Consider the following 72,089-nt stretch of genomic DNA (forward strand, 5'->3'; position numbering starts at 1 on the left):
GTCAAACCATTTATCTATAATCAGCGGGCAAGGTAATCCACATTTGCATGTCACGTCCGAAAGAAGAAAGTCTCTGCAATAAAAATGTTGTAGGTAAGGTATATACACCTCCAACTAAAAATACATCCGGGACATCCCTTTAATGTGACTCTGCTTATATGAATTTAACTTTGCATCAAATTATTTATAACCATGTCAACCCCGTCATATAAATACAACAATATTGTTCAGAAGTCAAGGTGTTAGCTTTAACAGTGTCACAATCATTAAAATTTTTGGTGTTAGGATGTGAGGAGCTCCGGACTCAACGCATATGCAGCTTGACTTTTAAATTCTCAGTATTATCTCACCGCGCAGATACACCAGTATCTGACTAATGTTTATATCCGCACATTTTTTACCAGTTCAGAATTAATTATCAGCCTGCCACAAATATGTTTATTATGCTTCTATCAGTTGTTTACCTGAGCTGCTTTGCGTTATGAATCTCGTGCCCAAGAGCTGTTCGGTAAACAACGTGACCTTGATGATTCACAAATCGGGTCCAGCCCGGAGGGCACCGGAGCGATGATGATGACACAGACCCGCCACCTAATTAAACATAAGAAATATTGGATATTTCTTCATTTATGATAAATGTAAAAGAAGTTCTCCTACTTTTTCTATTGGAACGTGAATAGATATTTTTTTGTGGAAGTTACTGAAAATTTGTAGAGTATTTTTAAGAAAATTGAGAATTTTTCAGATAGTAGGTTACATGCAATACAAGAACTGATTGATCACACAGGGAGAAATTATTATTAGGCGAGAAAAATGAGTTAATTGCAAAAAAGATTATTCGAATAGGAGCATGAGGTCCTTACGACAGAGTAATGAGATTTTGCAGTAGGGTGACTGTAATGGAGTTATAGATAGCCTTTATTTACCTGTTGTATTGACATTATCTATATTCGAATTTTAATGTAATTTCAAGTAGTGATTATGCATACTGTCGTAGAAATTTTTTAGAGAAACCCTAGATAAGTCCAGTAACTTCTACCCCGGCGAGATCTTATATTGCAAGCTAGTCTTTGATGCTACAAGATCCGGTTGCACAAGAGAAATAGCTAAAGGTGTTAAAAAAAACAGATGGACCGCTTGGCTGTTTTCATTATATGTCTGTCTATAGCGCCAACTACTTAAGAATTAACGTCATCTCTCTAAAGTGCAAATAATTTACGAGGCTTTTCGCAGAAAGAAGGTTGTAGACTAGATACAAGCCAGCATGGTCTCTGTGCACTAAAAGAGACGAAACGGGTAGAGAACTATGAAAGTAGGTTGGGCTCTATCTTCTTGTATCAAAATAATATTAACATTCCTACGAGCTCATGAAGAGTGGCTTGTCGAATTGGCTGGTGACACGGCCATTGCGCTATCAAGCCGAAAGACCCACATAGGCCGGGTAGTCAAACGGGCTAATCGGGCGCTGGAACTGTGCTTTTCTGTTTATCTATCTGTAAAATAGTAACCTCTCACGTATGCCCATCTGCCCGCCTAGCTGCCATAAAGCCAACTTGCCGCAGGTAATGCTATTTCTCTTAATAGGAAAACGAAGGCTTAAACCATGTAAAGTAGAACTATTGCTGGTATGTGCTATATGTACTCCACTTTTTTACACTTGGCACTTTCTCAAAAGCTGTGTATATGTTGATTAACATTACCATATCTAATCTCGTTGTCAATGGCTTATTTAAGGAAATTCATTTTTCAGAAGCCCTCTTTAGACCATCCAAGGTCGGGATTACCCGAACATAGTCTGGAGAATAAGAGGGCTGAAGGCGTTAGCTGGTGCTGTCTTCCTTAACCCCCAGGCAGTGATTGAAATATAGCCATGAGGTCGTACACTGTCGTCGAGTAACCGCACACGTGTGTAGTCAGCTGCCGCGCCATGCATCCATAAGGCTTTTCAAAAATTCAAGATATCCGATATCATCGACTGTTTGCTTTTCCGGCAATATTTCGTAACAAATGCATATGACTTTCATCACTAGTGTGAGCATCAGCTCACGCCTAAATATACTCTACATTATTACCGAAGTTGTTTCCTCTTCAACTTGATGCTTTTGTTGATTAATGGCACAGAATAACTTATGTTTTGACTACAGTACCGGCAACTTTTAAACGGGGAATCCATTATTGTTTTTATTCTTTAACTTCAGTCTTTTTAACACGCGCTTTGGGTAATCCTATATTGAGCCAACACTGAGCATATTGACTGTGATCTACTTCATTCAAAAGCTTTGGTACTCACAGTAACTTGTTTTGACATCTAATCATATTACGGTTGTAGACAGCGAAAAATTTGAATACATACCAAAACGTCATCCAATAATACTGTATAAATGTAATTTAAATTTTTTGGCCTGTTAAATACCTCCGAACACGTTAATAAAGCTCAATGTCTATGTATTCTTGTGCAGCTGTTATGATGTACTCCTTTGGAACTGATGTTGCTCCAAAGCAAAGTCAGAAAGAAGTGCCTGTGAAAAAGGACTCAATTCAGCCGACAGACGGATACCACCATGCCACACCGACTAATAAGCCGTTTTCATCACCCAAGCCGTGCAGAACGGCTAGATCAGGCACGTAGAGAATCCCATAAATTGTATTCTGTTTTAATACTAAAACTTCATGTACGTGCCTGGCACTGCATAACGTGATCCATTACAGGGCTGGTGTTGTTATTCCTTTGAACTTATGAAGAAAGGTTGTCGCAAAGAGAGTTGCCAAATCGCTTAATACGCAATAGGTCTTGGGCTAACCAACGACCACAAGTCGTTCTTCTCGTCCTCATCATCAAAAGCGTGAAGTGGGTACGGGAAAAAGCTAGCAAGTTACGCTTTAATATGTTACCAAAAATTCACTATTTATGTGTTCGTTTGTCGCACATCGTTCATTCTTGCAGAAAGCAAGCTAACCACTACCAAACAATATGGAGTCCTCTACCAGCAGGGAATTTTCTATCAGATACTAGGTTATGGCGGAGCGAAATCCGCGGGCAAATCTAACGTTATAGCGCAAGCAGAAATGTACTACAAATAAAATCACTTCTAGAAACAGAGTTAAGTTTCAGGAAATTTGACTCTTATGGGATTGATTTAGCAGCTACAGTCCTGAACGGACTACCTATTCTGGTGTTCTAAGTAATGAATAAACATTGAAGCTCTGAACCAAGTCAATCCAAAGCGTCAACATTTCACTTTTTTTTTTACTTAACATTTTCTTATCGACTATACAGATGAATGCATTTCCTACTTTTCAAAAGCAACTGTACCGTGTCTACTTATAAGGGTTTTAGCACTACACCCCAAATAATATTTTTTCTGGGATACAAGTTAGAAACCGCCCTTACAGAGCAACAACATCTCAATTTACCCCTTCTTTCGTTAAAGCAACTAAATTTATATACATCAAAAATAGTCTTAAAAATGGCGCTCATGTAAGCTATTATCCGTGCAGTTTAGCCTGACGAGGAAACTTGGATTAACTTGCGTTTGGGAATACCTTATTGATATTTCAAACTTCCAAAAATTACACCGAGAACCTACAGACGTACAAAGTACAAATTACTACCACAGTACCTGCGCGATTAGCAGCAATACCTAACCTTAGCACGAAACGTAAAATTTTGAGTATTTATTTATTTTGCCACATAGTGGTAAGCCCGTGAGTTTGATCGGCTACAATTTCGTTTGTTTAAACATATTTACTAAGGTTGTTCTATGCAGTAACATTCTGCACCTCATTATCATTCAGGTCGAGCGATGTCAGTCGCTTGATACCGATGTTATAGTATTAATGTCACCGAAATCCTTACAGTGCCAATCTTTTTTTGTTTAATTAGTTATTACCTGTGAGTAGCGAGGATGCTTGTTGTTGTACGGCCGCTGCTGCTGTCTCCAATGGCTGTGAGGAGTTTCTGTTTCCTAACGGAGGTCCCGGAGATCCGCCGAGAGGCTTAGGCGGCGCCCGCGGCGGTCGATGCTGCGACATCATCATTGAGTCGTTCACGGGTCGCCAGCTCCGATCGATCAACTTTTCGATCGAAGCTGGCCAGTCATCCAGACCTTTGATATTATAATCTTTATACTTTTACTTGTTTATCACCGACGTTCGAAATATGACCTACGTGGACAATGTTTGGGTCGATAGACTTGCTGGCTTCTGCCCCTCACAGCATCGACAGAAATAGAGCAGAAGCGCCAATAGGAACCAATGGCCACTGCAATTACAAAAATCAAAACTAATTAAATAATTTATGAAATTTTTAATTTTGTAATTTAGGATTCAATACCGACAATTTAATCATGATTGACAAACATAATTACAAAAACATCGATTTTATAGCACACGGCAATGCAAGTTGTTGGAGTTACGCTATTAGTTTCACGCTTCACTCAGCATTACTTTGGCTGAGTCAATCATGTTGGCCAAAAAATCCATAATATGATAGAGACATGTCACTTTACTTCTATTAATTCCCAAAGATCTTATCCAACACACTCAATCATTAGATTTATGTGGATCTTACAAAGAATAACGGACGCAACAGCAAAACTGTTAGACTTATCAATCCATCGTGATGTAGATATATAACATGTTAAAGAATTCCGATCCCCTGTCATCTGTCAATGGAAACAGTAAGTAGCTATCTGTATACCAGCAATATTGTCATATAGGACAGTACGTTTGTGCTAGCTTAGTCTTCATTAGAAATCAATCTCAGTAAATACAACCTGTAAAACTTTAACGTCAGTCCCGATGGTTCCATTAATCTATTAAGGCTTCTGTTTTACCTTTTATTATTATTATTATTATCTAGTAGGTATTTTACTTAAACAAGTAAAACATGTAATAAATCGTTTACATTATGTAGATTCATGAAACATGTATTACAAAGCTATCGTATTAAACGTTGTAGAATTAAGTTAGAGCTCATCCCGTCTTTTATTGATGAACTTGGCTTCCACACATTAAACGATCAGTGTATTGTATTCAGGTCTTTTAAACAAATCTATGGATTTATATAAATAATTTAAGGAAAATAATTTCTACTTAAACTGAGCAAACCAATTGAATTTCGCGATGATAATGATTGTGCTGACATTGAATGCATAAAGCATAAGGTGTTTAGTAAAATGTCGAAGGGTACAATATAGAACAGTAAATCACAAACATGGAACATTTGGAGATTTCACAAAATGGAAATATTATAGGAATGCTAAGATGCTATAATAAAATCTAGCCTTTTTGTGCAAGCTTTTTCCTTTATCGTTTCTCGCCAAGGCCATCTTGACCATGTGCTGTGAAGATTTATTGGTGTCAATACTATGCATATAAATGTTCCATGAATATTTGGAGTGGAAAAGATAGACAATGATATATATCTAATGCTTTTTAATCATATCTGCTGAGCATTTAACTGGTTAACTGCACTTAAAAATCCATTATTTGGCGAAGTCAATCACCACTTTGGTGTGGCAAGGAAACAAAACAACCACACCGATACTAACGATCATAGGACGAGTTTTGTTCACACAGACACATCTTCATTTAAGTATAGTTAAAGAATCAAAGAACCTAAATGCAGCTCAGAATAAAAGTGTAGGAAAAAGGAAAAAGAGCTTCGGGTGATTAACCCCTCCCTAAAACGTCCCTGATGAATTTTATTAAATGTGGTTTAACTGTGGGTGTCGAGAAGGGACTAGGATTATTTAACAAATCCATTGAAATAACCTCAGTGAACAATTTTTAAACATCAGTACTGCTTTAGTCTGTAAGATTTGGATCAAAGGACCCACTGTTTAATGTCTCTGCTGTTATCACTTAGCAATTCCACTAAGCAGAAGTGATAAACGTTTTTAACTATTATTTTATGAATTAATCTTTTTCAGAACAAAATAATGACAATTACTTTAACCAAGCTCAACATTGTCACTTCATTTATACATTCAGACACCCCGAAAGTAATGTACATTGCGTTGCCTTTTTCATACATATGTATGCCACAAATTCTTCTCACCTTCAGCACAATATTCGAATGCAATTAAAAAAACTAGTCTGTTAGAAATTGCGTTAGCAAGGAAATAAGGCAATAGATTATATAATGAACTTCTTACGTACTAGTCATTGATGGCTGGCGATCTACTGTCACGGAGAGTGTATATTTGGCGCACATATTGTGCTCGTAATATAACACCATTGAAACCGGCTTCACATATTCTCCAGTTTGTCGAAATTGCACGTTACTTACTGGCCACCAGCCACTACTATACCATTTATTCTTTTAACAAATAGCACGCATACGGATAAAATAAAAAGGCAGGCACGATAGACACATGCATTGGGTGACGACGACGGCTCAGTCAGGGCTCTATTATTAGACACTGCGACACTTTTAGAACCCCTAAATAGTAATAATAATTTGCCTTTACCACTCACCCGCCATCTTAAATCGGCAGACGACTCTTAAACTGCAACAGACGACTTTAGTGCAGGGTGTATGTTGGCGGGTAAATTTAAGCTTTTTCAACCTCAACTATTTTTTGCTAGATACGGCCATATCCGTAGAGGTTGAGTTATAGTTACCCGAAATCGGGGAAAGGCGTTTCATTAGGAGTCAATCGAACCTATAATGTTGAGGGGAATATTCATTGTTCTGAATTCCCATTGAAACCTCTGATATAGCTAAACTTCTCAAAGTCGCTGGAGTAGCCCATAGCCTAATGTTTTGAAGATTTGCTGAAATTATATACTCTAGTTGTAAATATCATTGTATAAGTTTTAGAAAGGTATTTTAAAATAAAGCTATGTCGTCGATTCCTAGCAAAAAAATATCAATAGAACAGAAGTTATTTTCCTTGTGTCAAAGCGGTCAGCCCATAGCGTAACACAGGGGTTGATAGGTTGAATCTTACTTGAGTTATAAGTATGGAGGCTTGTAAATATATTATAGGATTCTTCTCGGTTAATCTTTGTGAACTTAACAAATTAAAATAATCATTATGTTAGAAAATGCTCGTTCCCTTTATTTCAGGGTTGGCTTCGCTTAAAACGTAAACCTGTTATCACAACTCGCGTATAGTCGTAAAGTCACAAAATACACTTAATCATCATTTTCACTTAATACTTCTATGAACATCACCTGGAACTGCCTGCACAAAATTTCCTTTGCCAACGTGTCGTATCTTATCTGATGTTTATCGTGCATAATACATCAACTTTTTATTTTTCATTGGCGTAATCAGAATTATTTTTTGAAGCAGACTTTAAACCAAATTGTCGAATCCATGATTCGAAATATTGCATGATAGCCTGAATGACAAACGCACTTTTGCAGAAATTGTTGGTAAATGTTCTCCTGCCACATAGTAGATCTGAAGTGCACACAACTTCTTATATTTCCTACATGATTCCGATGTGTAATATCTTAAATGTATGCATTTCCTGTTACATCGTATTCGTATTCATGTTATTTATATGTACTCAAATATTTCATCATGGTATTTATGTAAGTATTTATATCTGCTTCTGTATAATGCTCTAGTGCAGTTTTGCCTAGGTTAGAAACTTTATATGAAAAACTAAATATGTTTTTTAAGTGAAATTTCCCGATTAAATTAATGGTTCGGCTAGAGTCATAATTAAAGTTTTATAAAGAAAGCCATTTATATTACGAAAAAAACCAGGATCCGTTTTTAAATACAGTGTTACGCTGAGAATTTTTTTACGGAAGCACTGCACGTAAAATCCTAAACTTTCCTGGCTACCCGAAAGCGATGATCTTCGACTTCGCTAATCGTTATACAGCTTCATCGTAATACCTTGGTGCAGTAATTCAAGCTTCAAAACCTCATGAAAAATACAGAACGCGTATTTGGTATTTCGATTCAAAATTGAGCGGCCATTTTTAGACGTAAACAAATCGCATAGTTTGCAAAAGCCTCATGTAAGTTTATTATATCAAGTAGACGAAAGATATTCTCTGGGGGTAACAAGGCCAACATTCTTCATTGCTGTTCTGTTCTTGAAACAACTTGGAAGGCTCTTTTTTGACCTTTTCCCGATGATAAGATCATTACTGCTAAAGTTAAAAACAAGCAACACATTGCACAATATAGAACTTCAAAGACTGAATTTTATTTTGCGTTGCAATTATCTGTCCGGATGCTAGAAAAGTATTATTGCGGAATTAAATAATAGTCTAGTATTATCCCTGTAAATCTAAAAAAATAAATCGTTATGTCAGAAAACGATCATCTATACTATTTCGAATCGCATCCGAGCTAAGGTGGGCCCCATACTTAAAACAGGTCATCTGTACCCTGTTCAGCCGGATGTAATGAAACTCCACAGTAAATGATACGGTTATTTTATTTCGGTTATTTCGCCTTGTTTTAAGCACGAAAAACTTCAATAACGTTTTTTTTTCTTATATAATTCTTTACAGCTCAATGATTGTGGTTTTCCTCAGTCGCAGTCAGCATTTAGCCAAGTTCTTCATCTTGGGTAAATAAATTCCTTGTTTTCATATTCAGCTCGTATTTCTCACAGAAGCCACCGGTGTGACTTGAAATGGACTAACGCATAGCCCAGTGCATCGCAAATATCGAATGCTTAAAGATGCTTTTCTAGTGTTTATAGAATACGATAGCAGAGAAAGTCTCCAGTCCCCGATGATTCCAATTCTCAGAGAATATTTCTTTATGTGACATTTCTCGTTTCGACAAATTTCTTAATTAATAATCAACGATGCAAGGTACCTCCTGGCATTGTTGATGTATACATCAAATATTACGTCGACCGTTTTAGGTTACAGATGCGATATCTACTGAAGGTTGGCTGTAAAGCATAAAGCGCCACATACTTCATTGTACAGGACACAGGATTTTCACTCATTCACACACACATTCATAAATCGAATGCAGATCGCCAATTCTAAAGGCATCAAAAATATGCTGATTGCTCGATCTTTTATAAGGCATAATGCCATGGATTCAGTTTCACTAGTTTCACCATTATTATGAAGCATCATAATAATATTTCTGGAGGGCCCTTGACCAGCGAGCTTATGTAAATATCTGAGGCTGTCTACATCTGCCAAGCATCACGACAGTTTTTCATGCATCCAGAATGCTGCATGAAATTGGTAAGTGTTCTATGGCAGTTAAACAGACATGCATCTCTGAAGTATGGGTACCATTGTCAAGATCCGCCACTGATGTCCGAGTTCGTATGGCGAACGGACTCCGGTGGTTTAGGCCGATTTGTCTTTAAAATTACTGTATTTATTGCAGTATGTTAGTAGAGGGCCTCGGGGAAGATATACCCTTAAAGATATAATTATTGCGGATATGCAGTCTAAGGATACAATATTGCGTCCGACATTTTGTCTATTTACACCAGCTATCGTTCGCTAATCGTTGCGCCTCGTAACATTGTGCTTCTGTCTTCCCCAACATTGGGGTTCGTTTTTCTGTATACAGGGGTATCCGAACACGTATTTTGGATTTGAATCAACTATTTCGACAGAACAAATCGAAAGTGTCCACCGGCTTTTGGATACAGATGGATATGTAGGCATGTGAAATCTGATGATACCGTATAGAATATGACAAAACGGTAGCACATAATTACCGTTGTTTTCATATTCGTATAATTTCAGCGACTCGTATTGTCGTCTGGAGTTGGGTGCACATTGTTCTTTGCACATTTCTTTTGTGTACCTAGCAGAAGCTGTCTTATAGAGATCTGCATACAAATATACTGACACTGTGTTCTTAATAAAGAACTGGACATTGCGCAAGTACGTGATATTAACGTGTATCGTAATTGGTCTTGTTGCTACGTAGATTCGTTGGGATATTAATTAATTTCCTTTATTAAGTGATAATCTCTTAAGTGTAACAGTACACTTTTCTAAACCAATGATACCGTTACTAAAGCGAATCGTGCTACGGCTCGATTTTTCCGTTACATTTATCGGTTACGGCACAATTTAAACATACCATACAGTCAAAATCACCTGCAAGCGAAAATCTAAGAAATCTTTTGAAAATCTCAAAAAATGCTTGTTCTACGGGTCTCCAAAGCTTACCGTATAGTTAGTGCAACAATCGCTTTAATTTTAGCAGACATCATACCTTGGAGTCTTAAGAAAAAAGAAAGGCAACCCACAAAAGCTACCCAACAAATTTGGGAAAAGCACTTTTCCAGGGTTAGTAGAATAAGTCGTGTTCAACCCGGCACGCCTGAAGTGGAAGAGACGTCATTCCGGACATGAGGCTCTGTCTGAAGAGACAAGGAGCACTGCTCAACTTCTTTCTCGAGCAATTCCTAACAAAGCACGGCTTTTTCCGTCGTTACTGCGGACTCATGCACCTTACGTGCAGAAAGCTCAGAGGATAATGTTCCTTGCTAACCAGTTGCTCTGCTTTAAACCAAGTACAGAACACTCACATGGCTCTTAGGCCTCCTAGATGCCCCCTCAGAATGGGTAAAGAGATTCGTCAGGTTCAAGCACTACCCGAAGAGTGGTTGAAGTGAGGTGATAAGCTCACGAGAAAACTATTAACTAATGAAAGCAGACCAATAAACGCACTGTGATGAGTGCTATAGACGATGGTCAAGGATCAAGTTTGTAGAGAAGCCAAAAGGTAATCGCACCCCACATCGACAATCTACGACGTTTAAACGCTACAGGAGCTTCTACTCCAAAGCAAATTGCACGCCCACGCTTTTTTAGGACATATCAACTTACGCCATCATATTATCCAACAGAATTATCTTCACCACTGGCATGGAGAGAATCTTGCTATAGCGCCATCTTTCACTGCATTCTCCGTAACTTTATTTGCGATATTCGGGTCGTGGCTTTTAAGATTAGTTTCTACGAAAACTTTACTCACCCACAGGATCAATGCTGCAAACTCGATTTCGGAAGAATCACAACTTCCAACTGTGCTTCACGAAGTAACTTACTCGGTTTGCCGGCTCTCGCACGTTGTGTACAAGCTCTTATCGAACCCTATAGAGATCGGCTTATCGCGATTGGCTTCCGTCATGTTCTTCCCCAACGGCATCTTCACTTCAACCCTATCCAACAAATTCATTAGATCCCGCTTCACTCACGTGCGCCCGTCCCAATCACACCGCATGTCTCGTCGTCAAACATTAACCTTCCTGCTGGTTTATTGCATCTTGGCGGAACCTGCCAATACAGTACACCTTCATTTGTCTTAATAATGTCTCCAAGAGATATGGCTAAAAGAAATTTCAGTCAGTTGTCCGTGGGTGTTTAGGAAATCATGCGATACCCTGTTGAGAATAGCGGAATATAACTGGCTAACATAATTTTTGTTTTTATTAGCAGTGACCCTCCGTGCTTTACATTTCTTTGGCGAATCTGTCCGATCAAGCGGCTTACCTCCCCACTTTATAATGGCCTAGACTACATACGCCATATAGTTTACATCAGTAAGGTTTATAAAGTCTGCAGTAGCGCTACATCGAACAAAACAGAAAACCATTCGTTGGCTTTCACGATCTGCAAATTCATTGTCTACAACTTTATCTGGCGTATTTTAGTCAACGAAACTCTCAGCGCCTCAATTTTTAATAACGCAGCTAAAAGTGTTTTTTTTTCTACGACTTCGATTTCTCTCTCTCTTGTCTACTTAATGTCTAAATTTTCACTATCGCACAACGCCGGCGACAATCCAGTATGCACAGTTCTTTCCGCACACCTGCCTTTTACCTTCCACCCTTTTACCACTACGGCATCGAGTCGTACCCACACCATTTCTGAATCTCGACACAGCACTCCGACGCCTCTGCGATGTTCTAAATAGATGATGAAAAAAGCCCGATAGCTTGTATGCAGCAAACCGGTAATCTTTCCCTATATGCCCACGCCCTGTGTAGCCCCCTGCTGTCGGCATCTTTCTTTACGTTGCTGATTTTTTTGCGCGCCGCGTCCACTATCTTGCATACGTAACCGCACACAATTATGATATAAATACATGGTTTGTATTCTGTGATGCTCTAATTTCTTCGATTTAAATTAAGCAAACTTTAAAGCACCCCTTATGTGTCATTTCAAGGCCTCAATTTTTTTTGTTCCTCTTTGTATTTTCTTGAACGAGAGCTTCTAGGAGACTGATTGACTTGAGCTGCTCAACTAACATTCGTTTTTATACTCAAATGCTGCGCTTGTCAAATGCTGAAAACCTTACCTTTGTGTACCTTAGCACTTACAATTTTCCATCATGCAGACGCCTTATTTTTAGATGCTGGTCTAGTTTTAGGACACCTATCGAGTTTCTTGACCTTTCCAAACGACGAATCGTCTAAGCACTTGATGAGCAAAAATGTTCCAGCAGATTTCTTATTCTACCCAACGCAGTTAAAAACCAATACTTGTGATAATCTGAATTCCTTTAAAACTTAGTAAATAAATTGTAGCGCAAGTAACCCATATAAGCTATACAAATCACTCAGTACGACAAAAAATAATTTATAGGTTCCAGTGGTTAAAAGACGTTGGTAGTACATTATTAAAAAATCAAATACCTGATGCCTTAGTGCGATGAACTCAGTCTACGCAAGTTTTTTGTTTTTTTTTTTAGTTAGTACAAACTGCGAAGTTCCAAAGCATTGCTTTTTATGCGGCGAGAAAAGGTAACCCGTGAGCTGTGTGAATAAAACCACAGCTACGAAGACTGAGTTTAGATAAATCTTTGTGAACCGAAGTTAGGAAATCTAGGGTTTCAAATGGCAAAAAAAATCGTGCTTTTTTTAAATTGTTGTCGCTTCAGTTGATTTTGCGGGAATGTTCACTGCAAGAACATATAACATCTGTGTGTCGCTTGTGAAGCGCCAGCATTTTGATGAAGCGTACCTAGCCTTATTAAGTATCTCTGTATTTAGCTTCATTTAAGTCTCGATGTCATACCTGTTTTATTCTTCTTCGTAAGATGCCACCGTAAAATGGTGGGTGCTATAAGTGTTTGTACCAGGCGCCACCATGGGTCTATTTGATATTTGAAATGTGCTGTCGAGTTGTGAATGTCGTTTTTAATTTCGCTTTTGTTTTATATTCCATGATCCGTTCTTCCCCTCCTCTAAAAATCATTTATATATTATGTTGTCAATCGAAATGTTTTTTTTTTGTGTTAACAGGAATTTTAGCTGAATTAGTCGTATTTATAGCCCTTCAACGGTAGTCTAAGTTCGAGCTCGCGCATAGACACACTTCGTTGTTTCGTGCTGGGAGCACGCTGTCTGATAAATGCCTGACAGCGACACGTAAAATTCGAAAAACAGAGGCCTTCAAGTAAAATCGTTTGGCTATTGAATTAGTTCCATCGTTTTTGGTATAGCTCTCCATTTCAGTAAAGCAATACGGCATTATAGAATACTGCGTGCATTCTTTCCGCATACCTTTTGTTGCTTTCTACGAGGCGAGCTTTGCCAGTCAGTTTTCGTGTAGATAAAATAAACTGCATGGTATTTGGTCAATAAAATTCTTCACAGTCCTATTAAAATCTGCGGAAATATGCCGTCCTGAAGTGCTGAAATACTTCCAGCAACGCCTTACTTGCACGTAACATACCAATTGAACATAATGACCAAAGACTAAATAGTTTAGTGTGCCTACGGTGAAAATGTTTACGTCCTCTCTCTTTTTTTTTTTCTAGATGATTATGAGCTTGCGTTAAAAGGGAAAACCTTTATGCATTGCGTAATTGCATCAGTTCATAAATACGTCTCTATCTTTGGCCATTACAGTGCAGTAGAGCCTTTATTGGATTTTATTATTGGAGTAAATCCAGGAACAATCGTCTGTTATTGTTCTAGTAATTCGCTTCATAATTTTTGCGGTGTGATGGGTTAATTTACTATAGTTACGAAATCACATTACAATAATGCATCTGGTACCATCGCTTTTTGGCCCATGACCCTAACATATGCGCTGTGTTGATGCAAAAAAGGGTCCCCATCTGTTTTGTTCGAACATGAAGCACGTAGCATAGCAAGTCTTGAGAGATAGATATCCCGGTTATCACAAAAAAAGTGCATTTTGACACCATCTTGTTAATACTTTCTACCGGAGCAAAAAGCGAGACAGCACAAAGCCCGCGAACATTTTATGCTCTACACGAAAAGGGTATAATCGATCGTGAGATTCTTTGAAAATGGTTTGCGTTTTAGAAATGGTAATTTAGACTTGCAGGACGCGAGAATTTGCAGCAGAACCTCCAAGTTTGACAAGGCCAAATGTAAGGACTCTTGAGAGGAGAACAGCCGTTAATCAAAACGAAAATTGTCTGTAGCCACGACATCATTCATTATTGCTTTTATCTCAGTATGATACCAGGTAATTTTACGTAATGGCACTGATTGCCCTTTTAGCTTTGGAACTTTGCCTGAATCAGAGAAACGAAAAATTGATATTGAGATCTGTAGTTTTTTCAATTTATTCAGTACTTCCTAATTTGTTTGTGGCTTTGTATATATATTCGTTCTGGTCATAAAACCTTTCGATTACTTAAAAAGGCTTGGCCAACGTAGTAAACGAAAGGGCGCGTAAATTAAAATTTCTCCGTATTCGGAACAATTCCAACTTGATTACCCTGCTGTACTATTATTATAAGTCATGGATCGTGCTTTATGTGGTCCACAACGTTATTAATAACGCCTCTTTGCGCGCGAGACAGTTTATGGTAAATATTAGTGACTTGTTTGTCTGTGCTCTCACTGAATGTTTTTTCTCAACTATCCTAGAACGCGTTTTGTTTTTTATCGCCTGTGTAAAACGTATATCAAATGAACCGGTTCAACATTGTTCAAAACTAATAATGCCCGTTTATGGTAGAGAAAAATACAAAACTCTAAGAAACGCTCACAATATCCATTATAGCTCTTATTGGTGTGCCATTAGATATTGAAATATTCTTCTCTTAAATTCAAGTGAACCCGCCTGAAACTACATAAATGCCATAGCACACTTTATTTATATACACACTCGTTAAATGCAATTCTATCAGCAATGGAAACATGGAAACTTGAAAAATACGGGCAAAGTAGTAAACATGTATCTAATGATTTGTTCTGATAATTTGATACATAGCACTAACAGGACGGACTTCGCGATCGAGCCAACTGCACTTTCCGAAAAAATCAAGCATACGTTTGCACACGTTGCCAACACGTAAAATTAACTCAAAGCTCACACCCATAAAATCGAACTAGTACTAACGAAAATTACTAACTAGTACTAGCAATATAATATAATGTAAACGTACATCGACATACAGTCCGCAAGGTAAAAAAGTATAGTTTTGCAAGGACGAGTAAATAATGCAAAATCCGCATATTCATAATGCGATACAGTAGCGCTTTCTGTTTCGATACTCTACCAGACTACCGAAATAAGGAGAGGTAAATGTATCAAAAGGGACAGTTCAACAAAGAGTAAAGACAGTAGAAGAAAAATGAAGTAAAGAAAAAGAAAAGCAATCTGAAGGTGTATGCGATCAGTAAGCAAAATTGCGGCGTACATCGATTGACAGCTGACAAAAAGTTAGCTACTGGCTGATATTTTGACCATAAGACGAATATAAATTAAACATTTCAGCAACAGGAAAACACGGTGTAGTGTGGTCAGTAAAGATGAAGCAAGAATTGGTAAAACATCTCGTTATGAAAGGGAAATAATTGGAAACAATAAGATCGACGTGGCAGTTTCTAATTTTTTGGGTCATTGAGATTCGATCAGATATTATAAGAATCACCAAGAAATCACGATATTCACTTTATGTGGAATAATATTGCTACAGACTGTGTAATGAAAGTAATAGCTGAATGAGCACAATAATGTATTATAACTCCGAAAGAATTAGTACATTATAGGTGTATAAAGATTAAATAATAAAATTAAAAATTGAAGTAAGTAGTTATAGTATGAAAAGAAATAAAATAAACTATACATAACGAGATATATATATATATATATATATCTCTCGTTACGTATGTATATATATACATATATGTATATGCACACATATATATGAAGCTGCAGCTTGCAAAACAGTGATTTGAAAAAACATGGAAACCATTAATCGATAATAAAATATATATTTTCATGACAAAACCTTTTTTAGTTACACTCAATTTCTAAGCCTTTAGTTCTTGAATCTGATTTAACGCCGAAATGTAGTTCACGTTGCACTTGTTCATGTCTACGCCTGGTAATTGTATGTGTACTGTCATAATCAATGCACGTTATAATATAATATTCATATAGCCATATATATCGTATAGTAAATGCAAAAGACACTTACATTTTCCTTGTGTCAATGCAACTAGCACAAAACCTATAAGAATTTAAAAAACATTTATTTCTGAAAATACACTATGCTAGCAGATCAAATTCGAAAAGCAAAGAACAGTGTGAGTACTTGGCTTTCAAACAAACATCACGTAATTTAACGGAATCGATAGCGTGGACTTCGAACTTAGAATTCCCAGAAAATTGGTAGAATGATTAAACTCACTTGCATCAAGCACAGTACAATTTTGATTCCATGAGTATAACTAGACCAACACTAATGCCAAAGGCATTAAGAAGGGCCCCATAGCGAGTAACTGCATAATTGAAAAGCTAGTTTAGAAGGCTACATTACAAGATATTATGCAATCTAAAAAAACTTCTCAAGAGGCTGAAAAGAAAATAACATAGCAAGCGATAACACGTAGTATGATTAAGTAGTGATAATGCAAGATAGCATCACTTTGGTGCAATTACGACCGATATCAAAAGTCCTAATATTAAGTGATAATTTCGACTCCTTTATTACATTGATCTGCTACACTCTTTCTAACTTTTTGCACATATTGTTTTTTTTTTCATTAACCAAAATATTACAACAAAACATCTACTTATTTTGTTCAGTAAAAAAATGTCGCAGTTCTTTTACCAGGAACTTCAAGTTGAACTCATTATAGCCTTTTTTAGCAAAAACTTGTGTATAGATAACTTTCACCAACATTTAATAAAGTATTTATCTTTGATTAGAAGGGCCTAAGTCAAATATTCGTTTCAAGTGGGGTAAATTTAGAGTCCTTGTATTACAACGCACTGTTTATTTGCAATACTTTTTTTAATTACAGCTTTTAATAATGTTGCTCTTCCACAGCTCTCTCGCATGTTTTTAGATTGAACTTGCAGTCTGAGGGAAATAATCTATTTGTCTGTTTTGGCTGCCAGACTGTTTCCAGCGAGGAAAATGTTTTCGTTTCGAAAAGTTGATTGACGCCAAAAAGAGCGGATCCTTAAATAGCGGACGCATGTCGGATTGTTCGAGACCGCAACATAATAAAAACATTAGCATTGTGTAGCAGTGGCAGTGATGGAAACTGTGCCTGAGGCTGTACCGTTGTTTCAGCAGGAATTGTGCTGTTAATTGTACGATTACCAGATGACGAGTCCGTACCTAATATTTGCTGATCTTAGAAGAGTTCCACTTGCTTACAAAAAGAGTGATTCAGACAGATCTGCATTTTAATGGCTCTTTGTGACTCATTAGCATTGCTCACAAACACTCGTTGACTATATAGAAGAGCGGTTAGTGACTATCTTAGTGACTACCATGTGTAGTATTAAATTACGTGGGGTAAAACAAGGTGATACTTTTTCAATGTACAGTGCTTGAGCTGCACCTCTTGTTAGCATGTATACATGTGATCAATAAGGTGCTTCATTGCTATATACAAAATTATTTCGAACAAGGTCGGCTTTCGAGTGGAAGTCACGCAGTGGGCATGAGCTTTAGGTGCCGATAGTAAAAAAAAGTAAGTGGATTATTATTCATTCTCTATAGATCTTAACGATCAAACAACGAGACTGTCCTTGGAGATCGTCACTTATTTTTGTAATAATAAATAGAGGTAGATAGTTAGAATAGTTAGTTTTTCCAAGCATTGCTCCATTATTATTTTATGGCTTGTAATAGACGGTTCTAGAGTTCCGCCGAACTGTCAGTCACATTCTTTATGCCGGTTTTTGAATATCGATAGAAGGCGGAATTTGCTCTCTATACCCTTGTGAAATTATCTGCATATATTCTCGCGCCCTACTCAATAGAGGGGTTCGAATGCGCTAAGTTGTACTCAATGATTATGTTCGAGACTAAATATGCCTTAATGCGGGATGTTTTGAAGCTAAAATAAATGCTTCCTTAACTCCGTGTAAGTTTGCGACAGTTACCACATTTTCGAAGTAACCAATTTTAATCAAATCAAACTGTAGACAAATGAAATTTACCAGGCCATAGTTTCAGGCAAAGTGGAAATGATCTAAGAAAATAGAAGTTCCTAATGGTCTACACGTAATCGCGCGTGTCCTGATTTTTCGTTCCGCTAGAATCTGAGTATCAGCTCGACATAGATTAGACTAACTTAACTTGTAAACTGACTCAGACAGTCGTGTTCTGTTTCAATGTGTTTTTCGATCCTGTACTATGCAGTGTATGCATGTGGTGCAGGCTTTGCGGTTTTCGAGAAGTCATCTAATTTTCTGTATTTCTGAAATTTGCGACGAGTGTAACAGAGCGATCACATGCGCATATAATGGAGACCGAACCGCGCTGTGAAGTGGCCTTGGCCGCCATCCAAACTCTGAATGAGGCAAAAGACACATATCAGCAAGAACAGGCAGCAAAATGGCTAGAGCAGTTGCAAAATTCCGTTTACGCTTGGAAGGTTGGTATACAGTTTAGCAAAAATACCCTGTTATCGTAGGGTCATTTGACTGCAAGCTTCTTAAAACGTTTTTCTTTTAAATAAAAATATTTATTCTTCTCTAACATAGATGGTTATGGCGATTAGGATTCAAAAATAAAATAAAATGTATTTGTTATGTGTAATATTTTATGATGCAAACTTATCGAAAACTGTTTGTATCGTATATGTACGTCTGTGTTGATTCTTTATAGAAAAAGGACTCAAGAAGCTTCGACTTTGAGAATTAAACCTTCAAAAAGTAAGACATAATGCCGTGGTGCCACTATATGTGTGCTGGGTGTTCGATGGTTAAAAGTTTCATTCCAATAGCAGGTCTATTTTGTACCCTTAGATTTCAGATGAATTGCTTCATCGGAATGCCAATATAGTGAGTTGCCACTGTGCTGCCCAAATGATGAGAAATAAGGTAAAAAAGAAGTTTCCAAGCCGTGTTTAACATGAAAATTCTACTAGGTACGGATAAAATATTTAACTGCGTTTCGTATGAAATCCTTTACTTCACGGAATTCGAGCGTCAACCTTTTTCTAATGTGTACTATTTGTTCAATGGACATTTAATTTAGAAATAGTGATTATTATATTTAATATAAAGTGCCGGACACATTTTTGCTTTATGATCCAGTAAAAGCTATCAAAACAGTAAACATCGAACTTTATTAAAAACAATTACAGCACTTGAATACTAGTTCGAATTACCAAACAGATCATCGATTATATTGACGAAATATAATTTTTGTTGATATCGATGCCCAGATAATTTTAAAGATAAATTTCTCAAGATTTAACACTGATGTTTACGATTTTTTACATACTTCACATGTATGAATGAAACTTCAGTTCATAGGCTGTAACAATCGCTTTCCTCTATAATATATGAACAGTATGATTTGTCACTCCTTATAGGGTTAGTGCTGTTAGAACAAACTAAGTATATATAATTTACTTATTGAAATGTTTGCAGATCCAGTACAATTTTGACGAGTTGCCCGTAACCTCTTATGAATCTCTGAAAGATTCCCTATTAAATCATTTATCTAAGAAGTGGCCTCTTATCGTGGTGACTCAGTTAGCTCTTGCGATTTCCGATTTGGCTCTTGTTATGTCACAATGGAGAAATCCTATCGCCGATATCTTCGACAGGTAGGTTGCTTCTGTGAAATTCTCTGCTTATTTGTTCCGCATAGTGGCTAAATCATTCACTCAGTGGGTACTAAAATAACATTTGCTTAGTAAGCGGGCAGATGGATATCATTATTCCTGTGTTCCATGTTTAGGCAAAGTGACACACCGTAGTGTACGGATTCGGTGCTCGCATACATAAAAGTAGTTCATTAGGTCTATTTAAAAGATTACATACAAAAAGCCCGCGGGTAAGGGTCTTCATATTATTAATAATCATATATTCACGACCATATTATGCATATATGTACACCTTCTAACGAGGTACTTTGTCCTGTACGTATTAGTCAACCATCATTACCCCCACCGAGGTTTGGTTATTGGCATTCGAGTTATTAAACGGCCACTGTTATAGTTCTGCGGTCTTTATTTATGGCTATTCATTTCTAGTCGTGTGTGAACGCTTTCAAAAAACGAGTTTAGCTAAATCTAACCTGACTCATAATAGTATAATAGTAATAATAAATACTATAATAATATAACTACATAATATATACTAATAATAATGTGAAAAAAATAACGAAGTAATCAATATTCTTTGTTTGGCTTAAGCAATGCACGTACAAACTTTGTCCTTAGATAATATTTTCGTTATGCATTGTATTATATTAAAGAAAGGAACTTAATTTTAATAATCAAATGGCCGATTACCTCTGGGTCGAGCTAACTATAATAAAGACCCCTGACTGTTATACATAGCGGTTATGATATGGCTGTTGAATTGTAAAGTTTCTCTTAGCTTTACAGCCGTAACTTTACAATAAGATTTCTTTAACTTTTTAACTTTAAAGTTTAGGTATCGGCTTTTTTTATAATACTATATAATAGTAGGATGTATGCAATGTGTGTAATTGAGCACAGTGTAGGATCGACTAGGTCGGGTTCTTTAACGTAGTTTAACGTGTAGTTCAACAAAGCAATATGATTCAGTCAGATAGTCCAGTTACCGTAATGTCTTAGATATTCAGAAGTCGGAAAATCGCAGTCATTTAATCAAGAAATACTTGTCTATTGCATACCATTCTAAATAATTTTTGACAGAGTTATCTTCGCTTTATCAAGATATATTAGTGTAGTTTGTTTTGATTATATTTGTAATTCACACCTCCCTATTAGCTTAGGCGAGATAAGTCTATTATTATATATATTATATAATATATATAATACATTATCGTTAGTAAAACTAGAGGATTCGGACCGATTAAGTCTGATTAGAAATCATAATAACCTTCTTGTAATTGTAGGGTTATAATGGTCTGATTAATGATGTTTTCTTGAATAATTTGGACGTTAATTTCCTAATACAAAAGGCTCATTGCCGTGTTGTCTTGCAGATTAGCGCCATCGAATCCGACAGACACAGCAACTCAAATTATTCTATTTGAGATTCTTACTGTTTTTCCTGAAGAAGTAGTGAAAAACACAAGGCTTAAGCTAGGTCAGAATCGGCGCGAAGAGGTAAGTATGTTCATATATCCGCAATAGCCACAAGGCTGATACCAACCAGAATACTATACGGAAGCCTGTACTAGTACAATAAATTAGAAGGAGTCAGAGGAAATGCTGCGACTATATGATTATCAAAACTACTGCGTGAATTCTTAATAACAGCGATTGTAGTTATATAATGGATCTGCAAAAACTAAATTATTGCATTAGTGAAGCTAAGCAGAACGTAAAAGCATGTCACAGTGAAAAAAAGTAAGAAAGAAGTCATAATATAGAGCTGCATATATTTTCCAAGTTTTCATTTTTAGACTGAAAAGCGCTTTATATAAAAAAAATTTGCATCGCATGAAGCTAATAGGGCGAATGAATGTACGTAAGAGCCTCGGTCGTGCTCTATCTAACTTTTTTTGAGAAAAGTTGAAATCTGGTAAAGTGAATACAAATTTAGTATGTTAAAAGTTTACTGCTTATGGCGTTGTAAGGGTAGAATAGAATACAGGACTTTGACTAACGGTTGCTAAAATTCTATAAGCCCCGCATGACTGAAAGGACATTCCACGAAGCAGCAGAGTGTAAATATATTAGAAGCTTGGTTTATTAAACATACAAGAAGACGGGACAGAAGGAAATACCTATGATATGCGAAGTAATAAACAAAATCGTCATAGTAGTCATAGAAATTCGCCAAACAAACGGTAGAATTTGTAGCACCCGATACGACTATAACCGGTTTGACACAGATCAGTTTGTTCGACAGAACTTTGTTTACGGTTGTATACATATGTAAATAAATAGAAATAATACAATACTAATACAATAGCGCTTGAGACGAAGGGTGCAGAATTATGTGAGCGAATGGTAGATAGACAGCAGCTGTCTACAGACTCCCAAGTAGCGCGGACTAAAAACAGAATTCTGTCATTTAAGTGATGAAATTTATCACGTAATATAACAATATGAGGTAGAACGCGTTAGAAATTTCAAATGCACACTTCCAATCAAGGGTGACTGATATGTAAATGAGGCTAAGTTGTTCAATAATAAATTGTGGAGTGCTTTTTCTGGGGTCACTCTATAAAGAATTATTTTTTAGTATTGAAGAAAACTATTTGCCTGAATTAAGCGAGGTATCTGGAGTAGTAAACCAAACTTGGGGTTATTCTGGATGGAGACAACCTTATGAAGTGTAAAAGGCAATCGCAATTCGCAAAAGGTAAGCATATGGGGCAGCGCAGAATGCACAGAAGACTACATTTAATAAAAAAAATCAACAATCGCTTCTACGATACTATTGAAAGACAGTTATTTTAAAAAAAATGTTGCTAAAAAAATGACAGGGGCTTGCGGAATAAAGAGTTACGAATTTAGTTAAAATAAACGATTGGACAAAGTTGAACATGTACAGTCGTCACTAGCGTTTTATTAATTAATAATAATACATTTAGAACATATCGGTAGGTTTACGAACGCATCAGTTCACCTTTAGGTTTTCAGTGGGTTATCATTGTAAGTTTCCGGTGGTGGTCCAACAGCACTACCGTGGATCTTTCTGTACAGACCAAATTCATACAAGGTCGAAAGAGTATAATTTTACTTGTGGTACGTAAACGAAGGAGACCTTTTGGCATACCGGCATACATACTCAAATATTTATCCCCACCATGAACGAATTTTATTCAAGTACCGCAGTTTAGCATTGAAAAATGTTCTGATGGTGTACGTGGTGAAAGCTAATTTATAATTAAACGTTTATATGAGCAGCAAATTAGAAAAAATAAACTTAGTACGTATACGCGTAGAGCCCAATTTATCTCTGTTACGAGGAAACCGGCATTCAGTTCAGATGGCTATTGAGTGATTTCAGGAGTACGGGCTTTGTCACTGCTTCATTGAAGCCTACAGTTTCACGATTCATAGAATGGGTGTTACTGGAAATATTGAGGATCAATTTTCTCTCGGTACCATGTGAGACCTGTATATTCGTAGGCCCTATGAAACAAAGACAGATTTAAAAATTCGTGTCTATAGGCGCATACAGCTGATTTCTGATATTGGGAAGCATATTTCGTGCTTTGTGAAAAATAAGTTTTCGATATCTCGCGTACTCAGAAATCAGCCTGCTCCCTTCATAAGTAGGAGCTCATTGATGTGATTTTGATGCTAAATAAATTTAAAGCCAGCTGAGGAAAAGATACTTGGTACTTTCTAGGCTTCAAAGACATTTCCCAATTGGCTCTGCTATAATGTGCTGAAAGGACAGATTTTAGAATGATGAAAGGATCCTCAAAATCGATGTGTGAAGTGAGAACCCTTCGTTTGTCCTGCTCTGTTCCAGAAGTCTTTAGGCCCGGCTAACTATATACGACTCTTATTTTTTGCATGATGCAGATTTTGTATTCTACGAAATTTAATCATTTATAGGTAAAGCAAAGCCTACGGGCTTCAGCAAGTCGGGTAATTGAGACGATGACTTCTGTCCTTCAAGGGGTCAATGATGACCGCACTCACTGTCAGGTAAATATTCAACTTATTGTTCATTATTGTAGTTAATATAAACGATTTCTTCTGCTACATGACACAAAAATTGTTGGGGTTTTTTGTTGTACTCGTTACATTGGTTGTTCAATAGAAATAGCATCATCATTGAATAAATATTGAGTTGTTTACCGTAACTGAGAGACGCTTCAGTGAGAATGCGTACTTAGATGGCTTATTGCATAACTACACAGGTTGTGCCAACAAAAAGTTGTCTAATGGTTCATTACCAAAGTTTGCGTTGGGCCTAATTTACTTCTAAGAACTAAGAGGAAGTATAAACAACTAGTCAGTGGGCTTTCAGTATCTAATCGTCCTAAAGCAAAAGGAAAACAAATAAAAAAGGGACCAAAAAATAACTACTGGTTGTAAATGTTGTACTATTTATTGATGAGAATGTGTAAGGTATCTGCCAATATATCTGCCAACGCGCAATTGAGCTAGAATGTTAGGACCCTATTCGCTAATAACGTCTATAATGACAGACACATCTAGGGAGTCAATAATGTAATGATTTTGTCATTTTTCAAGGACAGGTTGTAATAACTGTTATTTTAACAGGTGTTCCGTGCATTAGAATCGTGGCTGGCTGCGGACGCTTTGCCTCCTAATGATCGGATCTTATTGACCATCATGCTTCCTATGGGTTTTGATCTATTGGCAAATACTCAAACAAGTGAAGCGCTCCACTCAACAGTGTCTCAAGCACTTAGCAAGGCCATTTTTCTAGCAGAGGAATCTAGGAAGCATCCTGACCTTGCTTGGCTATGCGCCAATAGGTAATCTTTAAAAAAAAGGAAGCAATTTAAGCATTCTAATTTGACTGATTATTTTTATGGATGGATAGCTGATAGATAACCACAGTATAAAAGTAACGCGATTAATGGTGTAAACATTTTAATTTCAATATATTCATTTTTAAAGTTTGGTCGAGATTTGGTTAAATTTTAGCTTCTTTAGACGATTTTCTAGACGACGCTACGCGTGAAGTATGTGCCGAAACTATAAATTTAAATATGGAACGATTAAATCTAACTGTGAAATCAAATTTTAAATACGTAGTGAATATATGGTGAACGTGACAATTGCATTCAACAACGGTGTCCGGAAAAGCTTTGTTTTTTAGCTAACGAAAACTATATTTCATTAGGTTGTGCTGAACCGTGCGAAGCCCAGTTTTTAATGGTATATATACTCACATCCTGGTGTTGCACGTTGTTCGCATAAGAAGACAATATGTGTATCGTTCTCCAAAGACGGCTTAATCACCTTAAAAGTCTTTAAACTAGTGTCGATATTATACATATCTAAAAAGTTATCCATGAATAATTATGATTCGTAATCGTAATTATTGAAATTTGGCGCATGTGTCAATAGTTTTTTTCTCAACGATAGTCTATGACAGTATACAATGTATTTTAATTACGTACGCTGTTGGTATAATAATAATTCATTTACAGAGTCTTCCAACTACACGATACGTATTTGCGTTTAGTCAGCGAAGAGGATCCAGCTAGAACAACAAATATCGTTCACCTTTTTACTGACTTAGCGGAATCATTAACGGAGGACTTCATCACTACACCTGGGCAAGGATTGGGGGACTTTCGAACTATAGAATTAATCCTCCTTTGTATGCAACATTACGATTATGAGGTGTGTCTTAGCGTGCATATTATATAATTTGACATTGATTATATATAATATTAGATTAGAAATCAGAAGTCGTTCGAGGCTTCCTCGTAGCTGAGCGGAAATCAGCAACTAGATCATCGCCAGCGGAAGAAACGCGAATGAGGCTTCTGGCCACTCTCTAAGGTGTTATATGTCTGTCTGCATAGCTACATTCCGTTCTTTATTATTTAGCCGTGTTTGTATAGTATAAAAATATTTTCTCTAATATTTATTTAGCTAATCACTATCGTGTAATTGCAGATAGCCGAGCTGACCTTCGACTTCTGGTACAAGTTTTCGGCAGCACTGTACAAACTGGACAATAGCGATATGCAAGAGGTGTACAAGCCATATGTGATGAGATTAATTGCGGCACTCTGCCATCACTGCCAACTAGAAGCTGACCGAGAGGGACTACCAGACAAAGATGATGAATTTACCGCGTTTAGAGAAAGGTAAGCCAACTACAACATGTTTAAGTATTATCGAAGCTGTAGCTATGAATTATTATGAGTCTTGTACCTTTATCTTAAAAACGCTGCGGTAGTTTAAATAAATTAGTGATCGATTGTAAATCTAAGATTGCTGGGGAGTGGTCAATGACATCGCGAAAAAAATATTTTCTGAGCTTCAGTAGTATTTATTATTAGAAACCTGTTACATTCTAGGCTTTATTATTAGCTTGTTTCCCATTTCCAATGTGTGGGTGATGCAGGTGTAACGACATGGTCGATGAAGTCGCTTTCATTGTCGGGAGCAGAGATGCATTTCGGATGCTTACAGAACGCCTTTCGCAGATGAGCGCACAGGTTAGCAGCATTCTTCGGAAGAGATTTATTATAAATACTATTAGGCAGTAGCCTAAATCAATGTAAATGATATTGTAGGCATATGTTATAAATACCACGGGGGGGGGGGGGTCTAAAGTTTTCAAATCTAATAATTACTGCCATATTTTTTACAGTTTAGAAATCATTTTCAATTTCGTACAGTTTTTAATGGATTTATCAGGTATATCTGTCAACCTTGTATACATATCTTTATTTGAGTTTCCGTTTTAAGCAAATACCTTATATATATTTTTTTAATTTTTCCTGTTTAAAAAGTTAATTTCTTCTAAAGATTCAAGGCTCTGCGTTTGTGTTCCTCATTTGTAATTTCTTTGTGGACCTACATTTGTTTTCAACATATGACCCGAACGAACTCATCAGCAGGCACTTTCTTGTCTTGTAAGCTTCATAGTACAGAATTCCATAACTATTTGATTGCGTATTTGATGCGTATACTCGCTTCGCCAGATCAGTCGATAAATCTTCGTTAAACGCTTATATTTTACAAATTTACTTTTTTTTTGCAAGAAACACCATGATTATAATTTTCCGATTATTTAATTGATAGTTTTATTATTGTTATCATGATCCATTTAAGGGACCTCCATGGAACGTGACGGAAGCAACGTTGTTTACAATGACAGCGCTCGGACCGAAACTCGTCCCAGAAGAGAGTGAACTCATCCCTCCGGTTCTTGATGCCGTCTTGGCGTTGCCAGACAAGTGCCACGTTGCTGTTAGATACACTGGAATACGGTATTATTATCGACTAGAGAAATTAACACTTACATACGCCATTTTTTTTAGAGTCGCCGATATAGCCAATGTTTTATTCATATTTTTAGTTATTAGATTTATTGGAGCACACCTTAGTTTTATAAGTAATAAGTATAGATTTTAGATTTTGTTGTCTACTGTGCAATAAGAATATGGTGCGAACAAATATTACAATAAAAATTTTGACCGGAAGAACTCAAGGATCTCCTCCAGTCTAAGACAGCAAAGAAAGTTGAGACAGGTTGTACTCTAAAAAATAATATAAGTATCTTATAGGAGAAATTATGTACTTTATATTGGGTCGTGCTCTAAGTTCACTGAACAAAGCCACTTTTGGCTAGGCGACTTCAACCGATGATATATTGGCCGTTATTAGCGACAGCTCCAATTCATCTTTCAAATAACTCTTCAGTTCGATTGTTCCGAAAATTAATATTTTGATTTGCGATCCACTAGTCAATATGGTTTTATACATCTTTTGAAGATGTAAAATTTTTCCCATTAAGGGGATTCTGCAGGAATCGGAAAAGGCAATACTCGAGGGGAGCAAGCTCAAAGCTATACAATCGGTGAGACGAAACATCCCATTCAAGATCGTACAATCCGTGGTGGGTCATTAAAGATGCGTAAGATTTGGCAATGTCATGATGAAAAGTTACTCGCTTACAGTTCGCCATAACTGGCCACATTTCTCAGATGCTTTGCCTTAAACTCCATAGCAATCCTTTCAAATTAAGTTCTTTAAGTGGGGTACACCTTTAGCTTTCGTTTAGAGGTACTATCACTTTTGGCCACTATTTGCCCTGAGTAGCGTTACTGGAAATGGTCTACTTTTCATTGCTTGTCACAGGAAGGGGGTTTTCTGCGTTTAATTTTAGAAGATGATCAGCCGTGTTAATACGCTTGGTCAGTCAACTTACAAGAAACTGTTTTTTGCTCAATTTCCTTGAACAGTCAGTTTGGATCCTTCTATATTTTCTGCAACCTGGCAAAGGCTCGTATATAAGTTCTGATCGGCTGTAGAGAGAACTTCAGCGTCAATATAATCAAGGGGCCAACCTGGACATGCCTTGACATGATGCTGAAATCGCCACTTCGAAAACGAACTGCTTCCTGAGCGCCCGATGGGCCATATTACTTAGTTCATGTGTCCCACAAATTTCTCACGAATTTGGGTTGCATTTAGCTCTTTTCACAAATTTTCAAGAGAAATAAAACTTCAAAATTGATCTAAAACACATGTTTGACATCTTAATGTTTAGACGCTTGTCTAACTTGCCTGAAAAGTGCAAACAAATTTAACGTGACGCTAAAAGAGGACCGGAAGACAACCCTATAAATTTAATAAATAATTGTTTTTTCTTACCCAACTTCACTTCAAAATTAAACCCATTTCAGTATCCAGAACGAACTTAATAAAACGATATAATATATATATTTTTAACACTTAGCATAAACAGACTATGCTGCTGGACGATCGCTACCAACTGCATCTTCTTACGTTTAGCAGAAATAACACCAAACGTCAATAGAGTCGTTTTTAATTTTTTTTTCTTTTAATTTTGTTTGAAATAGGGCAAATCGGTTGGATCTGGACATTGAACAATATCGCGTTTGCAATCCAGTTTTGATTTATACTCAAGTGATTTTTATACAGAAGACCACATAGCTTTGTGTCTTGATGAAGTAGCTAATTTTTCGTGTTCTAACTAATGTGTCGCTCTTTTCTTATATTTTTATTCCCGTCTTCAAAACTGACAGTTTTTTGCTCTACTTTTATTTTTCATATTGTTTGTCTCGCTGATTTTAGTTATGTTGTACCGATGGCTTTCAAATATAAATGACTCTAAAAATAATAACCCAGGAATTAAATCGACGGGTGAAACATGCAGATACCGCCTTGAGCATACACTAACAAGTATTATGATCCTTAATTACAGACTCTTAGGAAAGTTAGCCGAATGGTTGTCACATCATCCACAATATCTATGGACTGACAACCACAGCGTGTTGAGTCTTGTCGTAAATTCGCTGAATACGCCAGTCGTAGCGGCGGGGGCATACACTCTACAACAGGTGTGAACTAAAACGGTCGCGCTGTAACGATTTGTATGAGGATAACATGTAATTACTCTATCCTGCACAGCTTTTCATGTATACTGCATTATAAACACTATTAGGAATTTACACACAAGCAAAAAGTTAAGGTCCGCCTCCGTATTGACTTTTTTATTGTGTACAATTTAGAATTCCGATCACGTCATCGCTTTAACATTCGTACATTGCCTAATATAATATGCTTCTGTACTTTTCGTTTTTTGGCTAAAGCTGTAAAACGACAAATAACATACTAACAAGAAAAGTGGTTCAACGAAAAATTGGTGACTTCCTTTGTACTGCTCTACACTGCTTAACACATGAATTTGCTTCTAGATGGATCGTTTATATGGCGGTTATCCATATCTTTAGGAATAATGATTAACTTTATTTGTAACTTGTAGATCGTTTAAGTTAACTCTAAAGAGATGTTGCGTTCGAGACTTTTAACTTGGGTGTAGCTACTAAGGCTAAGCTCTTGCGAATATCGCAATTATCCGAGTATATTAAAATGTAAGCGAAGATTGTTTTTTAGTTCATGATTATGCTGAAATAGGACATTCTAGACTAGTAAATCTTTGGAATGGAATAAGAAACCGATATTAAGATCCAGATCTTGATCATACTTTGTGTCTTAAAGCACCGAACCTTTCTTTTTCATTTAGTTTTCATTTTTCATGCAGGTTTACGTTGTTCGCATCTTACTATAAAGATGTAAATCAGATAGTAGCGAATTTAGTTGGAAAATCGCGATTAGTTTGGAATCACGAATCTACGCATACAAGGAGGCGTACGTTGCTCTAACAGGCCAGAATATCGGCTCTAACCTGAGAACTCTTGAAGTCCTGGTCTAGAGCAAGCAACTGTTACACCTCTACTTTTAACTTTTTCGTATTCACATGTTCATCTAAAGCTATTCAAAGCTGCAGTCAATTTTTGGTGCCGGTTCCACGAGCGTTGGATTGTTTGCTTAAAAAACATTTTATAAGTATGACCCTTATTTTCTGCAACGTTCATTTTAGTTTTCTCGGACATGATTGACGGTCGATACTTGAACGACCGTTTATTGATTGGATGGTTTCGGATGGTTGTGAATAATTTTGAATTTCAAAACTTTACTTAGGTCGGGTCTCAGTTATGTGTACTGCAGACTTTGTAACAGAAATCGATGAGGGCACTAAGTTTTTGCTAAGTTGTTGCATATTAAGTTCATATGCCTACCCTATTCGAACAAAACGAAAATTTAGTTGTACATAACTGGTTTTTTGTACCAATTCTCCTGGAGGCTAGTTTTTTATTGTGAGAAAATCTGTGCGCCAAACCTTGCGTTCCAGCATGGCCGGCTATTTTTAGCCTGTAGACTAAGAATTTAAAAGAAAAAGAAGTCCCAAACGTCAGTAATCGAAAATAAGGAGTTTCTGATTAGCCGGAACAATACGTCCCAACATCTTTCAAAATCTCGGAAACAGCACTGCAGTGGTCAGATCAACTTTATTTCATAGGGTGCTAATCTAATAATGATCGATCGATGCGTGGTTGATTTCGGTGTCACAGGTGACCCATCGTATAACCATCCCGGCAGCAGACAAGTGACTCATGTGTAAACCTCAATTTTCATTCAGTCAGCCTCCGTGCAAAGCAGCTTTCGTAATCGCAGCTCGTACCTTTAACTCTTTATAAACTTGATATATCAGAATTAACTGAAATTCAAACAACAAACTTTTTAGCGTTTATGACTACTACTCCATTATCTATAAACCTAATATTGGCTCATATATTTACCGCCAGGAGCGCTCTTTTCTGTAACATTAAGTTCATCATCATATCTGGTCGTTTCGCACGCTTTTTGTCTCCATTAGCATGTCTAACGATGATATCACAGCCTCCTAAAACGTTTTGTAGGGTTTTAGGGGGACCTACATCAAGGGAGATGTGAATCAGGCGTTTAAAGCACGTTCAAAGATAACAAATAACCTGCCTAATATTTACGGAGTTGGTTTCATTCAGCACGAAGGGCATACGATGTACACGGTACCGCAGAAAATATCTAAATTTCTCAAACATCGCACGAGCCCTGTTCCAAAAGTCTCGACTTTATGTAATGATAGCAACTTTGCTATATGGCTAAATGAGCATGTGCTTCCAGACTGGCGGTCTTTACTATCTCGTTAGAGCACGAAGCAAAGCGCAATGGCTTTGTGCGGCCTTATGCACGTTTTTAAAAAAAAAGGTGGCAACCTTAATATACATCGTTTTATATCGATTAAGATTACGGTGCGGCTCGGCTCGTAATGCCTCCTAGAAAAATTTGCTATCTGCTCTGTTTGGTACTGGGTCGATTCCGGGATGATCGCACGATGTCCTTCCAGTGCCCAATTACATTCAACATTAATAGTTGAGATACAGGCCCTTGACAACTACTCGGAATCTTCAACTGCTGTTAGCCATGAGTGAGATACAAAACAAAGACAGCGCTGTCTCAGATGCGGAATGGGTAACCTATGTAACTATCCCTCAATGTATACTCTTTAAATATGCTAGATGTGCTATCTAGCTTACAGAGTGACGTTTGGCCTTGGCTAAAATACAACTCACTGGAAAGCCTTTAAATATAATTCTTAGGGCAATAGTATATTCTCATGGAGAAAAATAAAAGTCAGCTTTAAAAATTGCTTGCCTGTCGAATCATTCAGTACTTCACCGCATGTTCTGCACCTCTGATAACTAGGTTTAGTAAAATGTTTGTTTCGAACTGTATGATAACTTAGAGGACACCATGCTGTGGTGTAATTTGAGACGAGGATGTCATAGTAGGAGTGCATTCTGTCGTATCAGAAGTTCACGGCGCATCATGCGTTGCCACCGCTTGAAAGTTTTCAGTCTAATCTGCAAGAAGCTGGTTTCCTGCTGGATTGTAGTATTCCATTATGCATTGACGCTACAATTCTCTCTCAAGAATGGACAAACTTAGATTATTCCTAAGGGCAGGGTCAACTGCACGCTACTTTTGTCTTGGTCTGAATAAAAAAGAAAAGCGTCTGTTCTATTTGCTGAGAATGAGGCAAAAAGAGACAAGTTCTCGGCAACACTCAAAGAAGCCGCTTGGACTGAGTGAAGAGCACTTAACACTGGCAACTTGCGAAGACCTTTTTAGCGAACGTGCTAAGAAAAACCTTCAATAACACCTCAGGCGATCGTATCGCATCTGTTTAGTTTTAAAATAGTACCAGTATCTGTCTTTGAGATTAAGTGAGCGACTTTTTTTGCTATGTGTATTGAGCAACGTGATTCTACGAAGGCATCTAAACGGTATTCTTGTGTGAAGAACTAACAAAATACCTTTATACTGATCTTGAATTCCGACGTATTGAATTTCCAACAGAATCGAGAATGAAGTAACTTTTATTAAAAATATCTTTTCTTAATAACGCGCAAATTGCTGATGTCAGTTAAAAGCAATCAAAACGTTACATATATCGGACAACACATTGTAAAATATATAACATTTTTAGGCATAATGAAAAGATGTGTCTCAGTTGTTACCTGTCTTCTTCATGAAAACAGAAGTCAATCATACTGTTATATAGTTAGTATTTTTGCTCGGCGTCATTTGGATCAGCTATTACTAAGCATTCGCTTTTTTTAATATAGTCGAACACATAGAGAATAGTTTTTTGGCTGGCTAAATTTAAATTAGATTTAAAAGAGACGAATATTCATAATAAATGTAATTTGCAGGTATGCACATTTTGTCGAGAGCACCTTCGACCACATGCGTCTAATCTCGGCGACTTGGTCATATCAGTGCAGCAGCAGCTGGGCCCATCCGGGGTTCTGTCAACTGAGGCGATTTCAGGTCTCTTGCAAGGTGCCACCCATGTCCTAGCCGAAGCTGGAGATTCAACGAGACTTCTTGCACTGCTTGAGGTTCAGTTGAGGCCTATTGATGATATGCTCCTTAACCCAAATCACCAGGTAACTAAACCATTGGCTAAACCATTGTCTTTTTTTTTCAAAATTTTTTTTCAAAACTTTTTCCGTGAAATCAAATCATGTACATTTACAGTAATTCAAAATGCTTATACAAGTCATTGCGTCCCTATCGTTGAAAAGTCTTATCCCCCTTTAAACTCAAAGGCTGCAGAAATTTCTAGCGATAGCGTCTGCTAATCTTTTCTTGAATAAGGAGTTTCCGTTCGGAGCGGGAAATGGCGTTAGCGTCGGGTAGGCCGATTGCGTCCAGCTTCTCAGGTTCATTTCAGGTTAGAAATTCTCAGGATAATTGTTTTACGTTCTTTGCGTGTGCCCTGTTGCTCTCATCGAGCTGTTATCTTAAAAAGCAATAATTCGGTGAGTTTAGTCGTCGAGCTTGAAAAGACGCGTATACGACATAGTCTTCCACATTATTTTCATGCTGGAAAGAACTTCGCCAAAACAGCAAGAATTTATTCTCGAAGTCGAAGACAAACGTGCAGTAAGCTTTACCACTCCCAGTTTTGGCTTAATTGCTTCACAACGAGAGATCTCAACTTGTATGGCAAACTATGCTCCAGAGGTCCACAAAAAGTGGAGAATTTCAGGCAAAATGCGGCGTAGTAGACTCAAGAACCTTCCGCACAGTTAGGAGTATCGTAGATGACCGTTGTTAATCGTTTGCATGCACTAGAAAAAACCGAAAAGGAAGAAAAGAAGACTTCTATCAATTTGGTGAAGATGTTAAGTTTTGTTCCACCACAGAATATATACAAGAACATAAAATGTGTTTTTTTATACAAGATTGCTACCCGTGACAAAAGCTTTTTCTTCCCGACATTCCTAAATGCAAACCGAAATAGTTAGGTCCGCTTAGTTCGACGTTATGAAGAAATATTCATAATTAAAAGCTGCATTTTTGCGTGTATAGTGGGGTGGATAGGGAGTTTCACACTACTCAAACCGTATAAAAGAATCACAGGAGATCGTGACGAAATTGAAAAAAAAAAAAAGAAAAACTGGTAAGGGGCGATGCAAAATGATACTGTTGCATTGCAACGTCTTACCTAATATGAAGCCTGCTCATTGTGTTTCGGTCAATGCAGCGTAGCCAGAAAGGTAAACACGTAAGAACAGAGGCTAGAGTCCGCGAATGTGTTCACGAATAGATCGCTTCCAAAGGCAAAGCTTTATTTGTGGGATACATGGACAACCGAAAAGATGAGCGGAAGTTATAGAAACTTAAGGATGCTATTTTGACTAGAAATGTACTCAGTTTTTTGAAAGTTACAATAAGTTAAAATGATTCAAAAACAACAACGGGAACTTTTTATTTAGTCTAATAATACAGAGAATACGTTACCCTTCTGCACCACAAGAAGTAAAAGTTGAAAATGGTAGCAACCAGTTTTACAATCATTACATTCATTACCTAAATGATCTGCGACATCCATAAAAAACGCTAGAGTGAAAAAAAATGGTAAGAGATAAAGCGCTTTTACGAAGCATTACGTTTTCGTAGTATTTTATTCTGCAGACACTACAACTTATGTAGAAAGCGTTATGACTGATATATTAAGCGTGTGTGTCGAATATGGTACAATTCCTAACATAGTTTCTTTTCGTTTAATTAAGGGATTAAGGACACTCTTTCCGGCAAGTATCCATCATCAGAATAAAGCAACCAGGACCTTGAGTACATAGAATCTAATCACTGTAGTGACAGAGTGAAGTGGAAGTCATTTAATCTGGACTTACACGAAAGATTCCGTTCATTAGCAGTGCCTACCTCTAAATCACATTGGCATAAGGGAAACGCACTTAGCCCGACTCTAGCCCCAGCCCGCAGAAATACACACACTGTGCCAATATAGGTTAGGCCGCTCGTAAGTGGCTGTTGAAATAGTTTGAAACAGAACCCCGCTCCGAGACATTGTTAACTATTTAATTTTTCTAATTCATTATCCGCTCTTTCACCAAACGCTCCGAGCCATAGTATAGACAGAAATATACTGCCATTGTTGTATCAGTATATTTGCGCTCCTCAACCTAGATTTGTTATCTAGTTAACCTCGAGCGTTTCAGAGCCTGTTAACCAGAACAATAAGCCCTACAACAGAAGTTATTTAAGCTAGTTTCCATAATATATTCAAAATATAGTCTATTACTTTAAATACTTCTAGATTTTTTTTTTTGTAAATTGTGTTTGCTAGATGTTTTTATTTCAGTTAATAAAGCTCTTAGTAACAAGTGTGCTACATTGTATCAATAGCCTTTGCGTTAGGTAATCTAAAATCAACTAAAAAATTTAATGTTTTGTAAAACCACGAAATGATTCATGCTATATAGTGTAAATTGTTTTCTTACGCATTTATTCCGTGTATGCTTTTCTTAACTTTTCTCTCATTGCAGATTTTACACAGGAATCACATTTCTGATCCTGTTTTGTGGGCGGACCGGGTAGCCGTTCTGTTCAGGGAACTCTCGGAACTTCGTCCGCATAAATCGTCGACCGGTGGCTCTTTGAGCTCAAACCAGGCGCAACCGATAACATCAAAGTCACAAGACAACCCAAGCGAAGTGTCTGCTGCGAGCGACAAGGGTTGCTATAACAAGTCATTCTATAATAATTTAAAAACTTCTATTAGGCTTTACGAACGAAATCATCTAATCTAAACAACCTAGTATCTGTGCTTTGCTTGTTCTTCGCTCAAGAAATCTTCTGCGCTTGCTTCTGCGTTTTATTTAAAATTGCGGATATAGTCAATAACCAACTGCGTATCTTATTTCTTTTTTTATTTAATCGTGTATTATGTTCGAAATAAATAATTGGAAAGTAAGGTGAAATTCTGACAATGTGGCTGGAGAATGATTTGATGTGCGCTCAGCTAGTACTTAGACCGCCGCAGTTTAAAGCTAAGCGATGCAGATACTGAAATTTTTAAGTAACCCCTTCACGTGGCATATATGTTTCACCATTCCTTCTTCAACGTGTTCAATAGGTGGAAATCCTGAGTATTTGCTATTGAGCTTAGACGATTCGTTAGCCCTGGCTCAGAGGGCATGGCATTCACTGGACGGCACTCTACAGCGGTGGACAGCAGATACGCGTATCGTCGAGCGCGTGAGCCGAACTATAAAGTACGTGATGAAAACAGTGATACTTTACATCTTTTTACATAGTGCTGTCTTTCTGAATTGCATTTTTAGCAGATTCAGCACGCTATACCCTCGTAACGTAAGCTCTAAGAGAATGGAAAAAGTGTTGTACTTCACTACTAGAAATGTATATTAAATATAAAAATGTATTTACACTTCTATTAGACAGTAACTTAATTATTCTAATAGTAATTTTAACTGGGAAGATTGGAAATAATAATTTTATTAAAAACGTTTCTAAAAATTATAAAAATTATACTCTAGGGCTGTGCTCTCATTATAACGTTGCGTGGAAGGCGTGATTGTAGAATTTTTGTTCAAAGTTGTAAAAACACTCAGTTTATGTTACTGTCAATGTCGCCAATAATGACGAATCAATCCAAAACGATACAGAAAATAAATACAAGAACTGATGTTACTCAGGTAAGTTTTTACATGCGACTAAAACATATTCCACAGTTAATCGTTTGTTATTCACACGTTAATTGAGAGCTACTTCGTTGGCTGCTTTTATTTATGCATATCCAATGATCGCGGTAGAACTAATTTTTGTTTTCGGACTTCTCAGGTACATGGTTCGCTTCCTTTCAACGGCCGCATCGCCCCTGGTTGACCCACTAGTTAATCGACTTGTCTCTACATATAAAATTCACCCGCATTCATGTTTCCTCTATTTAGCCAGTATTCTCGTGAGTTCAAGGACTGAGTCCACTAACACCACATTCCGTTGTATTTCGTGTTACTTAGGTATACGTATACAGGGTGGCGATTTCGAAGTTAGTCAAATTTTAACTGTCTGTTTGCCGTAGAGGACATACACTCATGCGCTGCTCTTAGTACGAGGAGAGAGTCAGTTTTCTTCTAGAACAAAACAACAGACGCAGTACGGTAAAAGACAGAGTGTCGTTTTTAGAATGCGAGCGAAGATCATCGATTATCCAATTTTTCCGTGTCCATCAACCTACACCAAAATTAAAAACTTTAACTGAGATAGACAGTTTCAGCTATTGCCAGTTTCTGTGTGCTTTCGGAAAAATTCGAGGAAGACTTTTATGAGACAAACCGGTAGATTCTTTATAGTGTTTAGATTTGAAAGGCTCGAAAATTTGTCAAAATGTTACAGAAGATCGGCTTTCGATACATAAATTAACAGTCGTTTTGGAAGGGAAAAACATCTATTCCCAATTAGGTCTTCTAGATAAACTTAAATGGGAAATATATTTGAAATGTTTATGCCTTTCTGGCATTTCTAAACTTTTTAACTGTTTTAAGCTTTTGAATTTTCGGGACTTTTAGTTTACTGTCAGCCCCAAGTTTAATTCTGCTGGAATTTTTCGTATCTAGCGTATTCGAGGGACGCTTTAACTATGTCGTATCTAACAATATCACTTCACGTAAGGTTACTATTAAAGAGTACTTGCAGATAAGTAAACTAATATTTCAAAAATAACTGGGTAGTAGGTGTTGAACTGAAAGTTTAATCGCAATGGATTGAAGCGCGACGGTGAGGAACGATACTTTGAGAATCTGTAAAAATTTTTTTTTAAATATCTGTTTTTATCTTGATACTGTGTTAAGACAACCCCCTACGAAAAATCCGGATTTAGATATCCTATGCTCTATTTATATTAGGCAGTTCAATACAAGGTGTGACAAACATTATTTCATGCTCCATAACGGTGCAACGTCTTTTTTTCTGTATTCGAGATGCACCTATACTTTTTGATATTTACGACTGTTCATTAGAGTATTGTCATTTGGTCTTTTAGCGAGTGAGTTGAGCCAACAGAGATCAGAAAATTTGCGTGATATAAGTTTTATCTAGGAACTACTATGGCAAAGATAGTGCGTTGCATAGATCCTTGTATTCGGTCGAGGTTCTGCTACTAGAAACATTTGAAGTTGTTAGTTCAAAGGGGTCCGAGAAAAAATTTTCGAGCTCGAAAATGAATCTTATAGAAGAGCCCCTTGTGAAAGTGACTAATGAAGAGCTGAGAGGTGTGGTGGAAGCTAATTCATCTGAAAATACGCGGGTATTAGTGCTCAGATTTGCTGTATATGAAAATACAGTGTTTGTTCACCTCGAGTAAATCAGTAAGGTAAAAATATTGGATAAATGGGTGCCGCATGACCTGAGTGAAAACCAAAAATAGAGTCTGCTCTCATGTTACAATATTAATCCATTCCTGCACCGAATTATGATTTGTGATAAAAAATAAATTCCCTAAGATAATCGCAAGCGGCCATATCTATAGGCAAATGAGACTAAACCGGTAGGATATCACTCAGTATTTAAAATATACAATACCTGTAGTTTATGGAGTCTATTTGGTCTATGGTCTAGTACAGATGTTGTTAACTACAGCTTCATGAGCCATGGTTCATGTATTACGGCTATGGTGTATTCCTAAAAATCGAAGGGGATGATGCACTAAGCAGCCGATATTAATGTGTAGAGCTAAACCATATCTACTGTATGGCAGTGCTCGGCCTAGCTCTGCAAATATCACGATGACAAGAATTACGAAGTTACATCTAGAGGCTTTCTATCACCTACTATACTCGCAATAGTTTTCTTCGTAGGAGTTTCCTGTATCTGAAATCAAGAAATGCATGTTAAATAAACACAGAAATGGAGGTCATTTACGTATAGATATTACCGTTATGCAACAGAATTGCACCTTCTAAGCGTGCGATGCCATAAATCCCTAATTAATTTACATTATTAGCAAATATTAAATCATATTGACCAAGTATAATTGCATGTAATGCAGTTTGTAACGTTTTGCATCAAATGACTCAGGTGGACGAATTCGGACGAATGCCAAGTTGTGTCCCTGGCTTGATTTCGTTAGTAAACACACTTGCGGAGACCACATTCCAGACGCTCAACTCAGCCGAAGCCCTCGAGCAAAATCCCGATACTATAGAAGACTTTTTTCGGTTTGTATGCAAAAGTTTAGTATAAACTAAACGATTATAGATATAGGACATTATTCACACCGATTCGAACATAAAAAGTGTTTGTTTTGATGTTCTTCGTAGAGTGCTTTTTAGTGTCATTTTCAAAAACTAAGGAAACAAAGTTTGGGTATGGGGAAAAGGTTAATTTCTAACTGAAATAAAGGAGAGAGGAAGCATAAACCTTTTTGTAATATACGTAATACGTAAAGTTCGCTTATTAAAGCTGCAAGCGCACTTCTTCTAAGAGAAAAGCCTACTCTAGCTTATCCTTTCAAAATATTTAGCAAGTACAATAGGGTGGAAGCAGATCAGGTGTTTTCTTAAAGAACTCAGTTCTTTATCTTTGCGCTGTAACGATAGCCAAAATTTTAGAATAGTATATAGTGAGTATTACCATACAACGTGTCTGTTTTGCCTTGTTGAGCACAAAGGTCAAGCCGCAAGTTAACTCCTATCTAAAAATTGCATGTGTTTTTTGTATTTTGATATTCCATACAGGTTGTGCACACGTTGTGTTCAGCGTGCGCCTCTTGCTCTCATGTCCTCCAGTTGTTTCCGTGGAATCCTTGAATACAGTCTGGCTTGCCTATCATATGAACGTCGCGACGCCCATGCGGCCGTTTTAAGGTAAAGCACACACAGCTTTATAAGAATTGTCAGGCATAAGTAAAAAAAAATTTAGGTTGAAACTACCTGCAGTCTAATTATCGTAGGACCCGTGAACAGTAGAAGATAGCTTAGTTCCTTCACCAGAGCAGTTCGTTCAAGTTTTCCTTCAAACAGGCGATGGATATCTCATATTGGTTGTTTACGAACAATCTTGTTTACTTCTGGCAAATGAAACTGTGCTACACGTGAAAAATTCTAAATCCATGCTCATACGTTTTGCATTGTTTGTGAAGAAAATGATTTTTTACTGTTTATGTAAAAGATGCAAAAATGACAAGAGCACCGTTGTGCATGGTCCTATGAAGTTAACTGCCAAGCTGCTTTTGCCTCTTTAACTAAACCTGTAATAAAAAAATATTAGGCTATTTCAGAAGTAATGTCGATTTATGCTTATTGCCTGTTTTTTTCCTATTTCTCGTTTGCTGATGATCAGCTGTTAGGTTTGTCAAGCTTAGCTGGCAAGGTCTGTTCACTGCAGCCAATTGTTGTCCTTTTAGCCAGATCACAGAGGTTTCGGTAGAGTTCGGGCTGTTAAGCAGACATATAGTTTATTAAGATTAGACAATTTTCATATTTTATAAAATAAAAGCCATATGGATTTGGAAAACCTGGACAATTTAAACAGATTAAGAGAAAGAAACCTATTAAAGGTAAAATGTAAGTAATCGATTGCAATTAGAGGTATCAGAAAAATTCATCGAAAAAAAATTTGGCAAGTGATTAAAATACAACAAGTACTATTTGGAATTTTTATTTTTATCTGTGATTTATGTTTTAAATAATCTTATATTATTTATCTTTATTAGTTTAGAGAACTTCAGTAACTATTAAATTAAGTAATGTAGCTATCTTTTAATTCACAAGAAGCAAAAATAAAGGAAAAGTACAAAAAGGAGATCACGAAGTTCACGAATATGAAGATTGATATTACACATACAACAATTTAATAAATAAATTTCTATATATATATTATACATAATTTCGTTCACGGGGAGTAAGAAAAAAGTAGCTACAAATTTTTATTTTTGTGGGTTATCAGAACGTGGTGGAAAATTTATTTTTTAGTTGCGTTATCAGAAAAATAAGGGTTTCCAAAAATGTGTCGTTGAAAATCTAGGTATCTTTTGATGCTCGTTCGACAAGCTGGAGCATATTTTGTTCCTTTGAAGTGCCACAATGTTGGTAAGAAGAAGTAAATTAACTAGGAAAGGTAGTCTAAAGCAATATATATTGGATCATTTCATCTAAAAGGAGAGGTAGCAAACTCATACTTTTGAAACTTTCTACTACTTGTACTTATCCTGTCCTCAAGTTCTTGCCATTCGGATAGCTTATTTAGTCGGCTGCTGTGGAAGCTTTCGTTTTGAAAGCCTTTAATGAGTAAAGGTAGTTTCGACATATGTTTTTGATCGAACTTGGTCTTCCTATTGAGACGTCCTCGAAATTAAACAAAAAATTGCATCTTTGTTGTTGTGATTCCTACGAAGTTCAATCAAGAATTGACGTGCAATAGGAGTGGTCTGGATCTGTTGATTAATCTTGGCTGCTTAGTCTGGAGTTCGTTCATTATCTCCCTCAGTTTTAGAGAATGCACTGCAGCCGTACTGACAAACCTAGGTTCATGAAGCTCTAATGAATAACACTTACAAGAGACTTCCAAATAACCCGATAGGCTCAAGTGTTGTACATTTGTTGTAGGGTAATGTTGTGCTGGTTAGGTCGCATTTATCCACTGATGTGATCATTTACGATTATCGCAGACAGTCAATTTTTATCTCAAGTCATAATTCGATACAAGAATGGGCCACTGTTGTAGCATGAAAGCAAAGAGGGCTGACACCCATACACTTTTAGGTGCATCAATTTCCACCATAAATTTCAACCCTGCTTTACTCACCTGTGCAGGAAGGTCTTTGACGAGACTCATTTTTCAATATCAAGATCTCCTTCCTAAATTTTTTTATTCCATTCCACATCTAAGGCTTGTATGACCAGCTGTCTCCGTCGCCGTAGTTCCATGATGGAACTTGTATACGTAAACGACTAGGATTTTCTGATTTTCCATGGTTGCAACCCGCCTGGTAAAAGCCGAGATTTGAATGAACGATCCTAGATTGTAAAAAATACAACTGCATTTTGAAAACAACGTATTGCACTGTTAAAGAAAAGATAGTGCTAATTAAATAAAGGTTTTTGTTTTTTGAATTTCATACTAATATTTCAATGAAGTGCCATGAGTGTGCCTTTTGGGTGAAAAAGAAAGCTCTATCTCCCAATAGATTTTTCCCTTCTGAGGATGGTTGGGAATTTGTCATATCCGGATCGGTCTCTCCTTCGTAGAAACAATTACCTTCAGTGGGACTCTTTTGCTTTCAACTGCTGTCAGTGCAGCCTTAGTCAAGAGTTCCCTCTTTTAATCGACGGTCGTGCTGTCTGAAATTTTGGACGTCTGTGATTTGCGTTCTAACTTTGATAACTCCGAACGGCGGTCCATTTTTAGTTCCGCGGCGTCGCCGAAGATACGAAGGACACAACAGCACTCTCTGGCGACGGCGGCCAAAAACAGCGTCCTGTCGCTACGGCGGCGCCGATCAAAGTTGCGAAGTCGATAAGGGAATTACGAGTATGCTTCAATTCTAAAACTTGCGTTACTTCTCCTTTGGAACTTAAAGTTAAACCCTGTACTTATTTCTGCAATTGGCGTTCCTGGAATTCTGCATGTCTGATCGCGTGACGTTCCCATCGACCGCTTGAGTTAATCTATTCTCTAGCACCGAAGATGCGAAGCAGACGACAGCGCTTTTTAACGAAAACGATCGAAGACGGTGCCTCGACGCGACTGTGAAGCAGACAAGAGATATGTTTACAAAAAATCAAGTATTATTAAATCAAAGTGAGTCGTAAACTGAACTTGTAGCCCGCCTAAAAATTTCGAAGCCGAGCTTCAAGCGAAAGAAATCAACCGCATAAAAGAAAGGGCCCACTCGACTGATCAGACTTAATATACAGGGTCTGGAGCGACATCCACTGCGAATGTTCAATAAGACATGCATTAATCACCCAGCAATAATATATTGCCCAGCATACTTATTTGCGTACAAAACTTTTGTCTACTTTATTTAAGCACATGCTTGCACAGAAACTTCCCACACACAATATGAACCTTATCGAGTGTGATGTGGCTGGTAATTATGAAAAGGATACTCAATCGAATCTTCTCACTAACCTGAATACAAAAAGGTCGAAAATATAATGAGAGTTCTATTAACCTTGAAAGTTTAGTATAAAAAGTGGTTTAACAAAGGAGTCAATTTTAGCGAACGTTGCTAGAAGACGAGGGATAGTTCCACTATTACTGGCAATCTTCGTAAAGGATCTCAAAAAGGGCATGTCATTTGTAGTTAAGTGCTGAAAAAATTTCTATACCAGCGTCAAGTCTAGAATAAACAGTGGGACGTTATTAGGTAGCTTTCAGCATCCCCGACAATCGCTCACCGCTGTTGACATGAGTATGTCTTGGATCCGCGAGTCGGGCTCTCTGGAACAACCGCCAGCAGCAGGACCGAATGGAGACAAAAATCTTATACTTTCGATACAAAACAGCCGTAAAACGTATTCGGTTCGGCGAGATCGGCCAGCCATTAACGGAACAGAACGCAGAATCTTTAAGTATCGCTAAATTACCTGCGCGACAGTGCAGCGAAGCCTTTGCTAAAGAAAATGACTTCCGCCGTAGTATGAGCCCATCTCTTTTGAAATTTATATCTAACATTGTACGATATATTTATTACAAAAAGTGTAGAGTTCCCTTCGGTACAAGCCGCGCATTATCTACACATCCTACAAAAGGAAAAACCGAGGCAAATAATACAAACTTAATAAAAGTATATTCCAAAAAATAAATATTGATGGAGCGAGACAATGGATAACAAAGATGAAGACGGAGATTTCAGTGTAGCAAATCATAAAAAACTTAAAAGAGACGAAAGGCAGGTAACCATTGTTTCTGATCGTCCGTCGCTTTCAGCACCGCGAACTGGAAGGAAATGCTAGTGACGGTTCGATTTTGTACTTTTAACATATGCATAACATGTGCTTAATGTTGTCTCTTAAGTCAAACAAACTTTTAAGAAACACATTTCCTAGATTTGAAACACGGCAAATTTACAACATATCTTATATCGGCTCTAAAGCTGTTGAATGGCGATTACGAGGTTGCAGCAGTGGAGACGCCCTCACCAAGACACTCTCACCAATCGAATTATGTGACCATAATGATTTTACATAACACACGGTCGACAGGAGTAGAATCGTTTGAAAATGTGGTAAAACATTTTGAAAATTACGAATATTTCACGCGTAACTTTTGATACCTAGATGAGTTTATCGGGTCGCTGCGCGAACATCGATGGTGAAGTGACGTTTACTTTTGTCCACTTGTAACACTATTTACGACGCGTTTTTGAGACAAAAATACGGTGACAAATATGTAAACAAACTTTCAAATAATGCATCAATACGCAGTATGAGATTACGAAGTGCTAAGATCGAAAGATGAGATGTGCTTCACCTAACTTGTTGGTTACTTCAGATTCCGGCATGAACAGTATATGCAATGTAGGCTTTGATCAGGTTACACACACGTTGAGGGATGTGTTTACATACAGCGCAAAGAAAGATAGTGATTTTCAACCTAAGAACGAGCAGGGAATTTATTTTTTACCCCTTCAATATCCGAACTGGCGATAAACAATGTCTAATGCTTAGCCTTGGAAGGCACGAGAAATCGACGGGTAAACTAGGGTTTGATTGCGCCTTGCGCGCCGGATATTTCTATTGGAACGGGATTGTAATGGTGTGTTTAGACTTTGTTGAAAGTTAGCAACTTGGAGATGGGAATAGATAGTCAGACAAAGATACACTCACGAGTCATTATTATGGGAGTCATACTGAATACATGCATGCTAAATTACCACGCCATATTTTGGTTGTTGCCGTATTACGCTCCTAATATAATCTCTGAAAAAAGTTTTGACCACTAGTGTTATCATAGCACATTACTGAAATTAAACACTAAACCATATAAACTTACCTTCCGAGATTGGTAGGGCCAGTGGCATCGGCGTTTTTATTAGTCTTACTATCCCCATTCATAACTTTCAAACGTGGGTTCTTTAAAAAAAATCTTTGCGGTTTTTGCAGTTCGACTCAACGATAGACAACAACAAAACGGATGAAAAGATTCAGATACATAACACAGAAATACTTCGAAGTAGGAATGTTTGCGAGCCAATGGTAGTTAAAGATTTTTACTTTATTATTCATGTCCGTGATTTCACATATGATTTCACCGATTACCACGGAAATCAGCACCTAAACAGCCGACTTCCGGAGTCGCACAAACCTAACCATATAGGAGAATATGGGGCAATATGAAACAGAGCCTAACCAGAAAACGCTGATTTTAAATTTGAATATTATTGGATTTATACAGCTTTTAAACGCGCAAGAGCTCACAAATGTAGTTCAATGCGCGTTATTGGACTTTTTCGTTAACTAAATTTCGAAAATTACTGTTATATAAAAGCATCTTTTTTCTGATTCTACTTTTCTCTCGATCAATACAGAGGCAGAATAACCAGTTTGGTTTTTCTACTTCAATTTCGCACGACTCAAAGCTACAGTTTCACTAACGAATTGAGTGAGTCCTGGGTTTTGTAAATGTTAATACATTAAAGTTTACTAAATGACCGTTCTGTGGGCTATGTGTTCCCACTGTATTTCAAACATATATGAAACCGGATGCCGTCGATGCTAATTTTATGAAGAAATTGAAAAAACTAAAAGCTTCAAAGCACAACTAAGGTTAACATTAATGCGTATATATGTATACTTGTCAAATCATACTAAGGTATTGTATTTTTGCACTTGTTGTACCACAAGCTTTTGTTTTTTACCACGTACCATCCGTAGCTTCTTACCAACGATACATACTCGTTTGGATGAAAGAATATTGTTGATGTATGCATCACATTGGATAGATATTGAACTATTAATGCCCGAATACAGCCGTCAAGTTGGCTTTGCAATTATTTTCACTCGCTTTTTAAACGAAGTGGATTTACTATGAACCGTTCAAAACGGCTGTTGTATAGGTCGACGATACAGATGTCTTAGCAGTGAGACCATTTTAGGTTGGTAAGAAAAGCTTTTAACAAATATACTAGTTTAATTTTTCCCATGAAATGGATTATCTTCAGCGATACCGTTAAGCAAATTTTGGTTTATATAATATTTCTTCTTCTATTATATTCTTCATTCATGTTTCGGCTTTATCTGTTTATTTGCACCTTTACAGATTTCTAGGAGAGCTTCTGTCTTGTACGAGAGACAACGATAAAACGGTTGATTCAGCTCTTCGAACAAATACTGTTAATATTTTTAATGAGGTAAGGAAAGTTGCTTTTACACATGGCTTTTACTACTATAGCTAGCTGCAACAAACGTAAATTTCCAATTTTCACACATAAATTGCATTAATTTGTGATTTACCTCTATAATTTTTTTTAACTAAGAGTGTCAGGCTTTTAACGCTAGGGTAAGTAAGCATAGAGTAATAGATTCCAAGCGTGAACCCCTACCGCTTGTGATATCGGCAAATTGCATAGGGTTGGTAGGTGATAACACCATGCTGCCTTTGTAGTAAATAACGATGTTAAGGATAACAACGAAAGTTAAAAAGAAATGTTATCAGTTCACTTGTACGGGCTAAAGCAGGCAATTTCTAACTCTTTATAGCCAAAAGAGAGAAAATTAAGTACCTTTCTAAGCCTAGACAGTACACATCTCGATTACTCATCTTGTTTACTTCAAGCCGGAATCTGTATTTGATTTTGAGCTGGTTTTTTAAGAAAAATTTTTAAAGCTTCGCACGGACGCATGTAAAGGTGTTTTTGGTGTGACATAATTCCACACATGTTGATTTTTTTGGATTTGGACAATTTGAGGATCCCAGAATGCACGCAATTGGCAGGTGCACTTATTATCAGTGATGTGTAACAACGTTACAAGGTACTTGTAACTAAATTCCGAGTACTTAATTAGTAGGAATGATAGCTGTAAGCTGGCAGGCAACGTGTGTGTTTTTTATACATCGATATTTCATTAACAAAGGGGATAGTTGATATTTTCTGGGTTCGTGGCACATTCGCAGTGATATAAGTTACAAACTAGATCCTTACGTTAAGTATACGATACGCAACTCCAAACGAAACCCCTAATTAGATGCATCACCTTTTTGTTGCTGGATATATTTGTCGAAGAGCTTTACTAATAATATGCGTTACTATGGTATTTTAGATGGGCGCGCGATTTGTGTACGGCTTGGTCGAAGCTGCGATATTAAAACTTCCTCTGTATCTTAGTCATGACTTTGCGGAAATACTCTACGACATCAGCAGATTAGTAGACAGGTAAACTCCATTACAGTCAACTTTTACATTAGGATATCCAGCGTATAATCAGTGATCACGTGACCATTTTTCTTGGCGATTAGGCAGTAGTACTGCGAGGTCAAGTATTAAAATGAGGCTATTAATGTGCTTTACTACATTGTTTTTCTGCTCCTATTTATTTATCTAATTGTTTGTTACTGTTCTTGAACCTGGATTTTTTGTTCGTATTTGCAGGCCAAAATATTTAGAGTGGCTTGAGGCGGCTGCCCGCTCGCTACCAGTGGTCGGAGTGGGTGGCACTGTCACCGTAACACCTGCACAATTGGACACCTTTCTACACTCGGCAAGAGCTGCCAACACCATCAGAGAACTTGCTAATGCACTTAAAGTTCTCGGCAGACTTTATGTTTAAACCAGCCAACAGGGCAAATTGGATTCAGCAGAAAAAGCTAACTTAAATTCGGCTCCTCAGCTTAAAAATATATATGCAAGAGCTAAAGGTTAATAATGGCTCCACTGATAAACCCCAGAACCTAAATCGCCTCGACACGTATCATGTCGTACAGCGGAGACCTGGAGAACAGAAAACAGAGTCAACGTTAACACCGAAAGGTTTACTTTGACTATGAGAGTTTCTGTGAATTTTACAAAACAATGTCTATAGGGTTGCATATCTAGGAGAAAAATACGTTAAACGTTGTTACTTATATTGACTCAGTCTTACCTACGGGGTACCCCCCGTACATTACAAGTACCCACCCGCCTAATACTGGGAGCTTCTGCCGCAGCCTATATCACATTGAGGAAAATTGTATGATGTAAAATGAAACGCAAGACAAAAACGAGGCAAGACAAAAAATTCACACCGTGTGCTAAACATCACTTTATATATATATATAAGGAAAAAGATCGAATGAACTCGGTGCGATTAGTTTAGAGATAAAGAAATATGTGATGTATTACAACCGACCTGAATAAAAAGGACCTTTAGTGGGGTGAAATTGTCATGTCAGACATAAAGGGGTGCCCTGGAAACTTTGTTGTCCGGATAATGTGATGCAAAAACCGAAATGCAAAGTGCACTTTTCTCTAAAGGAAATATTAATAGAGAAATATAAATTAAGCGTACTACGAGAAATATTAGGTAGCATTATTCAGGCTTACATTGGAATAGAACAACTAGAATACCACTAATTCTTTAGAGTAGAGCACCATCTTTCAGTACATACAGATGATGGCACACTATTATTTATAAGAAAAAAAAAAGAACACAAATCATTGCGTATCCGTTTGTCCGGGATATTGGCCTAAGGGTAGTTCTTAAGCAAAAGGAGACTAAATCCCAGCAGAGCATTGCTCAAATTGCGACGTAATAAGCGGTAAAACGTTTTTCAAGATTTTATTTAAAGGTCAATCGTGTGGTTACGTTAAGATGTACGTTAACTGATCACTAATCATTTACTATAGAAAAGTTGATGTAAAAATAGGTGGTGGTAATAGAGTGAGAGTCATTTGAAGGTCACTTGGTTGAAGAGGCAACTAAGGTTTTTTGAATGATCGGTTATTATTGTGGGGGTCTAAAGTTATAGGTCAAGGATCGTAAGTCATGTGAATAAATAGTGAGTCAAAATGATGGGGCCTACTTTTCATGAGAAGTCTAAGAAAAACGACACTGAAGATCGGAATAGCGGTAATCAAATACCATAAACCTTTGATAAAAGCAGCGGTTTATAAAGCAGCAGTTTATGTATAATAGTAAATAATCATGAATGTAATTTGTTTATCTACGGAGTGTCTGCCTGACCGGTCTGTTTGTCATGGGATGTAGTATATCATTCAACACACGACACAGTCACCGCGAAAGCATTCATAACAACTCTGGCCTATTTGTCGAAAAAGGACAAAAGCAGGCTAATGCAATGCAAGGAGATTTATTAGTTTGTCCGTTGAAACCGTAGTCAGACGGTAGTTAAATAATAACAGAATGTGCCACAATATGGTAGACAAATCGTTATGCTGGGGGCGCGAAGTAAGCGTATTGGGTACAAGAATTACTGGAATATAAATTGGTCAGGTTATCGTGCACATGCATAATAAGTTGCGAGGTAACTCGACTCTATCGAAATGACTTTTTTCCTCTATTATTTGTTTGTAATCCGCCAAGCATTTATCTTTGGCACTTAACATAGACTGTCTGCAGGAGTTTGACCCAAAATCGCGCTACGTATCTGCTCCAAATGTATGATATTACGTATACACTTACATTATTAAAGGAAATGCTGAAAATAATTAGCTAATAAATTAGACATATTTATATTATACATAGTGTCTTAATATCTATTGACTACGTACGATGTGGAAAAATCATTTCAACAGGGTATCGTCACAGCTATTATTGTTGTCCAGTTACTTTGCGGTCCTCGCCTTACTCTATAATTATTGACTGGGTCCAGATATTCTAGTTATTTAATTATACTTCTCTAAATTAATCATTCTGTTAATTTTTAGCGTAAACTAAAGGAAGCTCGCGGCTTTGCACTTACGATCCTTTAATGATGTATGTGACCCGGTACTGAAAGGCTCTGTTACCTGGCTATGACTGTCTTTTTCAATTACTGTAACTCAGTTTGAAAGCTTTCGGCACAGCTCATATGGCGAGGTAGACAATATAGGGGTAACAAACTACAGTATTTAGGTTAAGCGTTATTATTCTATCATATGCTGTTTTCATCATAATACTTTTTCGTCGAAATCTTATATGCAAAAATCACAGAAATTACTTGATTAATTTTTCTTGAGATGGTTAGCATACACTTGTACGGAACTGGTGAGTACTATTCTAAAGACGATCAATCATTCCGCGGTTAAGGTAGGCTCGACAGCTCGATCTGGTATCAATCTTTGACCAATAGTTTAGTTTATCACATCATATACGAACTCCTACTCACTTTAGATAAGAGGATAATATTATAATGCGCGTACCATAAATAGTTATATATTTAAACTATAAATAAAACGAAGAACACTATTTTTTTCATCTTAAAGTTCAATTACTGAACGCATAAGAATTACTAGCAAATGGCATTTGAACGCATGAAGTCAGTTTTCAAGATTTATACTTAAGTTACTATACTTTGCAGGGCTCACTCTGAACAATTACTCCAGAAATCGCAAAGAGCGTGCGCTCTACGTACCGGTTATCCAAACCACAAAAAATCCTTAATACTCAGTTGTCTATAACAGAATAATCGTGTAAGAAATATCTGTTCTTTCTATCGTAGGATCCTAATCTTAATACAAACGAATAGGTTCTATTAGTGATCAGTATATCTTGAAGTAGTTCAAAGCTAAGAAATATGGGAATCAGGTTATAATAAAATATGGTACGTAAAAAATGCGAAAGGATTCACTAAAATATTTGAATAATACCATGATATTTTGCCTTTCGTGTTCAGTCTACTGATTTGAATAAAAATAGCTTGAGTTCTATTTAATGGTAGTTGCACTATATTATCAGACTTAAATTTAAATTACATTTTAAAATAATTACTGCACTATCTACGGTGTCCGCAACTCAGGGTTACGATACTCTGTACATGTGTACGTGTGCTTTAATCTTTAGCACCCTTAGCACTCTCATTTTCTTATCAGTAAATAGTATCTTAAGTGACACAGTTCAGTATTAAGATATCTGTAATCAAATTTGGCAAACGTTCCTTTGAAAATGTGCTTGTTAAAAAAACTTTACTCTTTTTTTTTCTATAGTATTCTAACTTTTGAGATACTGTCATCATCTCGAAAATGTTCTGGACCACTTTTGTTGCTGCATATGCATGATAAGAAATTCATGCCTCTTTTTATATTTCTAAAACTATTTAGTTACCTAGAAGGTTCAACATTCAAAGACAATCAACATTGACGATCAGTTTAACCCATTCACAAACGTTCTATTCATAGTATTTCTTTTACAACTTATTTCTATGTACGACCTTCCTTTTGCAGTATAATATGACATCATAGATTGGCTAATACGTACGGTTATTAAAAGTTTAACCGATGTCGTAAAGCAAGGAAATGCGGGCGGATCAACGCTTTGTTACGCAGTAATGAACGGTATACTGAATCTCCGAACTTAATTTCTATTTTTTCCGTATTACCATTAAAACTTTTAAGTATATTCGTCAAAAACCTACTCAAATAGTAGCATGTAGTCTGAAGCATAAAAAGGAAGAGCAACTCACAAAAAAGCATCTCAAAGCATATAAAAATTCTAATTAGAGTCCTATTTTTAATTATTAATTAACTAATTAAAAACGTATTCAAATCAAAATATTAGCCAGAGCTTAATGTGATTTGGGAAAACTTTCGCCTTTTCTTTTTATGTATCTTAAAATAGTTGCTATAGAACAAAGAAAGGAAAAGATAGTAATGATAAAGTGATCTGTATAGTCCAATCAACGTGTCATCACTTAGCTTATGCACTGGAGGTCATGCTAGCGCAATAGTTGGCAGGACCCTTAGATGTGGGTAACGGATATTACATCAGCCGACAGTTCTTACTATGAATTTTGGGGGTTGTAGCATAGGAATAGCACAGTATTTTCAGGGAAGTTATTGGACAGAGACGGATTATCAATTTAGAGGGAGAGTTCAGTTTCTCTACGGACCACTTATTTAAGGAATCATCTTCAAATACGGCTTAGGTAACAAATGATTTTTCGTGACAGCTCTAGGTTTGCTTTAGTTTTGGTTGGAGTTCATTTTGATTTGGGTTGAAAAGATACACTTCACGAAAATACGTATACAATATTAATGTTTCATATATTGTTTTATCACTCATCGTTTATAACTGAAACAATCAAGGAAAACTACAATGTTGATCGAAGGTTAAAAATTAATATTTTTATATTTTGTTTTAAAAAACACATAAGGACGTTAAAAAGAGCATTCTTTACGTTTAAACTGACGAAATTTACGTTTTAATCATTTTGTTAATTGCAGCATTAACTAAGTCATGCACCATCGATATCGGACGCTTGTAACATCCGACCCTTGTTTTTCGAAAAAAGAGACGAAAGATGATATTTCTATATGAAGATTCAAAATAGGCCATCTATATAAGCACAACAGCTATCTGTCCACTTCACGCATACAATATAGAAGCTTTTTACAGTTGCAACGTATTAATACTTTATAGTTAAAACGCTTTTATTTTTTTTTGACATTTGCGCTAAGTTAGACCTGTCCGGGCAAGGTTTACCATTGGTAAATGAGATATTCGAAGGAGACCCCAACAAGCGTAAGAATATCACAGTGCTACCAATTGGCGACGCAAACTTTGTGTGAATAAAATGCTGCGACAGATTAAATAGCAACTAGACTTTCTCAAAAGAATAAAATTGAATTAGAACTGAAGTTAGTAGCCACTACTCCTAACGGCCGCGAGAAAAGTGGTCAGAAGGATCTACATTTACGATGGGTTAAAGGTAGTACTCCAAATAAACATGCAAGGAGGTCTTTGGTATGATGTTTTCGCGAAATGAGGTGCGTCTTTGTCACGCTTTAATCTTAAAGTTGAACATGCGTTCAATGAGTTTGTTGCCAAAGTAAGGAATGAATACTACGAAGCTTTGATATCGAAAAAAGCAATAAAGGATTAGAAATTTGCGTGAAAAGCAATGTTATCTCACCACGCAGTAAATAAAAAAAAGCTCGAAAACTAATGGCGGTTTTTCATATTGTTTTCCTTCCTTGACTTTTCCTTTGTTAACAGGTATTTTTCTCTGCGTATCTTGAGGCATGCAGGTTGTGAACCAATTATACTCCTTTAAAGGAAGCTCAAGACCATATTGGACGGATTCGTATGGTTAAGGAGTGAATTATTTAGATCGAAGGTACCATTTTTCTACTTACCAATCCACCTTTGAGTCGTACGTTCAACTAACGAACCGTTGGCGTACACGTCACGCCTGCTTCAGATTCTTTCGATAATTATTTTTATGATATGATAAAAAGCTGAACGAACAAGTATAAGGCTTTCAATGAAAACTGTATAACACTTTCTATCTGCCATGCCAGGCTATCAGATATAAAAAATGCACACTGGAATGAAAAGAGGAAGCACTAAACCAAAAACCACGATCTCTTCCCGACACATAATGTTATATCTCATTTCATATAAAACCATATGTAGACAGCTAGGCTGCCATGTATAAATATGTTAGGGTCTAAACTTGGCATTGAACCAAATTTGATGTCGAACCCGTAACAAGTATTCATCTGACTTGAAACGCGCGTTTCGTAAGACCGAACTCTCTTTGTGTCAATAGATATCTATTTAAAAGAATGTACTGAGTAAATCAACAGGATTCCTGCAGTTGCCATCCATGCCATATGGCATCATTCGAAAGCTATACGATGATTAGGTAAGCCTTGTCTATCGACAGCAAAACTATTGTTTCAACTGGCTAGGTTGCTTAAGTCGTTCTGGAGTATAATTGCAAGACCCTGATTATAGAATGTCTTCGCGTTAGAAACTAGCGCACTGGATAATAAAGTTATTTATCTCTTCGCTTGTAGGATTTCAAAGAACACAAGGGCTAATGCGAAGGATCTAAGTTGAGCAAAACTGAAGTTTGTGACAATCGGATTCAGAGACGAGCGTACCTAACGTCCAAAAAGTTTCCCAGTAAGACCTAGAACACGTTTTAGACTCTTGAGGAATCTTTTAACAAATTGATTCGTCAGGGCTGTATATGCCGAAGTTTAACACAAGGGCACCGTTGTGGTTTTCGATTGAAGTGCGATTGCGAAATGCGAGTTTCCATTGATGCTAGCGTGCAGTAGAATCAGTGCTACAAGTTAAGCATGAGACAATGTGATTACCCGTATTTTCGCAGCAGTAGCGGGTGTTCCTCGGTACGCTCCAAAGACTGCGCCACTTTTGCTATTAGTCATATTGGTTCTAGTGCATGAAACAACAACTGAAAAGAATTCCTGCAAATTGAACATTAACTACATGTTTTTAAATGTTTGAGAAATTATCATTAATTGGTTTATTTAATAGTCGTTTTAGCGGGCTGAATATAATCTGACTTTTCTTATTCTGATCTAGCAGCGAATATTAGCGTCTATGAATCTGAGCCCGTTGTTTGAGCATATCTGCATCCCAGAGGGAAATATATCAGTGTTATATTTTTCTATTGAGGAAACCAATAGCCAACAATGACTCGTTTGACTTTCTATATAACTAGCAGGCTACAGCAGTATTTATATAATCACTTGGATAACCATTTGAGAACCTTGAAAAAGCCATCTAATGACCTTATCTCTTTTGATTGCAATGATGGTAGTGGTGATAATGAGGATGTTCATGCTGGCTACGCTTTCAGCAAATGTATAGAAAGGCGCAGCATAGAAGATTGCTTTCACTATTATGTGTCGTGCCACGACGAAGGGAAAACATACTACAAGGAAATTACCTAAGACTATGTTTGCGCGTTTGAACCTACAGGTTGGCAATATGTTTACCCGCTGACAAGTGCAGACGCCCCAGAGAGCTACATGAACCTTATTGGACTGGAACTTCTCAGCATACTGGAGTAGATTGGAGTTCTCAGTATATTTCCGAAGGTCGGCGGATTGATTTGTGCCCGCGGATAGAGGATTGATTTGTCGAGAAATGAACAACTGCCACCTGCGGCGCAGGGCATGTTTAACAGGTTATGGCGTTCACGGCTCTGGTACCATTAAATAAGGAATACCGCTTTTCACTTATCTCGAATCAAATTTCGATATCTCGTAGCAATGACTACAGGTGCCATTTTCCAGTAACTATAAGGCCGAATAGGAACTTCTAATCTTGCCGAGCTTCGTCAACGCCCCGATCCCAAAACACTTACTAAATTTGTTTAGAGCTTTCACTATAAGTTCTCTCGGTTCAAGAAATATTATCCTAGTCTTAAGGTTAGTTCAAAGTGAAATGAAAAAACTGATCAGAGGGTCAAGAGATATCCTGAAAGCTTGAAGCTCGCAGGGAAAATCATTTTGTAGTAGCTTTTTAGTTTCGCGCACTCACGTCGTATTTGAAGATGATTCCTTAAGGAAGCAATACTTAGAGAAACAGAACTCTGCCTGTAAATTAATAATCCGTCTCCGTCCAATAACGTCCCACTGATTAAATCTCCAATTTTATATTTACCTGTGAATCGGTTTGAAATCCACCTCACCAAGATACTTGTTTATTCTGATAAAATAACTCCATAGCGAGGAAAAATAGAAATGGCGACATGGGCTTAAAAGTTGATAGATTACTTCAGATATCACCGCCGCTAGCATCTGGTTAAAGAATACGTTTCATTCAAAACTGAGTTCATTGTTCCAATATGAGATGAAAGACTGCACAATTTTTGCTCTACAGCCTCCAAGGTTCACAGCAAGAACAGTCGAATGATCCAGTAACCCTTACCTCGAACTAAGAGTCATGCCGACTATTGCGCTAGCAGGACCTCCAATGAATAAGCTAAGTGACGGCACATTGATTGGACTGTACAGATCACTTTATCATTACTACCTTTTTTCTTTCTTTGTTCTATAGACACATAGTTAAATATTAGTGTTTATTTCAAGGTACAGCATAAAAAAAATGCGAAAGTTTTCCCACATAACACTAAGCTATGGCCGAAACTTTGAATATCCGGTAGGATTTTAATCAAAATTTTCATATCCTTTGAAATATTGTGAAATAAACCTTTGAAATGGAAACACTCCTTTTTTTTGCTTCAGACTACATGCTACTAGTTGAGGAGGTCTCTAAAAAATATATTAAAGAAAGTTTTGACAATAAGACGGAAAAATAGAGCTCGGAGATTAATTCGGAGATTCAGGATACCGTTCATTACTGTGTAAGAGAGCGTTGATTTGACCGAGATGATGACAGTGTCTCAAACGTTAGAATACCACAGAAAACGCCGAGTGAAGTTTTTTTAAAAAATACAGTGTTGGAGGAACGTCTGCCAAACTTGATTACAAATAGATTGATATTGAATTCTTACTTATGCACGATAACAAAATGGGAGCGCTGAAAATGCTAAAGATTAAAGCATACGTACACATGTACAGAGTATCGTAACCCTGAGTTGCGGACACCGTAGATAGTGCAGTAATTATTTTAAAATGTAATTTAAATTTAAGTCTGATAATATAGTGCAACTACCATTAAATAGAACTCAAGCTATTTTTATTCAAATCAGTAGACTGAACACGAAAGGCAAAATATCATGGTATTATTCAAATATTTTAGTGAATCCGTTCGCATTTTTTACGTACCATATTTTATTATAACCTGATTCCCATATTTCTTAGCTTTGAATTACTTCAAGATATACTGATCACTAATAGAACCCATTCGTTTGTATTAAGATTAGGATCCTACGATAGAAAGAACAGATATTTCTTACACGATTGTTCTGTTATAGACAACTGAGTATTAAGGATTTTTTGTGGTTTGGATAAGCGGTAGTTAGAGCGCACGCTCTTTGCGGTTTCCGGAGTAATTGTTCAGAGTGATATAAAAAGTCCTAAATCGCCCTGCAATGTGTAGTAACTTAAGTATAGATCTTGAGAATTGATTTCATGTATTCAAATAACGTTTACTCGAATTCTCGAATGGAGAAGATATGTGAGATTTCTGACCATAAGTCATCCAGTTGTATAGTAGCGTAAGGAAATTTTTTTGGTTTGTTTAACTGGTTACACCTGGTTGCCCTGCGTTGTCTTTTTCTACCTTCATATGGTTTTTATCTTAAGAAATTGTCGCGCTTTCATGAAAGATACATAGAAGTCTCCCAAATAGCTCTATAGCAAGGCTTATTTTTGTCACCCTATTAGACAGTTATCTTTATTGACTGTACGCAGAAAAATCATATACCTAATTATTGGGGCGAGACATTACTAGTTATGATTTCCAAAAGTGAGGAAAGTACCAAAAAGCTTTAGAACTAGCACGGTTTATCAAAGATAGTTGCTGCCACAAGCTTCTCGTCTTACCTTTTACTGACAGGCAATTTTCGATAATTCTAGGCAAGTGAGAACGACTTAATGCAGTATTTGTATCCTTCCAAGCTAGCTTGACACTCTACCTGCCAACATGAAAAATGTTGCATTCAAGGTAAGCGTTCAAAAAAGAGAAGCAATGGAAGTCGCACGTTTCGGTGGACTTGCAACAACGTATTATTTGCGATTTGGTTGGCGGGGGATTAATGTTGTTGTTCCCTTTTGTCGCCATTGTTAATCTCTTTAACTCTGTGGAACGCCGCTGCTTCCTCAAGGTATAAAAGATTTTCGATCTACCGGAAACCTTGACCCTGAATCAATTTATCCATTCATACGAAGAGAACACACATTTATACGCATTAACAAGTAGATACACTAATTTATTACAAACGTTTTCATTTTTGCGTATATAATTATATTAGTGAAAAATGGGCCATATAGCATATATTATATTAATATCCGTTCGTAACTGCAATATTCACATCTTCAGTTGTTGCCCAGTTAAATAGATTCGAATAAACTCAATCAAATGGTTTCAACTTTTAAGGCCAATTGCACAGCGTTAAAGCAAGGTATTTTCAAATGGTTTCCAGCCTATGAAAGCAGAATTATTCTACTTTATAGTGTACATAGTGTGAGGTACTCGCACGAGTATCAGTACCTCACACTATGTACACCTGACGCGTTCTATGTCACCATCTGACATGACTGCTCCCGGCGCTAAACAGCTACCTGTTGATGTTCAAGCGAACTTTACTAGTTCGAGTGCTTTGTGGTAATTTTACATCTTTCCGTACGTGAAATATGAATATGGGACGAGAAACAGATGTCACTGAGGAGCAGAAGAGAATAATTAACAGAAAACTGATTAACAGATTGCTTCATAAAAAAATGAGTATAGCACGAAACTGCCGATATGTTTTATCTTTTCCAACATGCAGTCGTTAACATTGCATAGGAATCTGAGAAAAAATTTCTAGCTGTTGTCTTGTTGAAACGGCAGTAAGAGTCGGAAAAGGTGTTATACGAAGCTAGGGCACCATGTATATATTTGCAAACTCCAAAAATATACGGTTGTCCTCTAGAGCAGATCAAAGGACCATGGATTCGTGGTGCCAGAACTTACGCTCCGCCACAGGCTCAAAGAAATTTGGTTTAAACGCAATAGAACCGATGAAGAACCTCCGTTGAATATTTGAATGAAACGAATCCGTCTTTATTGGACAAGCCAAGTCAAAAATCATTAAGTTAAGAACTGAGAAAGGGTCTAATTTTCAGACCAATGTCATTCAAAGATTGTTGGAAAAATTGCCTATCACGCCCTCGTACGTATTGGCAAATGCTTTTCTGAAAACCGGGTCATGCTGAAAATAAAACAGCTGTCGAGGGTTATATAATGGTCCATGATTGCTGACAAAGACACAGATATGACGTATTTTGCACAGAGAATACTAGGCTAGAAGGAATATGCTGACTATAGAAAGAAAATATCGACAGCAAGATGCTGCTTCACATACAGGAATGGTTCTTTGACGACTGTTAGGTCTTCATGCATGATGTGGCGGTCTCGCAGAGCTCGGAGTTTCTCTAAGCTACTCGCTGTGAATGACGTTCAGGTACTGCCGTGGCCTGCTTATTCGGCAGATATAAATTTCACAAAATCTGCAAAATCGTTAAATCTCGGTTTTGAAAAGGGCAGTAAATAAAAAATGTTCCAGATTTCCGTTAAAAAAATCACTAATGTACAGTAAGAGAATCCACTGGGAGCTGAGACATCGAAAAAGCGCGTTAGAAGCATGCCCTAAAGAGTAGCGGCAGTTATCGCTGCAAAAGACGGCCTCACAAAATACTGATTTTCACAACTACGTTACATTGTTTGTTACCATATTTGCCGATTTCTTTATTGATAGGTCAGGCACCAGTTTGATATAGGATAATGTCGCTTTCACCATTTGTAACTAGGTCGACTTAGTACTACGTAATTGGCCTTGGAAGGTGAATCTATTTGATTAATTCTGTTAGGGTCAATTTAATTGAGGGCCGATTATATATCTCGAACGCGCGTACTTTTTGACGTTTTAGCTTTCGACATATAAAATGAATAGCAAGGGCGGCACTAAGTCGTTTTGTAGTATCTCATATATGCTTTACATATAGTCCTGCAGCTATCCCTCAATCCACTTCGACAAAGCTTTATTTCTAAATGTCTTTTCTAGGTCATAATATGGTTCCTTGCAATCTAAAACACCAAGATGCACCGAACAATTCCTCTAGCGCAAACGTTTTTTGCATATCAGCTGATACGGTATATGAGAGTTCACTGTCGATAAAATAATATCTTTTACAGTGGTATTAGGATATGCATTTACACACTATAACTTCCCTTCTTGCATAATCCGTACCTGAGTATAGGATTCGCTTCTACTGATGTTGATACTACAAAATATTAACGAACACTGCACGTACGGGACGCTATTCGTTGCCCGTAAAATTTAACAAGTGTTGACACGAAGCCATAAAGGGGCTTGATCATTTGGAGTAAACGATGCGTTTTCATCCATATCGCAACAATAATTATTAATAAGAATGGCTTGTCAGACGTATTCCCCGGTGATGTGCATGTTGTGGGTGATTCCGTCTGGTTTTTTTAAAAAAGACAGAGTAATTATTTAACGTGAAAACTTGGTTTAGTACTCTAGTCACCATTTGTATCGCAGAAACGAAAATAGAAAGCAGGAATTAATGTTACTCTCTTCCTCACTGATACGATGACGAGTGCTATTTGGACAACCGAGCAAGCATGTCGATGTTTAGTTTGCCGTGCTAATGAATTATCATGAGCTAGAAAACTTCTGTAGACGCATGCAATGCGACAAACATTGCAGTCAGCATCATAGTGCTACTGTGATCTTAATTGCAAGACCTTTGCGAGGCGACGTCGGCTCATATGGGCGGGTGAAGTAGATACTCGGTCTAAAAACTTTTAGAATTACCTAAAACCAAAAAGAAAGAAAATAAAAAATGCTTGCTAGTTTCGTGTGACAAACATACTAAGTTATTAGAAGACATTTTGATTGTGCATCTTAGTCAAAGAGTCGATCAAAAGTACTGTGATAATCTGAGATTTATATTTAGTTTATAGATATAATAATTTTAATGCCAAGGTAAAATTTCAAATATGACGGATGCATTTCGGAAACACACTATAAAAGTGACCCTTAGCTTGTTAGGATATTCTTAAAGCACATTCAAACTGACCTATGGTCTTAATTTGCGTAATCATTCACGAAAGCGGATGCAAAGTGATGATAACTAATGTTCGTATAATGCTAATCCCACAGATGTACGACAATTTTAGATGAATTATGTAAATATCTGCCCTAAATCAAATTTCGAATCCTAATATCCTGATAGCCTAGTCTCGAAACCTATGTCGGGTGCTTCCACAGCAGCTGCGATAACGTCAGTACCTAATAGATTTAACAATTTCTTCAATGACCTTTTTACATGTACGCATATTGGCAATTTCAATATGAAACATTTATTTGAAATTCCAATTCTTCAGTATTCCTCAACACCCTTTGACGTGCAGACCCATACACGTAAACACACCATACACACAGATATTAATGTTAAGTTTTAAAGTTCAAACTCGACGATTAATTTGCTTCTTTCCTAAAAATGACATCATTGTCCTTCGGGGCGCCTAGGCTTCAGGGCCTCATGAACCTCCGTTTACAGCCAGATATAACTTTTCAAGCGTAGCGCCTTGCAACGCTTCTTGTATCTTTTCGCTCCCGTCGTAACCACTCAGCAGCTGTTTATCACCTCTTACTGTACGTTCATACGAATTAATCATACAGCAAGACTTGGCGCAAGGAGTTCTTCACAGTAACACTGTTTTAAAAACTAGTTTTCAGCAGAATTTGGCGTGTTTCAGTTAGGCCGCACATCACAGTCCAGAAATCAAACATGCCAAATTCTAGAATTCGTAGAAAATTAAGCTGTCTCCTGAGAAAACTCCAGTATCATTTTTAAATAAAATCATCATTTATCTAGACGCATGTGCTGTATGATTCACATTATGCTATTTAATTTTTATTCTTTAATAAGTTGCATTTGAGTTGAGAAACATCTGACAGTTATAATCTGCACCTAATTTTACTAATACGCTAAATTCCAAAACGATAATTCGACATGCTTATTTGGCGTTCTACGTAATTATCGATGACCGGCAATTCGTATAAAATTAGATCCGGAGCTAAAAAATAGTACTGAAAGTGGTCATGCCTTGTATGGGCCTACAAGGAATTATCTCAAAAAGAAAAAACAATTTATTTGATCCAGTCCTGCAATAAATAGTTTCAAATTAATTCACTATAAACTATTCTGTCACGCAAATGTATATATTGACGGAAAGAAAATAATGGCTAAATTTAATTTTAATAATCTTTTCCTATTACATTTAAGTAAAAATAACCATAGTTTATTTTTCTTTCTTTCCTGCTTTCCTCTCAGCTCGTACTGTGTATACGTTTGTTTACCGGTGTCTAAATCTCTAATCGATTTTGTATTTGACCTTACCGCTTCTCTAAAATTGCCACCCTTGGAGCATCTTGACTTCGCTGTCTGTTCACCTGTTTTCAAGTTATGCATCTGTTACTGTGACTATTACTTAAAACATACAATACTAATTATTAACGTGCACCTGGGTTTGTAATGTTCATAATTACTAATATACATATTATGTACACAGTTGTCTATCGATAATCCATTGATCTTTCGTTTGTTACGCCTACCATTATTATTCTTATTTTGATCACACAGTCATAGCAACCAGCAAAATTCCAGTAGTACCATTACTCTTATTATTCAGAAATTAGAAGTTGGTCTTTTATAAATCACTTAAAGTCAGTCTTTTCGGATGGACCTGGAAACCTGAGAAGGATTTAAAAATAGACTAAGGGCATATCGAATCATTGGTTCGAGAATAAAGAAGGTTTTTTACGCTTACTTTATCCACCAACAACTGATCATAGAGCTCTCTTGTATTTTGTATCTGTCGGCATTAGTACTGATGTCCTTAATTATGAAATCAATTATATCCGGTAATAACAATAGAAAGTATTGACTACCTGCCTAAGTATAATTGTCAGTTTGTGACATGTCAACCAAATGGTGGAAATTATTTGTACGCTATTACATTTACTGTTCTAATTACAAAAATCATCAATTTTTTTTTTATAAATGTTCAACCCACTCATCTTTCTTCCTTTCGCTCATTTTTATTTTTTTTTTTTGGCTGTTTTGTTATATTGTGTTCAACGTAGTTTTTTTGCTGCATCTCCGATTATTTGCTGGCGTTTTCCTCTCCACCTACCCCACTACCTTTCTTATTATTTGTTCACAAAACTTAGCCTTCTTCGGCCAACTAATGCCATAGCATGCATACCACTTCTTGCCCTATATTACTCCTACCATTCATTCCCAAAGCCTTCTTTTCGATTGAAAGCTGTTGTGGGCAATATCCTGCAACATACGTACATTAATTTTTACCTTTGTCCTTTTAAATTAACTTACTACATACAATAATAATAATAAAGTAATGCCCAGCACGAATTGTCTTTCTCGTTCGCCGAGTCCTTCTCTCCTTGGATCCACCGACCAGAACTCTACCATTGTTACTACTGCTATCAATATTGTAACCCTCCTAATCTCCGAAGCAATGCTCGAGAACTAAATGCAATGGATCCATTTATCAATGATGCATTGTAAACATATTTTACTTAGTAGGGAAATATCACACATTAAATAGGCTATTTGTACTGAAAGCCTTAATGTAGCCGATCAAAGGCGCCAAAAAGTTCTGAATGATCATTTGGGGCTATTATTTACTTTTTACTGAAATGGCCAACATTGCAAATCCATAAATAGCTCATAATTATATGCTAAATCAAATATTCATATAAAACAGTATCCTATTAACTTGAAGCGGATTCTGTTCATGCCTACATTGAGCCCGAGCATCACTAGTTGGAAAATGAACGCCTGCATTGTTTGCACGGTTCCCACCTATTTTACAGGATTCATATTCATTCACATGAGATAACGAACTGCAACTGCGGTTAGTTGCGTTGCGCCGGTTTACGACTCAAACACGTACACACATACTTACACCCAAATTCACTACACACACACATACACACATTCCTTCGGTACTTAAATTCCCATCGCCGCATACAGCTTTGTCAAACTTCCAACAATTGACAAAGCTATGCTTTGCAAACCATTGCTCGAACGTTTTTCATCAAATTTTTGCATTTTTACCATAACAGTAATACTTTATCGTAGCACCGTAGTTACGATAACTCAACCACCCGTCGCAGTTACTAAAAGTTACCAAGTGCAGTAATCGTAGCAAAAAATTATCAGAAGACAACTCAACGGTCTTCTCAATCGAGTAATTCTAATTTAAAATAGTTACTCCATTTGGCTCTTTCATCTATTTTTTGCTCTACACTGATATGCAAACGTCAGTTTTTCTCTGTCACATATAGAAGCAATGCTGCTGTCCACTGCACACTCAATAATAATTAACCATACTTAATATGTCAATTTTTTATACGCTAGAATTCATTGCATTTTCGTTCATAGGCCTTTCAGGTAGGCAAAAGAGTGTTGTAGGCCCAAGTGACCAATGATAGAAACGACATACCGTGAGAGAAAGACAGTCGAATTGGCGTATTTGAATCAAGACACATCTTTAAATTAAACTTCAGTTAAGGACGTCCTTGCTTTTACCTCGAGAACGATAGAAAGGTGTCCTTCTATGTGCATGATTATGATAATCATCTGCTGTGTTTATTAAAAAAAAAACAGCAGATTGGATGAGTGCAATTACCTGCAGGTGATTATTCTCACAAGCACCGAAATCAAAGCATCAGCCATATCCGTATCTTCATCAGTCGACCTATTGTGGTTCGACGACACAAGGAAGACAACGTAATGCTACTTCTAGAGCTGCAAGCGACTGGTCATAAACGTCTAAGTTACGAATGTGAGTGGTAGTGCTGGATGCTGCGGTTCTTAATTGTTACTAGTTTTTGTTTGTTTTCGCTATCATGTAAAAACAACACGTACATTTATATACACATTTACCAAGCACACGCACACGTTCATGTATACCAACCACACAAATCAATGACAACAGGAACAACAATTTTTTCAAACAGAACCAAACGCTTTTCCCCTCTTGTCGTCTCCAAAATAACAAGTTCCGGTACAACACAAGATCAGCCAATTATTGCGGCTGCTAGTTTCTTCCTCTCTTTCGCTCACTCTGTCTGCCATTTCCTAGAAATATTTTGATAACCCTTTTTTGTTTGTTGTTTTTGTTGTTTTTCAGAATGTGTCTGTTTACTTTACGATCAGTAGTGTTGCACTTTGCGACTCTTGCTGTTGCCACCGCTCGGGCCTTCTTCAAAATCTTCTGTCCGACGCTTTCGTTTCTCTTTACCAGCACCAGCACTGGCTGCACCACTTTCAATCCTGGTCCCTGTGGTAGGCCCTGCTCCGTCCAGCTTGTCAATCGGAATTTTTATACGGAGATTGTTATCGGTTCCAGTCGATGACATCCCTCCCTTGCTGTTGGTCGTTATCGTGGCACTGGTAGCCGTTGTATTTGACGTCATCATGCTACTACTGCCGTGGTTTGAGTCGCTATCACTACTCCGCTGCCCACCTGAAATAGCCCCGGTCGGTATCACTGTTCCCTGGCCTACGCTTCCAGTAGCCAATAACGGTGCTACCGTTGACGTTGGCTTTGGCGGAACAAGCTTAATCTTGAGTTTTGTTCCGGTCACTTGAACGACCGGAGCTTGAGGCTGGGCGGCTGAAAGAGGTGATGAGCCACTACCAGGCACCGGTGATCTCGACATCGATCGGGGCGATCGGTGGCTGCTGCTGTTGTTGTCGGACCGATGATGGTTCTCCCGATGGTGCTCCTTATCCCTATCTCTGTCCTTATCCTTCTTCTTTTTTTTCTTCTTTTCCTTGCTATTGCCGTCACCGCCCCCACCAGTAATAGCAACTCCGCTGCCACCAATTGCAGTTGTTTCATTTCGATCAAGATGCTCTTTCTCCTTGATCTTATCCTTATCCTTATGTCGTTTTTCCTTCTTTTCCTTTTTCTCCTTCTTTTTCTGCAAACATAAAATGAGAAGTGCAAAAGAATGTTTACTCTTGTTACGTTTTCAAAATATTTGGGGATACACCGGTTTGGCTGAGCGTGTATAGCTTCACAGTAACAATAATTCTATCACTGTCTGCAATTATTGTTATTGTGAAACTATAGGCGCTCAGCTCTTATTTAACAACCTGCTTCTATCTGACATAAAAAAATAAGATGCGGAAAAATGGAAAATAAGGAACTCGAATTTCTCACGCTCATCGCAACCTATTGCATTGTTTAACATTACAATGTTTCGAGTTTCACATCCGGTATTTGCCGTTAAGAATTGGTTCCAACGACTGGCTCTAGGCACAAAACAAAGTATTAATATTCCAATAGAAGGCATGTTACTTTCCATCACTTTCCAATTATTCACTATCACTGCACAGGAGAATTTGCCAAGTGGTGAATTGTTCACTTATTAGGAGCTAGAATCTATGAACTATCAACATTCAACATACCTTGTGTTTTTTGCCACCATCGATTTCTGTTTGCTCAGCCAAGCCAACTCGGCTGTCATCATCTGCTCGTACTTCTGTTGGTTTTAGTTCCGCTTTCACAGCAACCGCTGTATTCGACCAGCCCACGCTGACCTCATCTGCGGACCCTTGTTTTGCTGTTGGTGTGGGAATTCCCTCCGCTGCATTCGTGCCTAACCCAGATGAACCGATAGGTTTTATTGGCGTACTAGCACTGACACACGCTGTTACTGGTGCACTTTGCATTGGGACGACAGCAGAAGCGACATTATTATTATTCGCAATTGCTGTTGGCGCACTCAACTGTTTTGGAGCCGAACCCAAAGTGTGCTTTGTCTCTCCCTGGGCGCGATGCCCTCCAACAATTGGCGCTGATGAACGTGGCATAGGTGCCAAGGAATCGACAAATGTATTTCCGCTAAGTGCCTCTGTTGTTTCCGCAGTTAAACCCGTTCCATTATTACCTCGCATTTGTTGCTGCGACTGTTGCAGATGAGCGAGCAGTGCCATTGAGCTTGAGGATGAGCCTGCTGTTATGAGCCCCTGCTGCAACTTTTGCGGCTGCTGCTGATGAGGAGGATGAGTAGCTAGTGTGGGCGGTAGTGTTTGCTGCTCAGTTGATTGTACAATACCAGGCGATCGAGCCTCTACTTTTTGCGGATGCTGTTGCTGCTGCTGCTCAGGCTTGATGGTTGGGGTTATAGGTAGCTGGTTCGAAATGCCTGTTGTCAACTGGTGAAGAGGCGCTGTCGATGGGTGCAAAGGTGGTAGAGCTCCTGAGGAAAAATGCGAAGCAACTATTGCGGCTGCCGCGGAGGCAAACGACTCTGGAGGGCTGAGATTGTGATGAGTTTCCGGTGGCGAGGGAATTAGGGACGATGATCCACCGCCTCGAGGTTGGTCACCACGACTCATTCCTGAGCCGGTAGCAAAACCAGAGTTTGAACCAGAGTTAGTGTTGTTTGGACTGGTTTGTGAGACGATATTACCTAAACCTGAAAAAAGTGGAAACAAATTTTTCATTGAAATTGAAAAACCTTTCCGTGTGTTATTCGTTTAAATTACTCGAAATGCCAAAGGGTTAGTTCCTTCTAGTTTACACTGAATAAGTGAAACATTAGTTATTTGCTAACGGAACCTACTCAAGCTAGCTGACATTTCTATTTAATGTACGATTTCTCTCTCACCATATATATATATGGTGTTGCAGCCGTTATCACGAGACAACCGAAACGGAACTATCATTAGCAGCTCAATTTATTTGAAATACGCACTCGCAAGCCCTGCATTTACCTCTGAGCGAAACTGTTACACATGAACCGCACTAATCTGACAACGTCATTTTTGCTCGATTCGCTAAGAACAATACTAACCTGTGAAAAAACTATCTGCAGAGGAAGAATCTCCTTCAAACATGGGATTGTGCGCTGGTGGTGATGCACAACTGGGGTACGGTTGGGAAAAATCTGCGGGTCGCAACAGGCCGCTGGTGTCGTCCAGCGCGGCGGCCGGTAGACCTTTTTCCATATTTCGTCCACCGCTTCCGCCGGGTTGCATATGCTGTTGCGTCTTTACCTCTAGCCTCGGTGGGTGAGGGTGCTGGAGCTGCTGACCTGCAGACATCTTATCGGCACTAGCATGCGGACCTCCATGAAGTTGCATCATTGAATGCTGCTGTTGCTGCATTATATGCATTTGTTCGCGTCGACTCTGATCGACCAGTTGAGGCGGCGGAGGTTGTCCATTACTACCACCACCTCCGACAACATTTACACCGCGTTTATCATTCGATGACCTCTGAAGCGCAGCTGCCTTGTCTACGTAGTGCTGTTGCTGTTGTTGCTGCTGTTGAGTATATTGTTTTTTTGGGTGTAACTGCATGCTCATTGATGATGAAGAGCTGCTTGATGTCATTCCTCTACTCGGTGCCTTGTTTGATCCCAATGGCCCGCTGGTTCCCGTCGGCAATGAATGTCTTCCAGCCAAAGCAGCCGAAGGATGACCTAATTGGTGCTGTTGCTGAGCTGTTTGTTGGCCTCCCTGTTGTTGCCGTTGGTGCTCCTTATTATAGGAGTACCGATCCTGAGTCTGAGGATGGCCATGATGCTGTCCGGAAGATCTCTGAGGTCCTACTTGCTGTACACCTTGAGTGCCAGATGATAACTGATGATTAGATGGCGGTAATGTCTTACGACGATCTGCCAGTAATGTAGTTGAATCTGGTTGGTGACTGCTGCTACTGCTTGGATGCTGCCGTGATCGGCCAAGTGAATCAAGTAAGCGCTGGCTTCCTGATCCCTGATGGTGAGACCCTTGTTGATGAGTTCTTTCGCCTTGGTTGCCGCCACCACTGGAATGTGTTCCAGATGAAGAGCGGTGACTACCTGAGGCACTGGCGATTGCTTGCTGATCCTTGGATTTAATGCAACCCATTATGCGATTCCGCGTTTTCTCCGGACACTTGTTTAGACATTCGACGAACTCCGCCATTAAATCTAATAGCAGGTGACAAAACACAAAAGTGTACTTTTAGCCATCATTATTTGCACCTGTAAAGGGCAAACTATCGATATAAAAGCTTCACATTTATACAATTATAGCACTTCCAAATAACTAACACAATTATGGACAAACCTTCAAGGAGTTGTTCAGTAACAGTCTCGTCAATATAGTTGAACCAGTCCTTTCCTTCGCTTGATTGAGGGATCTATAAGAAATACCATATATTATTTTGAACGGAAATACTGTTTTTACTTGCTTTGCATTGGAAACCATCAGTTAAAGCTATTACTATTAAATTACTTAGAATATAAAACTGAATGACTAAAACATGGCTTTTTCAATATACTTTTTTAGCATAAAGTTAGGTACATACTATTTGAACATAGTAGTAAATATAATTAAGTGTGAAGAAATATACACAAAATAAATCCACATTTCCGATTTGCTAAATACACATCTCCGTTTCCTCCTGCAGAACATTAAGTATTTGCCTTTTCCCAAGGATGATGAACACCATTTTTTTGCAGTTTTTGTAACCCTTGCAGGAATATACTGCTATACTAACAAATTTTAATAAAGAGTCCTATATGCTGTTTTATTAAAAAGATGATAAGCGGGTTATGTGGTATATTATTCTACTTTTTGCGTGACGTCAAATCCGTGTAGAGCGCTTAACACGGAAAACGAGTTGCCAAATTAATAGACGCCTGCTTACACTTGCCTGCCAGCTCGCCCATTTGCATGCCATAAAAATACATAGGCAAGCAACTACTGTTGGCTTATATTGTAAACACATCGTTGTAAAGTGCAGGGAATTCGTAGCTAGGAAGTACGACGTTTGCGCCAGTTCCTGAAATAAATGAAGCACGTTGCATAACGATTTAGTGTAGTACGTAATGTAGAATCTACGGTTAACTCCCGTGATGCTCCAATTAAACTGGAGACATAGTGCTTATCGTTAATACGAATTGGAAAAGAACATTAATCGCGAATAGTAAATGGGCAAAAAAAATAACCCACATGACGTTCCTATTTCTTTCAAATCTGCATGTCGTGTATTTAAGAAGTATACAAGAATAGAACTATACAAAATACTTTTTGAAAAAATTACAAAAATAAAATATATGGCAAACAATAAGTACCTTAGACGCCTTGACCAGTTGGCAACATTTGACAACATGCGTATGTGGATGGTCAATGCCGATGTCAAATCCTAAAGTTTGTAGCATAAGGTTTTCGTTTGCCACAAGTTCGCCGGCTAAAGCTTGGTACTCCTGTATAAAAAAAGTAGAGTAACAGAATATAATGAAGTGATACAGGCATACTACAACGAAAGCATGGGGCATGTATCCTACTGAACGATAATGTTAGTATATTTAACTTAAAGAAGACCCTACAGGAAATTTTTTTTACATTACTACTTTAACAGCACCAATAATTAAAGCAAAATAAATAAGATTCTTATTTTTTCGAAGAGAAGGTTTAGCAGTGACAATTCACTTCATTGTTAATCGGTAAGAGGTTATTATTTTAAACCGATTTTTCATCAGTGTTATGATACCTTCAGAGTCGCAGCCGTAACCAATGGAAAATACTTAGATTATATATGCCTCTTCCTTGCTGAATGCCCCGGTAAGTAGCGGCGAAAACCCCTTAATATGTGGTAATAAATGAAAATCTTTAGTGCGACACTTTATTATTATTATTATTACATACATAGTATTTAGTCAGAAAACACGTATATCTCTTAAAACCTTTATATACAGATTATGTTAGTCACTACACTAAAGCTTGTATCTAAAATTCCGAAGGTTCACTTAAACCATAATAAAGGTTAACCCCAATCTTAGAAGTTGATTCCAATTTGACCAACTTAATTGCGCTTGAAGCGTGTTTAATATGAAAGGAAATTAACAACAGTAAAATTTAAGCTAATGGCACTCATGCAACTCTGGCGAGGGATCGGAAGCTACTCAGATTCGACATCTTAGACACTACCGTGTAGAACTAGCAATGTCTTCAAAACGGCTCTGGAATTCCGACTGCCGTTTGGCCGATCTAGCTTAACTTTTTGTTATTGAAGATCCTTTCCATGACAACGAATATATATATATGAAAAAATGAGGGATATATTTAATGATAAAAATCTCATTGGTCTGTCGATTTAAAAATTAAATCGTACGACATTTAATGCTTAACTTCAAAAAGTTTGAAACACGTGTATTAATATATTCTCGCTATTCTCGTAAACCCCTAGAACCTTGCATAATTATTAGTTATTTTTAATTACTTTAATTTTTTTTTCTGTCTAAACTCCTTCATGCCTCTGATTGCTACCTCTGATTGTGGGTCCAGCGGAGGTGCGCCCTTGTTAAGTGTTGCACGGGCACACTTGATTACATGCTCCAGCTTGCGCGGCTGTTCTTCCACTTTGGCCGCGAGAAATAACGCGCACTGTGCAATGTCCTATATAAAAAAACAAAGTAGCGTTTCAGGTAGTAAAAATTCACTGTAATTGTTACGTGCTGACTCATACATTAGGAATCAATAATTCAATGACAATTTTAAATATAAAATCCTAAACACTATAAATGTGACTATAAACGTGGTATCTGAATATAAACTAATCAAAAATATTTCAAACAAACAAAAACTGACAAATGAACTCCATGATAATACTGATAGTGATAGTCTATATATATAGACCTCTAATAAAATGCAACGTGATAGACGGGGATGAAGTGATTACAAAAAATAACGATGTCTTTGGTTTACCAGAAATATACTAAGGCGGAGGTTATTCATTGTACATATGCAGGTGGCAGAGACAGGAAGATAACAAAAGTCAGGTATCGAAATTCATACGCAACATGAAAGAGAAAGGTATTTTTAGGTATGCTACGTCCCTTTTCATGTCATGCCCCATCTCACGGTGCTTTTTGTGCTTGAGAATGTAACGCAATGTGTAATAACTTACATTTCTGTTGAATTTGGTGAACGAGTGGAATCGGTAGAATCGATGCATATAGACGATAGCCGTATTTATACAAAGTTGATTTCTGAAATGTAAAGAACAAAAAATGCGCGTAAATAAATACGTGTAATGACCAATATGTTATGATTATATAGGCAATTTACAGGTTCCACCATATAGTCCTCAAGCCGCTCGATTACCACGACTGCGATGATATGCAAAAGCCTGCGCTCGATGTCTTACTGAGTT

At 37.4% G+C, this 72,089-nt stretch overlaps 3 protein-coding genes across 8 annotated transcripts in view; 1 reads left to right on the forward strand and 2 right to left on the reverse strand.

Annotated features, from left to right (window-relative positions):
• Nucleotides 1-6,435, reverse strand: part of LOC111267186 (uncharacterized) — a 14,746-nt gene extending 8,311 nt beyond the window's left edge. For both annotated transcript variants that reach the window (XM_022845262.2, XM_022845260.2), the window contains exons 1-4: nt 6,163-6,435; nt 3,891-4,261; nt 465-591; nt 1-73 (exon numbers count right to left, since the gene is read on the reverse strand). The exon at nt 1-73 is cut by the window's left edge and continues 22 nt beyond it. In XM_022845262.2, coding sequence (XP_022700997.1) covers nt 1-73; nt 465-591; nt 3,891-4,038 — 348 coding nt within the window. In that variant the 5' untranslated portion in view covers nt 4,039-4,261; nt 6,163-6,435. The remainder of the gene's footprint in view (nt 74-464; nt 592-3,890; nt 4,262-6,162) is intronic.
• A 9,770-nt stretch (nt 6,436-16,205) lies between these two features.
• LOC111267185 (transportin-3) lies at nt 16,206-49,921 on the forward strand. 3 transcript variants are annotated; one of them, XM_022845256.2, is made up of 21 exons: nt 16,206-17,892; nt 18,650-18,801; nt 19,175-19,249; nt 19,805-19,983; nt 21,357-21,480; nt 23,893-23,985; nt 24,568-24,785; nt 25,467-25,662; nt 25,942-26,135; nt 26,396-26,489; nt 27,109-27,266; nt 29,228-29,363; nt 33,123-33,359; nt 35,769-35,958; nt 36,359-36,497; nt 37,084-37,204; nt 39,319-39,458; nt 39,978-40,106; nt 46,507-46,597; nt 47,508-47,620; nt 47,837-49,921. In XM_022845256.2, the coding sequence occupies exons 2-21, from the start codon at nt 18,670-18,672 to the stop codon at nt 48,012-48,014; spliced, it is 2,937 nt and encodes a 978-aa protein (XP_022700991.1). In that variant the 5' UTR covers nt 16,206-17,892; nt 18,650-18,669; the 3' UTR covers nt 48,015-49,921. The 3 variants fall into 3 exon arrangements, with proteins under 3 accessions (XP_022700991.1, XP_022700994.1, XP_022700993.1); XM_022845258.2 differs by lacking the exon at nt 16,206-17,892 and adding an exon at nt 19,035-19,081 and having other exon boundaries at nt 18,754-18,801; XM_022845259.2 differs by lacking the exons at nt 16,206-17,892; nt 19,175-19,249 and adding an exon at nt 19,035-19,081 and having other exon boundaries at nt 18,752-18,801.
• Nucleotides 49,922-62,119: 12,198 nt separating this feature from the next.
• CycT (Cyclin T) overlaps nt 62,120-72,089 on the reverse strand; it is a 14,429-nt gene continuing 4,459 nt past the window's right edge. The window contains exons 2-9 of one of the 3 annotated variants that reach the window (XM_022845265.2): nt 71,844-71,925; nt 71,204-71,332; nt 70,009-70,140; nt 69,588-69,716; nt 68,999-69,071; nt 67,738-68,859; nt 66,347-67,359; nt 62,120-65,856 (exon numbers count right to left, since the gene is read on the reverse strand). In XM_022845265.2, the coding sequence (XP_022701000.1) occupies nt 65,083-65,856; nt 66,347-67,359; nt 67,738-68,859; nt 68,999-69,071; nt 69,588-69,716; nt 70,009-70,140; nt 71,204-71,332; nt 71,844-71,925 (3,454 nt within the window). In that variant the 3' untranslated portion in view covers nt 62,120-65,082. Of the gene's footprint in view, nt 65,857-66,346; nt 67,360-67,737; nt 68,860-68,998; nt 69,072-69,581; nt 69,717-70,008; nt 70,141-71,203; nt 71,333-71,843; nt 71,926-72,089 lie in introns of all 3 variants that reach the window. The other 2 variants (XM_022845266.2, XM_022845264.2) reach the window with 2 other exon arrangements.

The sequence above is a fragment of the Varroa jacobsoni genome, unplaced genomic scaffold, assembly GCF_002532875.2.
Source record: "Varroa jacobsoni isolate VJ856 unplaced genomic scaffold, vjacob_1.0 scaffold_1155, whole genome shotgun sequence".
Classification (NCBI taxonomy): domain Eukaryota; kingdom Metazoa; phylum Arthropoda; class Arachnida; order Mesostigmata; family Varroidae; genus Varroa; species Varroa jacobsoni.

What these genes read in the sequence shown, in the direction of transcription:
- LOC111267185 (XM_022845256.2), top strand. Translation starts at nt 18,670, where the DNA reads ATGGAGACCGAACCGCGCTGTGAAGTGGCCTTGGCCGCCATCCAAACT. An exon ending in GTCTGCTGCGAGCGACAAGG is followed by an intron (nt 35,959 to 36,358) that starts GTTGCTATAACA and finishes CGTGTTCAATAG; the next exon opens with GTGGAAATCCTGAGTATTTG. An exon ending in ATCAGCAGATTAGTAGACAG is followed by an intron (nt 47,621 to 47,836) that starts GTAAACTCCATT and finishes TCGTATTTGCAG; the next exon opens with GCCAAAATATTTAGAGTGGC.